At 39.2% G+C, this 72,089-nt stretch overlaps 2 protein-coding genes across 2 annotated transcripts in view; one reads left to right on the top strand and one right to left on the bottom strand.

Annotated features, from left to right (window-relative positions):
* Positions 1-32,773: 32,773 nt before the first annotated feature.
* PCGF6 (polycomb group ring finger 6) lies at positions 32,774-59,155 on the top strand. Its single transcript, XM_069566997.1, has 10 exons — positions 32,774-33,221; positions 33,938-34,037; positions 34,130-34,226; positions 35,021-35,076; positions 35,177-35,236; positions 36,155-36,263; positions 40,758-40,785; positions 48,722-48,820; positions 54,624-54,710; positions 57,901-59,155. Exons 1-10 carry the CDS (start codon positions 32,856-32,858, stop codon positions 57,955-57,957), a joined length of 1,059 nt encoding a protein of 352 aa, XP_069423098.1. The 5' UTR covers positions 32,774-32,855; the 3' UTR covers positions 57,958-59,155.
* Positions 59,156-68,554: 9,399 nt separating this feature from the next.
* INA (internexin neuronal intermediate filament protein alpha) overlaps positions 68,555-72,089 on the bottom strand; it is a 12,472-nt gene continuing 8,937 nt past the window's right edge. The window contains exons 2-3 of the mRNA XM_069566996.1: positions 71,987-72,089; positions 68,555-70,530 (exon numbers count right to left, since the gene is read on the bottom strand). The exon at positions 71,987-72,089 is cut by the window's right edge and continues 22 nt beyond it. Coding sequence (XP_069423097.1) covers positions 70,221-70,530; positions 71,987-72,089 — 413 coding nt within the window. The 3' untranslated portion in view covers positions 68,555-70,220. The remainder of the gene's footprint in view (positions 70,531-71,986) is intronic.

Here is a 72,089-nt window from a genome sequence, read left to right as displayed (position 1 = left end):
GTAACATGTTGAAAAGTATTTTTATATGAGTTAAATATTAAAATTAATTTCCTATTTCTTTTTACTTTTTTGTGGAAAGTTTTCTGGAAATTTTTATTTACATATGTGGCTCACCTTGTATTTCTGTTGAACAAACTGATCTAGACCAGGAGCTTTCAATTTTTTTGGCCATGATTCACAGTAAGAAATATGTTTAACACCAGAACCCATAACCCACGTAGGTATGTGGATATTTATAAGTGAGACAAGTTTTAACAATAATATGTATAATTATCACATTGAAATATATAATATTTGATAGTCTGTTCTTTAAATAAAATGCTCAGTATGACTGATTAAATTTATTTTAATTTAATTTTTAAATGATCTGCAGTTTGAAAACACCAGATAGTTCAGTTCAGTTCATTCACTCAGCTGTATGCGACTCTGCGACCTCATGGACTGCAGCACTCCAGGCTTCCCTGTCTATCACCAATTCCTGGAGCTTACTCAAACTCATGTCCATAGAGTCAATGATGGCATCCAATGATGCCACCCAGAGGATACCATCTCATCCTCTGTCATCCCCTTCTCCTTCTGCCTTCAATTTTTCCCAGCATCAGGGTCTTTTCCAGTGAGTCAGTTCATCTCATCAGATGGCCAAAGTATTGGAGTTTCAGCTTCAGCATCAGTCCTTCCAATGACTATTTAGCATTGATTTCCTTTAGGATGGACTAGTTTGATCTCCTTGCAGTCCAAGGGACTCTCAAGAATCTTCTCCAACGTCACAGTTCAAAGGCATCAATTCTTCAGTGCTCAGCTTTCTTTATAGTCCAACTCTCACATCCATACATGACTACTGGAGAAACCATAGCTTTGACGAGACGGACCTTTGTTGGCAAAGTAATGTCTCTCCTTTTTAATATGCTTTCCAGGTTGGTCATAGCTTTTCTTCCAAGGAGCAAGTGTCTTTTAATTTCATGGTTGCAGTCACCATCTGCAGTGATTTGGGAGCCCAAGAAAATTAAGTCTGTCACTGTTTCCATTGTTTCTCCATCTATTTTCTATGGAGTGATGGGACTGGATGCCATGATCTTAGTTTCTTGAATGTGAGTATTAAGCCAGCTTTTTCACTCTCCTCTTTCACTTTCATCAAGAGGCTTTTTAGTTCATCTTCCTTTCTGCCTTAAGGGTGGTGTCATCTGCATATCTGAGGTTATTGATATTTCTCCCAGCAATCTTGATTCCAGCTTATGCTTCATCTAGCCTGGCATTTCACATGGCGTACTCTGCATATAAGTTAAAGAAACAGGGTGACAATATGCAGCCTTGACGTACTCCTTTCCCATTTTGGAACCAGTCTATTGTTCCCTGTCCAGTTCTAACTGCTTCTTGACCTGCATACAGATTTCTCAGGAGGCAGGTAAAGTGGTCTTGTATTCCCATCTCTTTAAGAATTTTCCACATTTTGTTGTGATCTACACAGTCAAAGGCTTTGGCATAATCAATAAAGCTGAAGTAGATGTTTTTCTGGAATTCTCTTGCTTTTTCCATGATCCAACAGATGTTGGCAATTTGATCTCTGGTTCCTCTGCCTTTTCTAAATCCAGCTTGAACATCTGGAAGTTCATGGTTCACATGCTGTTGAAGGCCAGCTTGGAGAATGTTGAGCATTACTTTGCCAGCGTGTGAGATGAATGCAATTGTGCAGTAGTTTGAACATTATTTGGCATTGCCCTTCTTTCGGATTGGAATGAAAACTGACATTGTCCAGTCCTGTGGCCTCAGCTGAGTCTTCCAAACTTTCTGGCATGTTGAGTGCAGCACTTTCACAGCATCATCTTTTAGGATTTGAAATAGTTCAGCTGGAATTCCATCACCTCCACTAGCTTTGTGGTGAGTGATCACATCATAGTGGTTATCTGGGTCATGAACATCTTTTTTTGCATAGTTCTTCTGTGGACTGAAATGTGTGAATTCCATTCAGATGGACTGAAATAGGTGAATTTAATTCAGATGACCATTACATCTACTACTACTACCATATCTACTATTGTGGGCAAGAATCCCTTAGAAGAAACGGAGTAGCCCTCATAGTCAACAAAAGAGTCCAAAATGCAGTTCTTGGGTGCAATCTAAAAATGACAGCATGATCTCTGTTCATTTCCAAGGCAAACCAGTCAATATCACAGTAATCCAAGTCTATGCCCCAATCAGTAATGCTGAAGAAGCTGAACTTTTAACAGTTCTACGAAGACCTACAAGACCTTCTAGAACTAACACCCAAAAAAGATGTCTTTTTCATTATAGGGGACTGGAATGCAAAGTAGGAAGTCAAGAGATACCTGGAGTAACAGGCAAATTTGGCTTTGGAGAACAAAATGAAGCAGGGCAAAGGCTAAAAGAGTTTGCCAAGAGAATGCACTGGTCATAGCAAACACCCTCTTCCAGACAGACTAGTTATTCTTAAAAGTAAAAATATTGGAGGAGATGTGAATAAATTCATAAATATATAGATTTTTTAGACACAGGACTTCATAGTTGGATTTGGGAGATGAGGGCAAAGAAATCCATGACAGATATCCTGGCATTTGGCTTTGGTGTCTGAAAGGATGGAGATATAATTCCCTGAGAACTGACCTGATTGGGGAGGAAGATTATGAATTCAATGTTTAACTTGCTGAATTTGAGATCACTGGAGGTGTACATGGAGACTAGCCAGTAGATAGAAGCACATATGGTTTAGAGGTAAGGAAGAAAAAAATCCTGGACAGATACAGATTTAGAAATCAGCAAATAGGTGGTAATTGAAGTCATATGAGTGAATAAGATTACCCCAAATAGTGTATAGAGCAAGAAATGAAGAAGATCCAAAAAGGAATTCTGAGGAACACCCACGTGTGCCTAGTCGCTCACTTGTGTCTGATTGCGACTGTAGCCCGCCAGGCTCCTCTGTCCATGGGGATTCTTCAGGCAAGAATACTGGAGTGGGCTGCCACGCCCTCCTCCAGGGTATCTTCCCAACCCAGGGATCGAACCCAGGTCTCCCACATTTCAGGCAGAATCTTTGCGGTCTGAGTCACCAGGGAAGCCCAAGAACACTGGAGCGGGTCACCTATCCATTCTCCAGGGGATCTTCCCGAGCCGGGAATCAAATGGGGGTCTCCTGCATTGCAGGTGGATTTACCAGCTGAGCTACCAGGGAAGCCCCAAGGGAAGAAGAGGGAGGGGGACCTAATTTTCAGGAATTGCACGGCATTCCCTCTTCACCATCTAACTCCTGACAGGAGGATGAGGGAGGAACACTCATACTTAAAGACAAATCCTGGGACCACTCAGTCACGTGTTCTTTTTAATTTTTAATTGGATGATAATTGCTTTAAAATGTTTGTTGGTTTCTGCTGTACAACAGTGTAAATCAGATATATAAGTATACATATATCCCCTCCTTCTTGAACCTCCCTCCTACCCACCCCCAACTCACATGTTCTTGAAATTGTTTTCTGTGTTTAGAAACCCAAGGCTTTCTATATTTTCCTCCTTCATCTGACCACTCCTTGACTTTTTCCTTGTCATTCACTGCCTCCTCTTGTACTTCACTTTACTTTTTCTTTCCAGATTTATTTTTTTAACTTTTAAGACAAGTAATTTCAGATTTACAGAAAAGTTCAAAAGTAGTACAAAGAATTCCCCATTATCCTCCACCCACATTCCCCAAAATTAACATTTCCTACAAATACTTTGTCCTTCAATAGGTGGGTAGGTAGATAGATAGATAGGTCTCTCTATGTACAAATATAGAGTGGTTCAGTTCAATTTACTCTTTTTGATTCTATATATATATACATATATATATAATATATACACACAAAAAAAGCTGTAGACATGTCTTTTTGCCCTTTAAATATTTCAACATATATGTCCTCAAAATGAGGCATTCTCTTACATAACCACAGGACAATTACCAAAATTAATAAATAAACATTCCTGCAATACTACTCAATAATTTTTTGCACATCTTATTTCAGTTTTTCCAGTTATCCAAATAACATCCTTTCAAGCAAAAGAAAGTCCAAGATTATTTATTGTATGCAGTTATCATATCTCTATAGCCTCATTTAATTTGAATCTTTGGTTATATTTCATAACTTGGACATTTTTTAAGACTATGGGCCAGTTAATTTGTAGAGTGATTGTCAGTTGAGAGTTTTTCTTATATTTTCTTATGGACACCATGGATGTAGCAGTATATTCATTGCTGATGTATAAGAATAATAGTGATTTTGACATGTTGACCTTGTATCCTGTGACCTTACTTAAATCATTTAATTGTTGTAGAAGTTTTGTGTGTATTCAGTAGTGACAATCGTGTCCTCTGTGAATAGAGACAATAAAAGGGAAAACATACTTTCATCCACCTGTTTCATTCTTCTCTATTCTCAACACTTGTGGCACCAGGTGTGTGGGTTGCGTCCCATACTTCCCAATTATCTGATACTAGCTTAGGTGTTCTACATTTCAGTTCTGATACTATCAATCTGTAGTTAGTATATGCCCCCTCCCTCCCATCAAATGCCAGTTATAAGTATGGCCCTTCCATATTTCTAACCAACCTGCTATAAATTGGGGTCCTCATAACCCTCTCCTCCTGTTTGATAATTTGCTGAAACAGTTCACAGAACTCAAATAGTTTACTTACTAGATTGCTAGTTTATTATTAAAGAATTCAACTCAGGAACATTCAGATGGGAAAGGTACACAAGGCAAGGTTTGGGTAAAGGAGAATTGAGCTGCCGTGCCCTAACTAGGTGCAACATCATCCCAGCACCTCCATGTGTTCAGCGACACAGAAGCTCTCTGAACCCTGTCATTTAGCATTTTTAGTAGAGGTTTCATTATGTAGGGGGCTTCTCTCGTGGTTCAGATGATAAAGAATCTGCCTGTAATCCTGAATTATGTAGACATGATTTTTTAAAACATTGGCTGTTAGTGATGACTCAGCTTCCAGCCCATCTTCCCTTCCCAGAAATCAGGAGGGTGGGGCTGAAATTTCCAACCTTCTAATCACATGGTTGGCATTTTTGGCAACTAGACCTCATCCTGAAGCTATCCAGGAGTCCTCAGTCCTTAGTCACCTTATTGGCATACAAAAGGACACTTATTACTTCAGGGATTCCAAAGTGTTTAGGAGTTATATGCCAGGAAATGAGGAGGGGAAAGTAGAAACCGAATATATATTTCTCATTATGTCACAGTTTTTCTTATATCCTTTCCAATCTGTTTGCCTCTTACTATTTCTTTTTCTTGTTTTATTGCACTGGTTGAATTTACAGTATTGTGTTGAATATGAGTGGTGACTGGAAGTGGACATGCTTAGTTTTTACTATTAAATATCATGTTTACTGTAGGGTTATTGTAAATGCCCTTAATCAAATTAAGGAAATTCCTGGATAGTGATATACCTTGTATATTAGTTCTCAAAACCTGTGAAACATTGATTAGATTCAAATTCATGTGTATGATGCCCAAAACTCTGGGGGACATGGTATGGTCATGCCCTCAAAAACTGTGTGTCCCAACCTAGGCGGCATTTGGTGAGGTATCTTATAGCAGTCTTTCAAGGACAGGGGTTGCTGATAGGGATCAGGGTGTGTGCAGGGCCTGCATTCCTTTAATCTGGCCTCAGGTGGTCTTCTGATGAGCTCCTGTGATTCCTGAGGTTATCAAACTGTGACCTTCTCTCTGGAATAAAGAATGCTTCATCAGTGGTTAACATCTTCCATTTGCTAAAAAATATTGTTATGTATATCCCTTGAGGTAGAACCAGGACCCTGCTCAAGCCTGCAGTGTTGTTTCTTGTCTGCCCCTCCCTTGTTTCTGCATCCCTTCCCTTCCCTGATTAACAACTGTTAGAACCTTTCCTGTGAAGCTCAGAGGAAGTCATGGAAGCTGAAGCCTGTTTCCTACAAACAAGAAACAGGGACACAGAAAGTCTTCAATTCCCAGGAGTGATGCTGAAAGCTCGGCCTCTGGGCACCGGTGCTGAATCGAATTTCAGAGACAGAATTTTGATTGAAGTAGAAAAGAATAGCTCTATTTCTTTGCCAGGCAAAGGGGGACATAGAAACTGCTACCCTCAAAAGCTGTGTGTCCCAACCCAGGAGGATATGGTGGGGAGTTTTATAACAATAGCTCAGGAGTGGGGTTGCTTATAAGAATAAGGTGTGTGCAGGGCCTGACGTACACTCATTTTGTCCTGCGAGAACTCCAAAATTACAACTTGCTGCTGAACAACCGTTGACAGAATGTTGGATCCCACCAAAAAAAGAAAACCCACATCCAAGGGCAAAAGAGAAGCTCCAGAAAGATGGTAGGAGGGATGAAATCACGTTTAGAATCAAACCCCATACCCGCCAGAGATACTCAGAAGGCTCAAATAAAACTTTTGTGAGCACCAGGAGACCCCACAGAGATTGAGACAGACCTGCCATTGAGTGTTTGAGTGTCTCCTGCAGGGATATGGGTCAGCAGTGGCCTGCTGCAGGGGAAGGGGCTCTGGGTGTGGCAAACCTGGAAATGGCATAAGCCCTCATAGAGGAGACTGCCATTAACTCTGCCATAGAATGGCCAGAATTTACAAAGGACTGGGGAAACAGACTCTTGGAGGGCACCAGGACCCAGGAGAAAGAAGCAGTGACCCCACAAGAGACTGACCCAGACTTCCCTGTGAGTGTTGAGGAGTCTTCAATAGAGGTGTGGGTCGGAGGTGGCCTGCTGCAAGGTCACGGTGCCTGCAGGGAACCTTTTGAAGGAGGTCATTATCTTCATTACTTCCACCATAGTTTGGCCTCAGGTCAAATAACAGCCCCACCCATCAATAGAAAATTGGATTAAAGATTTACTGAGCATGACCCCACTCATCAGAACAAGACCTAGTTTCCCCCTTAGCCAGTCTCTCCCATCAGGAAGCTTCCATAAGCCTCTTATCCTTCTCTGTAAGAGGGTAGACAGACTGAAAACCACAATCACAGAAAACTAACCAATCTGATCATATGGACCACAGCTTTGTCTAACTCAATGGAACTATGAGCCATACTATGTAGGGCCAGCTAAGATGGACGCATCACGTTGGAGAGTTCTGACAAAACGTGGTCCACTGGAGAAGGGAATGACAAACCACTTCAATATTCTTGCCTTGAGAACCCCAGAACAGTATGAAAAGGCAAAAAGATAGAATACTGAAAGATGAACTCCCCAGGTCGGTAGGTGCCCAATATGCAACTGGAGAACAGTGGAGAAATATCTCCAGAAAAAATGAAGAGATGGAGAAAAAAAAAAAAACAGCACCCAGTTGTGGATGTGACCGGTGATGGAAGTCAAGTCTGATGCTGTAAAGAACAATATTGTATAGGAACCTGGACTGTTCGGTACATGAATCAAGGTAAATTAGAAGTGGTCAGACAGGAGATAGCAAGAGTGAACATCAATATTTCACAAATCAGTGAACTAAAATGGACTGGAATGGGTGAATTTAACTCAGATGACACTTATATCTACTATTGTGGGCAAGAATCCCTTAGAAGAAATGGAGTAGCCCTCATAGTCAACAAAAGAGTCCAAAATGCTTGGATGCAATCTCAAAAACGACAGAATGATCTCTGTTTGTTTCCAAGGCAAACCATTCAATGTTACAGTAATCCAAGTCTATGCCCCAACTAGTAATGCTGAAGAAGCTGCACCAACACCCAAAAAATATGTCCTTCTCATCATAGAGAACTAGAATGCAAAAGTAGGAAGTCAAGAGATACCTGGAGTAACAGGCAGATTTGGCCTCGGAGTACGAAATGAAGCAGGGCAAAGGCTAACAGAGTTTGCCAAGAGAATGCACTGGTCATAGCAAACACCCTCTTCCAACAACACAAGAGAAGACTCTGCACATGGACATCACCAGAAGGTCAATATCAAAATCAGATTGATTATATTTTTTGTAGCCAAAGATGGAGAAGCTCTATACAGTCAGCAAAAACAAGACCAGGAGCTGACTGTGGCTCAGATCATGAACTCCTTATTGCCAAATTCAGACTTAAATTGTAGAAAGTAGGGAAAACCACTAGACCATTCAGGTATGACCTAAATCAAATCACGTATGATTATACAGTGAAAGTGACAAATGGGTTCAAGGGATTTGATCTGATAGAGTGCCTGAAAACTATGAAAGATGGTTCGTGACATTGTACAGGTGGCAGTGATCAAGACCATCCCCAAGAAAAAGAAATGCCAAAAGCTAAATGGTTGTCTGAGGAGGCCTTACAAATAGCTGAGAAAAGAAGAGAAGCTAGAGGCAAAGGAGAAAACGAAAGATCCATCTGAATGCAGAGTTCCAAAGAATAGCAAGGAGAGATAAGAAAGCCTTCTAAGTGTGCAATGTGAAGAAATAGAGGAAAACAATAGAATGGGAAAGACTAGAGATCTCTTCAAGAAAATTAGAGATATCAAGGGAACTTTTCATGCAAAGATGGATACAATAAGGGACAGAAATGGTATGGACCTAACAGAAGCATAAGATATTAAGAAGAGATGGCAAGAATACACAGAAGAATTGTACAAAAAAAGATCTTCATGACCCAGATAACCATGATGGTGTGATCACTTATCTAGAGCCAGACGTCCTGGAATGTGAAGTCAAGTGGGCCTTAGGAAGCATCACTACGAACAAAGCTAGTGGAGGTGATGGAATTCCAGCGGAGCTATTTTAAATTCTAAAAGATGCTGCTGTGAAAGTGCTGCACTCAATATGCCAGCTATTTGGAAAACTCAGCAATGGCCACAGGACTGGAAAAGGTCAGTTTTCATTCCAATCCCAAAGAAGGCAACACCAAAGAATGTTCAAACTACTCTAGTTCAAACACACCTCACACTTTGGCAAAGTAATGCTCAAAATTCTTCAAGCCAGGTTTCAACTGTACGTGAACCAAGAACTTCATATGTTCAAGCTGGTTTTAGAAAAGGCAGAGGAACCAGATCAAATTGCCAACATCTATTGGCTCATTGAAAAAGTGAGAGAGTTCCAGAAAACCTCTACTTCTGCTTCATTGACTATACCAAAGACTTTGACTGTGTAGATCACAACAAAATGTGGAAAATTCTTAAAGAGATGGGAATACCAGACCGCTTTACCTGCCTCCTGAGAAATCTGTATGCAAGTGAAGAAGCAACAGTTAGAACTGGACATGGAACAACAGACTGATTCCAAATTGCGAGGAGTACGTCAAGCCTGTATATTGTCACCCTGCTTATTTAACTTCTATGCAGAGTACATCATACAAATTGCCAGGCTGGATGATGCACAAGCTGGAATCAAGATTGCTGGAAGAAATATCGAAAGCCTCTGATATGCAGATGACTTCACCCTTATGGCAGAAAGTGAAGAAGAACTAAAGAGCCTCTTGATGAAAGTGAAAGAGCAGAGTGAAAAAGCTGGCTTAATACTCAACATTCAAGAAATAGGATCATGGCATCTGGTCCCACCACTTCATTGCAAATAGATGGGGAAGAAATGAAACAGTGACAGACTTTTTAGGCTCCAGAATCACTGCAGATGGTGACTGCAGCCATGAAATTAGAAGATGTTTGCTCCTTAGAAGAAAACTATGACCAACCTAGACAATATATTAAAGAGCAGAGACATCACTTTGCCAACAAAGTAATCTCATCAAAGCTATGGTTTTTCCAGTAGTCACGTATGGATGTGAGAGTTGGACCATAAAGAAAGCTGAATGCTGAAGAGTTGATGCTTTCAAACTGTGGTTTTGGAGAAGACTCTTGAGAGTCCCTTGGACTGCAAGGGGATTAAACCAGTCCATTCTATAGGAAATCAGTTCTGAATTTTCATTGGAATGGCTGATGCTGAAGGTGAATCTCCAATACTTTGGCCACTTGATGCATTGAAGTGACTCATTGGAAAAGACCCTGATACTACAAAAGATTGAAGGCAGGAGGAGGAGGGGACGACAGAGGATGAGATGATTGGGTGACATCTCTGAGTTGATGGGCATCAGTTTGAGCAAACTCTGGGAGTTACTGATGGACAGGGTAAACTGGCATGCTGCAGTCCGTGGGGTCACAAAGATTCAGACACTGAGTGACTGGACTGAACTGAACTGACTGAGGCAAAACAGGACCCTGCCTCAAGGCTGCACTGTTGTTTCTTGACTGTTTCTCCCTTGTCTCTGCATCCCACTCCCTCCCTGACTAGCAAGTGTTTGAATCTTTTCTTTCGAACTCAGAGAAGTTCACAGGGCCTTGAGTCTGTTTCCTATAAATAAGGAATGGGGACACAGAAAGGCTTCTGTGCCCAGGTTTTGCAGGGAGAAGAAAATTTTGACTTCATATGGGAAACTTTCTTTGGCTTACTTTTCATTGCTTTTCTTATTATTACAATCATACAAAATGGCCTGCCCCCGGAGGACCTTGTCCTCTCTGCCTAACTGTTAAAGAGGCTTTGTTCAGCTCATATGGAGATAATCTGTGAATCAGTTGGTTCAATCACTCATTTGTGTCTGACTCTGTGACCCCATGGACTGCAGCATGCTAGGCTTACCTGTCCATCACCAGTTCCTGGAGTCTGCTAGAACTCGTGTCCATTGAGTCAGTGATGCCATCCAACCATCTCATCCTCTGTCATCCCCTTCTCCTCCTGCTTTCAATCATTCCAATCATCAGGGTCTTTTCCAATAAGTCAGTTCTTCGCGTCAGGTGGCCAAATTACTGGCGTTTCATTCAGCTTCAGCATCAGTCCTTCCAGTGAATATTCAGCACTGATTTCCTTTATGATTGACTAGTTTGATCTGCTTGCAATCCAAGGAACTCCCAAGAGTCTTCTCCAACACCAGGGGTCAAAAGCATCAATTCTTTGGTACTCAGCTTTCTTTATAGTCCAGCTGTCACATCCATACATGACTACTAGAAAAACCATAGCTTTGACTAGATGGACTTTTGTTGGCAAAGTAATGTCTCTGCTTTTTAATATGCTATCTAGGTTTGTCATAGCTTTTCTTCCAAGAAACAAGCATCTTTTAATTTCATGGCTGCAGTCAACATCTGCAGTGATCTTGGAGCCCAAACAAATTAATTCTGTTAGTGTTTCCATTGTTTCCACATCTACTTGCCATGGAGTGATGGGATTGGATGCCATGATCTTAGTTTTTTGAATGTTGAGTATAAAGTCAGCTTTTTAACTTTTCTCTTTCACTTCATCAAGAAGCTCTTCAGTTCTTCTTCGCTTTCTGCCTTAAAGGTGGTGTCATCTGCATATCTGAGGTTATTACTATTTCTCCTGGAAATCTTAACTCCAGCTTATGCTTCATCCAGCCTGGCATTTCTCATGATGTTCTCTGAATACAACTTAGATAAGCAGGGTAATGATATACAGTCTCGACTTACTTCTTTCCCAATTTGGAACCAGTCTGTTGTTCCATGTCTGGTTCTAACTGTTGCTTCTTGACCTGCATACAGATTTCCCAGGAGGTAGGTAAGGTGGTCTGCTATGCTCATTTCTTTAAGAATTTTCCACATTTTGTTGTGATCCACAAAGTCAAAGGCTTTTGCATCGTCAATGAAGCAGAAATAGATGTTTTTCTGGAATTCTCTTGCTTTTTCTATGATCCAACAGATGTTGGCAATTTGATCTCTGGTTCCTCTGCCTTTTCTAAAACCAACTTGAACATCTGGAAGTTCTCAGTTCACGTACTGTTGAAGCCTCACTTGGATAATTTTGAGAATTACTTTACTAGTTAGTGTGAGTTGAGTGCAATTGTGTGGTAGTTGGAACATTTTTTGGCATTGCCTTTCTTTGCAATTGGAACTAATACCGACCTTTTCCACAGAATATGTGAATAGCTACAACAAAAAGAAGAATTTCACACACCACTTCCAAAGGCTGGCCCTTCAGGAGATGTATTGCAACACCGAAGACCCTTTTTATTTTATTTCCTCCCTGCATCTCCCTCTCTTTCTTGCCTTTTGACTTCAGTCCCTCACTGATTCTCTCTCTGACTCTACAAAAGAACCTGGCATGCAGACCCTGACAAGATGGTTATTTTGGGACATTCAAGACCAAGATAATCACAATGGTGTGATCACTCATCTAGAGCCAGACATCCTGGAATGTGAAATCAGGTGGGCCTTAGAAAGCATCACTACGAACAAAGCTAGTGGAGGTGATGAAATTCCAGTTGAGCTGTTTCAAATCCTGAAAGATGATGCTGTGAAAGTGCTGCACTCAATATGCCAGCAAGTTTGGAAAACTCAGCAGTGGCCACAGGACTGGAAAAGGTCAGTTTTCATTCCAATTCCAAAGAAAGGCAATGCCAAAGAATGCTCAAACTACCACACAATTGTACTCATCTCACACGCAGTAAAGTAATGCTCAAAATTCTCCAAGCCAGGCTTCAGCAATACGTGAACTGTGAACTTCCTGACGTTCAAGCTGGTTTTAGAAAAGGCAGAGGAACCAGAGATCAAATTGCCAACATCCGCTGGATCATGGAAAAAGCAAGAGAGTTCCAGAAAAACATCTATTTCTGCTTTATTGACTATGCTAAAGCCTTTGACTGTGTGGATCACAATAAACTGTGGAAAATTCTGAGAGAGATGGGAATACCAGACCACCTGACCTGCCTGCTGAGAAAGCTATATACAGGTCAGGAAGCAATAGTTAGAACAGAACATGGAAAAACAGACTGGTTCCAAATAGGAAAAGGAGTAAGTCAAGGCTGTATATTGTCCCCCTGCTTATTTAACTTCTATGAGTTAAATATTACATCATGAGAAACGCCGGACTGGAAGAAGCACAAGCTGGAATCAAGATTGCCGGGAGAAATATCAATAGCCTTAGATATGCAGATGACACCACCCTTATGGTAGAAAGTGAAGAAGAGCTAAAAAGCCTCTTGATGAAAGTGAAAGAGGAGAGCAAAAAAGTTGGCTTCAGTTCAGTTCAGTTCAGTTCAGTCCCTCAGTCGTGTCTGACTCTTTGCGACCCCATGAATCGCAGCACGCCAGGCCTCCCTGTCCAACGCCATCTCCCGGAGTTCACTCAGACTCACATCCATCAAGTCTGTGATGCCATCCAGCCATCTCATCCTCTGTCGTCCCCTTCTCCTGCCCCCAATCTCTCCCAGCATCAGAGTCTTTTCCAATGAGTCAACTGTTCGCATGAGGTGGCCAAAGTATTGGAGTTTCAGCTTTAGCATCATTCCTTCCAAAGAAATCCCAGGGTTGATCTCCTTCAGAATGGATTGGTTGGATCTCTTTGCAGTCCAAGGGACCCTCAAGAGTCTTCTCCAACACCACAGTTCAAAAGCATCCATTCTTCAGCGCTCAGCCTTCTTCACAGTCCAACTCTCACATCCATACATGACCACAGGAAAAACCATAGCCTTGACTAGACGGACCTTAGTCGGCAAAGTAATGTCCCTGCTTTTGAATATACTATCTAGGTTGGTCATAACTTTTCTCCCAAGAAGTAAGCGTCTTTCAATTTCATGGCTGCAGTCACCATCTGCAGTGATTCTGGAGCCCCCAAAAATAAAGTCTGACACTGTTTCCACTGTTTCCCCATCTATTTCCCATGAAGTGATGGGACCAGATGCCATGATCTTCGTTTTCTGAATGTTGAGCTTTCAGCCAACTTTTTCACTCTCCTCTTTCACTTTCATCAAGAGGCTTTTTCGTTCCTCTTCGCTTTCTGCCATAAGGGTGGTGTCATCTGCATATCTGAGGTTATCGATATTTCTCCCGGCAATCTTGATTCCAGCTTGTGTTTCTTCCAGTCCAGCGTTTCTCATGATGTACTCTGCATAGAAGTTAAATAAGCAGGGGGACAATATACAGCCTTGACGTACTCTTTTTGCTATTTGGAACCAGTCTGTTGTTCCATATCCAGTTCTAACTGTTGCTTCCTGACCTGCATACAGATTTCTCAAGAGGCAGGTCAGGTGGTCTGGTATTCCCATCTCTTTCAGAATTTTCCACAGTTTATTGTGATCCACACAGTCAAAGGCTTTAGCATAGTCAATAAAGCAGAAATAGATGTTTTTCTGGAACTCTCTTGCTTTTTCCATGATCCAGCGGATGTTGGCAATTTGATCTCTGGTTCCTCTGCCTTTTCTAAAACCAGCTTGAACATCAGGGAGTTCACGGTTCACATATTGCTGAAGCCTGGCTTGGAGAATTTTGAGCATTACTTTACTAGCATGTGAGATAAGTGCAATTGTGTGGTAGTTTGAGCATTCTTTGGCATTTCCTTTCTTTGGAATTGGAATGAAAACTGACCTTTTCCAGTCCTGTGGCCACTGCTGAGTTTTCCAAACTTGCTGGCATATTGAGTGCAGCACTTTCACAGCATCATCTTTCAGGATTTGAAACAGCTCCACTGGAATTTCATCACCTCCACTAGCTTTGTTTGTAGTGGTGCTTTCTAAGGCCCACTTGACTTCACATTCCAAGATGTCTGGCTCTAGATGAGTGATCACATCATCATGATTATCCGGGTCATGAAGATCTTTTTTGTACAGTTTTTCCGTGTATTCTTGCCACCTCTTCTTAATATCTTCTGCTTCTGTTAGGTCCAGACTGTTTCTGTCCTTTGTCGAGCCCCTCTTTGCATGAAATGTTCCCTTGGTATCTCTAATTTTCTTGAAGAGATCTCTACTCTTTCCCATTCTGTTCTTTTCCTCTATTTCCCTGCATTGATCGCTGAAGAAGGCTTTCTTATCTGTTCTTGCTGTTCTTTGCAACTCTGCATTCAGATGCTTATATCTTTCCTTTTCTCCTTTGCTTTTCACCTCTCTTCTTTTCGCAGCTATTTGTAAGCCCTCCCCAGACAGCCATTTTGCTTTTTTGCATTTCTTTTCCATGGGGATCGTCTTGATCCTGGTCTCCTGTACAATGTCACGAACCTCAGTCCATAGTTCATCAGGCACTCTATCTATCAGATCTAGGTCCTTAAATCTATTTCTCACTTCCACTGTATAATCATAAGGGATTTGATTTAGGTCATACCTGAATGGTCTAGCGGTCTTCTCTACTTTCTTCAATTTAAGTCTGAATTTGGCAATAAGGAGTTCATGATCTGAGCCACAGTCAGCTCCTGGTCTTGTTTTTGTTGACTGTGTAGAGCTTCTCCATCTTTGGCTGCAAAGAATATAATCAATCTGATTTTGTTGTTGACCATCTGGTGATGTCCATGTGTGGAGTCTTCTCTTGTGTTGTTGGAAGAGGGTGTTTGCTATGACCAGTGCATTTTCTTGGCAAAACTCTGTTAGTCTTTGCCCTGCTTCATTCCACATTCCAAGGCCAAAGTTCCTGTTACTCCAGGTATTTCTTGACTTCCTACTTTTGCATTCCAGTCCCCTAGAATGAAAAGGACATCTTTTTTGGAATGAAAGGATGGAGCCAAAGCAATGACAATACCCAGTTGTGGATGTGACTGGTGATAGAAGCAAGATCCGATGCTGTAAAGAGCAATATTGCATAGGAACCTGGAATGTCAGGTCCATGAATCAAGGCAAATTGGAAGTGGTCAAACAAGAGATGGCAAGGGTGAACGTCGACATTCTAGGAATCAGTGAACTAAAATGGACTGGAATGGGTGAATTTAACTCAGATGACCATTACATCTACTACTGTGGGCAGGAATCCCTCAGAAGAAATGGAGTAGCCATCATGGTCAACGAAAGAGTCCGAAATGCAGTACTTGGATGCAATCTCAAAAACGACAGAATGATTTCTGTTCGTCTCCAAGGCAAACCATACAATATCACAGTTATCCAAGTCTATGCCTCCACGAGTAACGTTGAAGAAACTGAAGTTGAACGGTTTTATGAAGACCTACAAGATCTTTTAGAACTAACACCCAAAAATAAAGTTGGTTAAAGCTCAACATTCAGAAAACGAAGATCATGGCATCCAGTCCCATCACTTCATGGGAAATAGATGGGGAAACAGTGTCAGACTTTATTTTCTTGGGCTCCAAAATCACTGCAGATGATGACTGGAGCCATGAAATTAAAAGACGGTTACTCCTTGGAAGAAAAATTATGACCAACCTAGATAATATATTGAAAAGCAGAGACATTACTTTGCCAACAAAGGTCCATCTAGTCAAGGCAATGGTTTTTCCAGCGGTCGTGTATGGATGTGAGAGTTGGACTGTGAAGAAAGCTGAGCGCTGAAGAATGGATGCTTTTGAACTGTGGTGTTGGAGAAGACTCTTGAGGGTCCCTTGGACTGCAAGGAGATCCAACCAGTCCATTCTGAAGGAGATCAGCCTTGGGATTTCTTTGGAAGAAATGATGCTGAAGCTGAAACTCCAATACTTTGGCCACCTCATGCAAAGAGTTGACTTATTGGAAAAGACTCTGATGCTGGGAGAGATTGGGGGCAGGAGGAGAAGGGGACGACAGAGGATGAGATGGCTGGATGGCATCACCGACTCAATGGACATGAGTCTGAGTGAACTCCGGGAGTTGGTGATGGACAGGGAGGCCTGGCATGCTGCGATTCATGGGGTCGCAAAGAGTCGGACGTGACTGAGCGACTGAACTGAACTGAACTGAGTCTACCATCTTCTCAGTCAGATGGCTTTCTCAATAAAGTCATATTCCTGAACTCAACTTGTCTCTTGCATTCACTGGCCTGTCATGGGGCAAGCAGAGCTAACTTGGACTCAGTAACAGCCCCACAGGGTCTAGCTCAGTTTTAGGAGCCCCACAGTGTCCTGCTTGTTTTCACCTATGCAGCTTGAAAGTGAGCTCTGAAGAACATATACAACTCTGTGAGACCTATTTATTGACTGCCTTAATCTCTCTGGTCCTTTATCTTCCTTGCTCTTCTGTGCTCTCCTTTCAACTGAAACTGCACTGGGTCCCAGCAAGAGGATAATTCATGGGAAGAGCTCTAGCAGTGCTCCCTTGTTCTTGGGGTGAGAGTTGTCTCAGAGTTTAAGGTGCTGGCTTGGCCTCCTCTGTGAACTGCTCCATTGCCACTGCGGCTTTGCCTAAGGCCTGGTGTGGGACAGCATGGGAAAGCAAAAACAAAGGACATTTTGGATTTCCCTCACTCCCTGTGACCTATGGAGGCCCCTTTTCCTGACACTCAGGCTGTGCTAGAAACTTTCTCTTAGAGTTCTAGCAGTTTGTTCCTGGTGCACAGTTCTGAGTTTTAGCTTGTTTTTTGAGTTCAGGCCAGGAGATACCAGAGGAAAAACAAAGTGGGAAATGCAGTGATGGTTCAGTGGTACTTTGAGTGCTTGTTTCCTTCCCTAACCTGTTTGTTGACATTTGAGATAGCTGTTCCATGTATTCTGTCTAGAGATTTTACCTGTATTTAATGTGGAAATAGAATGTAAATAAAGTTCTTATTGTCCTGACCAGAACCCGGTAATCTCGGTGTCATTTTAATTTATGTTTTCTCTTCTCTCATTAGAGAGTTTGAACATCTTTCTATATTTAGGGAGCTGTTTTTATATTACTTGGGGGAATGAAGTTTTCTTTTTTTCTCTAATTAAAAAAAACTAAAAAAAAAATCTGTTAGGTTTCTAACTCTTTATCCAAGAAGTGTTACAAATATTTTCTCCCAGTTTGTCCATTGTCTTCTGATACTGTTTATATTTTGGGGGCCATGCAGAAGTTTTGTTTTTAATAAAGTCATAATTACAATATTTTATTGCATCTGGATTTTAAATCAAGATAGAAATCTTTTTCTTTCATCTAAGTTAAAGAAGAACTCACCTATGTTTTTCTCTAGAGCCTGTATAATTTCCAATTAGTTCTCTAATCAGTTTGAGACTGAATCTTATACATGGTGTGACATATAGATCTAACTTTATCGTTTTCAAAAGTGTTTCATGGGACTTTCCTAATGGTCCAGTGGCTAAGACTTGATGCTCCCAAATCCTGGTCAGGGAACTAGACCCTACATGCCACAACTAGAGATCCCACATGCTGCAAGGAAAATCGAAGGTGCCACAACTAAGACCCGGCACAGCTAAAAAAAAAAAAATTTAATAGTGTTTCAGAAGTCCTGCTACCTCTTCAAATTTGGCAACTCATAAACCATAATCACAAGATTCAGTTGCCATTTCTAGTAAAGGCTGAGGTTTATGACAGTTAAGTATGCATGGCAAAAGCAAGCAGGAAAAAGATGTACATTGGCAGAGGCCAAAGGACAAATGCTGGCTTCTGCATCTATTCCTTCCACAACTACACAGGACATGCTCTCTCTCTCACACACACATCAAACTACAGGCGTATGTGGTATATCTCTGCCCGGCGACTCTTGTTTGAGTTTTAGTCTGAGTCTTTTGTGGAGGGGAGCTGGTCATATAGTAGGCATATCCTGCTACATGACCAGCGATGGCAACAGGCTGGACTCCAGCAATGAAATCAGGTGCATGCAAATCATCAATCTTGATGTTTGTGCAAAGCAATCTAAGCTGGGACGACATGGTCCACTGCTCCAGGTGTACACAGCAAAACCATCAATTACTGACACAAACACGCTGAGGGCCATATTCCAAGAGGTTTATCAAAGGTCAATTGTGGTTCTAGGTTCCCTTGAAGACAGGAAGGCATAGGCAACCAGATCTGCTCTTTTAACTCTTTCCTTGCAAAATGGCTAACCAGGTTTCCTAAGGACCTTTACGAAAAAGTCTTTCTTTGCCCTAGTGTTTGGAGATGCCACTTTTATCATATGATGAAGTTCTATATGTACTGACATCTATTTCTGGATTTTCTATTCTGTTTCTGTCTTATCTATTTACTCACACAATAGTACACATAATATGTCTTTCGTTTGTGTGGTTTTGGCCCCACCTCACAGCTTGTTGGGATTTTAGTTCCCAGATCAGGAATTGAACTCGTGTCCTAGGCAGTGAAAGTGCAGAGTCCTAACCACTGGACCACCACAAGATTCCCCACAATGTTTTCATTAGAAAGGCTTTATAGCGTGTTTAATGTTGATAGAAATTGTCCATCCTTAGTGTTTTCCTGGTTATTCTTGTGTGTTTGTTTTTCCATATGAAGTATAGCATCAGCATATCTATTGCCATGAAGAAACTTGTTTCTACCTGGCTTCTTTTCTTTTGATAATTTTTATCCATTTTCCAATCTTTAAACAAATATTTTTTCTGCAAAAATAAGCCACATTACAGCAAAAATGACAAAGAAAACCACATAAATCCCAAATATACCATTGCTATCACTTTGTTATTATTTCTTTTTACACAATTTTAATCATGTTATTAGAATCTTATAACCATCATTTTTAATGACTGTAGTATTTAAACAAGGAGACAGTCATAATTTTTTTCATAACTTATTTGATCATTCCCTTATTAAAAAGTATTCATTCTGCCCAAATTTTGGCAATTATAAACAATGCTAAATATTATGTATCCATTTGTTTATTTCTTTGAGGTAGAGACTCCTAGAGTGGAATTGCTGTAAGGTAAAAGGTGTGAGCATTTTTAAGTTTCCTGATAAATGTTAATAAATTGCTTTCTTTATGGTTGTACTAATTAAACTATTACTACCTATTTTCACTACATTCTTACCTTTCATTGTAAACCCTGGCTTAAAATATAATGAAAACTTATCCATTTCAATGTTTGGCCAAAACGCAAAGGTTTAGACCTTCTGATCCACCAATTCCACCTCTAGAATTATGGAAATAACCATCTGATATGTGCTCAACATTCAGAAAACGAAGATCATGGCATCTGGTCCCATCACTTCATGGGAAATAGATGGGGAAACAGTGGATACAGTGTCAGACTTTATTTTGCGGACCTCCAGAATCACTGCAGATGGTGATTGCAGCCATGAAATTAAAAGACGCTTACTCCTTGGAAGGAAAGTTATGACCAACCTAGATAGTATATTGAAAAGCAGAGATATTGCTTTGCCAACAAAGGTCCATCTAGTCAAGGCTATGGTTTTTCCAGTGGTCATGTATGGATGTGAGAGTTGGACTGTGAAGAAAGCTGAGTGCTGAAGAATTGATGCTTTTGAACTGTGGTGTTGGAGAAGACTCTTGAGGGTCCCTTGAACTGCAAGGAGATCCAACCAGTCCATCCTAAAGGAGATCAGTCCTGGGTGTTCACTGGAAGGACTGATGTTGAAGCTGAAACTCCAGTACTTTGGCCACCTCATGCGAAGGGCTGACTCATTGGAAAAGACCATGATGCTCAGAGGGATCGGGGGCAAAGGGGAGAAGGGGACGACAGAGGATGACATGGCTGGATGGCATCACTGACTCGATGGACATGACTTTGAGTGAACTCCGGGAGGGTGATGGACAGGGAGGCCTGGCGTGCTGTGATTCATGGGGTCGCAAAGTGTCGGACACGACTGAGCGACTGAACTGACTGACTGACTAACTGATGCAGGTGCAAGGATGTCAGTGTGATATCAGGTATCTTACAAACATAAGTGTGTTAAAGTCCATGTAGAGGGTGATCATGGGGAAAGACTTCTGTATGTTGCTTTATAAACTTTCATGTTGTTTTAATTCTTCACCATGAGAATGTATTACTTTTTAAAATTTGGTGATAATACACCTAACATGAAATCTACCAGTTCAGCTATTTTTAAGGGCACAGTACAGTGGCATTTAGTCCATCCACATTGTTGTGCAACCATCTCCATGACTTTTCTCATCTTTCCAAAATGAAGCTCTTCCAATTAAATGATAGTTGCCTATTATTCCCTCCTCCCCAGTCCCTTGAAACACCCTTCTACTTTCTGCATCTAGGAATGTGACTACTCTAGATACCTCACATTAGTAGAATCCTTTAATATTTGTCCTTTTGTGTCTAGCTATTTCCACTTAGTATAATGTTCTCAGGGTTCATCTTGCTGTGGCATGGAGCGCATTGAAGAAATGTTTAAAAAATATTCTTTCCTTTTTGAGGCTAAATATTGCTCCATTGTATGTATATACTACATTTTCTTTATCCATCATCTATCAAAGGACACTTGGGTTGCTTCCACCTTTTGGATTTGTGAATAATGCTGCTAAGAATATGGACCTACAAATGTCTCTTCAAGATCCTACTTTCAATTATTTTGGGTATATACCCACACGTGGAATTGCTGGGTCTATCTGGCTCTTTCACTTTGATATTCTTCAGGGCTAGATTTGAGACGGTCATCTCTCTGTGTGTTTTCCCCTTACATTATATCACTGATTTGCATGAAATATAAATACCATGGACTGTCCAGTTTTAATCTCTAGCCCATACCTCTCTCCTGTATTGCTAATACTTTGTTCTATATATCTTCTTGATGACTATCCAGCATTTTAAACACAATATATTCGAAACTGAGCTGCACACCTGCTCCCTCCCTATGTCAGTAATTGTCATGGCCATTATCCAGGTTTCTGAGGCTTGTACTCATTAACCCATGTCAATCTTCTCCAAGTCCTAGTTTGAAATAGATCTCTATTCTGACAATGTATTTCCCTCTTCACTGCCATCATCCTAGACCAGGCCATTGATTGGCAGCTGTCATGTGGATTACTCCAGGAGGCTCCTAAAGGATCTCTTTACTTTTCTTACCCTCTGTAATAGTTTTCCTGAGGTTTCTATAACAAATTATCACAGGGCAATTCCCTGGCAGTCCAGTGGTTAGGGCTCAGAGCTATCACTGCTGGGGCCCCAGGTTGATCCCTTGTCAGGAAACTAAGATCCCACAAGCCACACAGTATGACCAGAAAAACCCAAATTATCACAAACCTCGTGATTTTAAACAACAGAAATTTATACTCTCATGGCTCTGGATGCCAGAAGTCTGAAATCAAGGTGTGGTCAGGGGCCCATTCCCTTTAGAGGCTCTGTGGAATGTATTCAGTCCTGAATTCTTCTAGCTCCTGGTGTTTACTGGCTTTCCTTGATGTTCCTTGACTTGTGATCACGCTACTCCAATGTCTATCTCTGTTTTCACATCACTTTCTCTATGTGTCCATCTCTTTTCACTTCTGTCTCTCAAATCTCATTCTACCTTTCCCTTATAAGAACACATGTCATCGGATTTAGTCCCCACCTGGATAATCTAGGGTTAGATCCTCATCTCAAGATTTTAATTGCATCTGCAAAGATCCTTTTTGCAAATAACATTCACAGGTTCACAGAATTCAATGTAGATATCTTCTTGCGGGCCTTTTTTCAGCTTACCACATCCCTTCTTTTTCACCTAGTAACTAGAATGATTTTTTGAAATGTAATTTTATTTAAAATTTTACATGTCTAAACCCTTCAATGTCTTCCCACCCCAGTGTTAGTAATATACAAATTCCTTCCCTTGATCCCCAGGATCCTTCCTGTCTGATCTAAAGCCTATCTCTCCAAACTTTTCTTCCATTCGTCTGCTCCCCATGTCACCAGGGCAGCTTTCCCTTTCACTATCCCCATTTTCATACAGTTAACTCTTATTATATCTTCTCTCCCCCCAGGTTAGCCTATCAACGGGTGTGGAGTCCACACCTAATTCTAGGATATTAGTTGTTCTACAGTGCTTAATGTGCTCAGTCACTCAGTCATCTCCAACTCTTTGTGACCCCATGAACTGTAGCCCACCAGGCTCCTCTGTCTGTGGGATTTTTCAGGCAAAGATTCTAGAGTGGGTTGACATTTCCTCCTCTAGGGGATCTTCCCAACACAGGGATCGAACCCACATCTCCTGCGTTGGCAGGTGGATTCTTTACCACTGAGTCTCCTGTTACAGAGCCTATCTGGTACTGTAGGGGTCAGAAAACCTACCTCTTTCTTTTTTTTCTTAGCTGCACCACTTAGCTTGCAGGACCTTAGTTCCCTGGTCAGGGCTTGAACCTGTGCTGTCGTGGTGGGGTGAGGGGGTGTGGAAAGGTGTGGAGTCCTAACTTAACCACTGGACAGTCTGGGAATTCTCAAACCTGTCTTTCTTTATAAATAAAGTTTTATTAGTTCAGTTCAGTTGCTCAGTCGTGTCCGACTCTTTGCGACCCCATGAATCGCAGCACGCCAGGCCTCTCTGTCCAGCACCATCTCCCGGACTTCACTCAGACTCACGTCCATCGAGTCCGTGATGCCATCCAGCCATATCATCCTCTGTCATCCCCTTCTCCTCCTGTCCCCAATCTCTCCCAGCATCAAAGTCTTTTCCAATGAGTCAACTCTTCTCATGAGGTGACCAAAGTACTGGAGCTTCAGCTTCAGCATTATTCCTTCCACAGAAATCCCAGGACTGATCTCCTTTAGGATGGACTGGTTGGATCTCCTTGCAGTCCAAGGGACCCTCAAGAGTCTTCTCCAACACCACAGTTCAAAAGCATCAATTCTTCGGCGCTCAGCCTTCTTCACAGTCCAACTCTCACATCCATACATGACCACAGGAAAAACCATAGCCTTGACTAGATGGACCTTTGTTGGCAAAGTAATGTCTCTGCTTTTCAATATACTATCTATGTTGGTCATAACTTTTCTTCCAAGAAGTAAGCGTCTTTTAATTTCATGCCTGCAGTCACCATGTGCAGTGATTCTGGAGCCCCAAAAAATAAAGTCTGACACTGTTTCCACTGTTTCCCCATCTATTTCCCATGAAGTGATGGGACCAGATGCCATGATCTTCGTTTTCTGAATGTTGAGCTTTAAGCCAACTTTTTCACTCTCCTCTTTCACTTTCATCAAGAGGCTTTTTAGCTCCTCTTCACTTTCTGCCATAAGGGTGGTGTCATCTGCATATCTGAGGTTATCGATATTTCTCCAAATCTTGATTCCAGCTTGTGCTTCTTCCAGCCCAGCGTTTCTCATGATGTACTCTGCATAGAAGTTAAATAAGCAGGGGGACAATATACAGCCTTGACGTACTCCTTTTCCTATTTGGAACCAGTGTGTTGTTCCATGTCCAGTTCTAACTGTTGCTTCCTGACCCGCATACAGATTTCTCAGGAGGCAGGTCAAGTGGTCTGGTATTCCCATCTCTTTCAGAATTTTCCACAGTTTATTGTGATCCACACAGTCAAAGGCTTTGGCATAGTCAATAAAGCAGAAATAGATGTTTATCTGGAACTCCCTTGCTTTTTCCATGATCCAGCGGATGTTGGCAATTTGATCTCTGGTTCCTCTGCCTTTTCTAAAACCAGCTTGAACGTCAGGGAGTTCACGGTTCACATATTGCTGAAGCCTGGCTTGGAGAATTTTGAGCATTACTTTACTAGCATGTGAGATGAGTACAACTGTGCGGTAGTTTGAGCATTCTTTGGCATTACCTTTCTTTGAAACTGGAATGAAAACTGACCTTTTCCAGTCCTGTGGCCACTGCTGAGTTTTCCAAACTTGCTGGCATATTGAATGCAGCACTTTCACAGCACCATCTTTCAGGATTTGAAATAGCTCAACTGGAATTCCATCACCTCCACTAGCTTTGTTTGTAGTGATGCTTTCTAAGGCCCACTTGACTTCACATTCCAAGATGTCTGGCTCTAGATGAGTGATCACATCATCATGATTATCTGGGTCGTGAAGATATTTTTTGTACAGTTCTTCCATGTATTCTTGCCACCTCTTCTTAATATCTTCTGCTTCTGTTAGGTCCAGACCATTTCTGTCCTTTATCGAGCCCATCATTGCATGAAATGTTCCCTTGGTATCTCTAATTTTCTTGAAGAGATCTCTACTCTTTCCCATTCTGTTCTTTTCCTCTATTTCCCTGCATTGATCGCTGAGGAAGACTTATCTCTCCTTGCTATTCTTTGGAACTCTGCATTCAGATGTTTATATCTTTCCTTTTCTCCTTTGCTTTTCGCTTCTCTTCTTTTCACAGCTATTTGTAAGGCCTCCTCAGACAGCCATTTTGCTTTTTTGCATTTCTTTTTCTTGGGGATGGTCTTGATCCCTGTCTCCTGTACAATGTCACGAACCTCATTCCATAGTTCATCAGGCACTCTCTCTATCAGATCTAGGCCCTTAAATCTATTTCTCACTTCCACTGTATAATCATAAGGGATTTGATTTAGGTCGTACCTGAATGGTCTAGTGGTTTTCCCTACTTTCTTCAATTTGAGTCTGAATTTGGTAATAAAGAGTTCATGATCTGAGCCGCAGTCAGCTCCTGGTCTTGTTTTTGTTGACTGTGTAGAGCTTCTCCATCTTTTGGCTGCAAAGAATATAATCAATCTGATTTCGGTGTTGACCATTGGCATATGTAATTCTTTGTTTACATATTATTTATGGCTGCTTCTGAGCTACAGCAGCAGAGTTGAGTGGCTGCCACAGGGACTATGTGGCCTGCAAAGCCAAACGTATTTATTATATGGACCTTTACAGAAAAAATTTTTCCCAGTCTCTGTTCTAGGATATTGGTTTCCTATTTAGTGCTCTCAGGTCCATTATTTGGTTTCCTCTTTTCTCCAAATATTTAACTACTTTCCAGGTGCCATTGCCGCCTCCTCTAGTAAATTCTCTGAATTTTCAATAACTTGTTTTATTGTAGATTGTGTTGCTTGGTCTATTAACAGGACATGATATGACTTGTGGAACAGGCAGGTGACATCATGCAACCATTGATCTTTGTCCATGCCAACTAAGCCCTTCCTAATAAAGAGAAGGCATGATCTTGCCCATCTTGAGGGAATTTAAACGACTAGCACACTTTTATTTTATAAAGAAGTGACCATTTTCACACTTCTCCAGCTCCTGTGCCTGGGTCTGTAACAGGCTCTGACTTACAAATGAGAATGGGCTTATTTACTATGCCTAGCAGGTGCATGGGCTTCCCCCATAGCTCAGTGGTAAAGAATCCCCCTGCAATGCAGGAGACATGGGTTCGCTCCCTGGGTTGGGAAGATTGCCTGGGAAATTCCATGGACATATAGGAGCCTGGTGGGCTACAGTCCATAGGGTCACAAAGAGTCAGACATTACTGAAGCGACTGAGCATGGATGCATGAGGCAGGTGCCTATGTCTTATTACCTCAAACTGTCTCTATCTCTGTTCAAATACACTGTTCTTCATGGAGCAAGATGAGCGTGACCCAGTTCTCCTATAACACTGGAGTCCTGACCTGGCTCTACTGTGGGAGACCGTTCTTACTGGTCTGTGTGACTGACTGATGCTTTGTCCACTCCTGCCTGAATATCCTGTAGGGCATGAACCACTATCCTCCAAACTGCAAGCTCTTCTGTCACTTTCAAACATTCATAGGATTTGGCTAAAGTCCTGTCTGAAAGGAGGCTATCAGCTTTTCCAGTCTTTTCTGACTACTGCTGAGTAGAGGTTTTGCCTTAGAATTCCAATATTTCTAGTGGAAGAGCATCGTATCCTCTTACAAGGGGAAAATAAAGAAAAAACAAACTCCCAAACCCAAGAAATTGCTGCCGGATGATTTATACAGCATATGCAAAAGTATTCACTTTCAATTGCTTAGTTATAGCATTCTCTACCTATCTGGACCCAAAGTGATCTGAAGGAGATTGTTGCTATGCTTAAATATCTTCCAGTGGTTTGCCACAAACTGGTTCCTTTTCTTTCCTCAGTGGGCCCTTCTGATTGTAGTCTCAACCAAGAAGCCATGAGAGAAGTGAAAATCAAAGTCGCTCAGTTGTATCCGACTGTTTGCAATCCCATGGACTATACAATCCATGGGTTTCTCCAGGCCAGAATACTGGAGTGGGTAGCTGTTCCCTTCTCCAGGGGATCTTCCCAATCAAGGGATTGAACCCAGGTGGCTCAGAGGTTAAAGCATCTGCCTCCAATGCGGGAGAGCCGGGTTTGATCACTGGGTCGGGAAGATCCCCTAGAGAAGGAAATGGCAACCCGCTCCAGTATTCTTGCCTGGAGAATCCCATGGACAGAGGAGCTTGGTAGGCTACAGTCCACAGGGTCGCAAAGAGTCAGACACGACTGAGTGACTTCACTTCTTGACCATCTGATCCACCAGGGAAGCCCAAGAATACTAGAGTGGGTAGCCTATCCCTTCTCCAGTGGATCTTCGCAATCCAGGAATCAAACCTGGGTCTCCTGCATTGCAGGCTGACTCTTTACCAGCTGAGCTACCAGGGAAGCCCAAGAAGCCATGGGTTGCCTTATCTTGCAGAATATCTGCTCTGAATTAAGCTAAACGTACATCGAGTGTTTACCAATGTAGCCATACCCTCACCCCAAATGAAAAAACTCTGCCTTATACAAGTTAAAATATTTGGATCTCAAAACTATCAGTTGGAGACATTTCATTAGTTTGCTTGGACACACACACACAAACCCCTTTTAAACTATTTATTTTTTAAGGACAGGAAGAAGCTATCTAACATTCCTTAACACATGATGATGTATACCTGCCATGTATCTGTGGGTTCATGAAAGCATGTTAAAAAAACTGTTTAATATTATTTAGTCTGTTTCTTTGGTCCAGTTTCATCTTATTTTTAATGGACAATTTTTTTGGGGGGGCAAAATTTTTGATGAACGAAAGTTTGAGGACTTTTTTAAAATTCAAGAATTATTTCTATTACACAATTTTTATGACCTCTTTTTTTATCTCCAAAGTGTTTGAATATAATGCTGAAGAGAAAGTTTAATGTAATCATAATATACTATTTTCATATTTGCCATTTTACTTTTAGCTATCTTTATTGAGAATCATTCACATATCATACAATTCACCCATTTATAGTGTACAGTCCAGTGGGTTTTTGCAATCATCACCATATTAAATTTTTATGCCTTTCATCACTCCCACAAGAAACTCTGTACCTGTTAAACGTACATACCCCATTCACCCCAGACACGTCAGTCAAAGGCAATCACTATTCTATTTCCTGTCTGTATGGATTTGCTTTTTCTGGACATTTCTTATAAATAAAGCCACACCATATGTGAGCCTTTATGACTGGCTCCTTTCACTTAGAAAAATGTTTCCAAAGTTCACTCATGTTGTAGCATGTTTCAGTACTTCATTTCACTTTGTGGTTAAATAATATCCCACGGAATAGACAGGCAACATTTTGTTTATCCATTATCTTGATGACTATTGGAATTCTTTCTTGCTACTATAAATTATGCTGCTATGAACATTCATGTAAGAGCTGTTGAGTGGACATATATTGTTATTTCTCTTAAATATACACCTAGGAGTGGAATTGCTGGGTTATATAGTAACTTTATCTTTTGGCCATGCAGGCATGAGGGATTTCAGTTGCCTGACCAGAGATCGAACCCATGCTCCCTGAAATGGAAGTGTGGAGTCCTAACTACTGGACTGCCAGGGAATTCCCTGTATGGTAACTCTTAGTTTAGCCTTTTGAGAACTGTCAGGCTGATTGAAGTCTTTGGTGAATTACTTATTTACAAACAAAAGAAATCACTCCAAGTTCCAAGGAGCATTTATGGATTTCTTGACCGCCCCACCCCCCCGCAACTAGTCCTATCATGTTGGTCATGGATCTGCTTTATAATTTTGGTGTTCAGAAGGAGTGGACCTGAAGGCATCTGGCAGCAAGAGCAGCAGCTCCAACAGAAAGAGTGTTCCAAAAGCTGTACCAGGAAGATTAGAACGGACGTTTCCCAGATGGGTCTTAGCCCGTGGAGATGTTTCCCAACCCACCCTTCTTATCCCAATAAAAACAAATTCACAAGAATAAAAATTGGTTCCCAGAGACCCACTATTCTTTACAGTCCACCAGACTCTGCTATCTCATGAAGGACATAGTGGATTAGTGCATGCACTAATATTGATTTTTATTTTTTGGCCATGCCAAGTGGTTTGCAGGATCTTAGTTTCTCAACCAGGGCTTGAACCCTGGCCCTCAGCAATAAAAGCTGGGAATCTTAACCACTGGACCACTAGGGAATTCCCAATGATTTTTAGATATGTTTTTGCTTTTATTTATGTGTGTTTGGCTGTGCTGGGTCTCTGTTGCTGCGTGGGTTTTTCTCTAGTTGTGGAGAGCACGGGCTCCTTTCTAGTTGTGGTGTGAGGGCTTCTCTTTGCAGTGGCTTCTCTTATTGTGGAGCACAGGCTCTGGAGTGCCTGGGCTTCCGCAGTTGTGGCACATGGCTGTGGCATAAGGACTCAGCAGTTGCGGCTCCCAGGCTCTAGGGCACAGGCTCAATAGTTGTGATGCATGGGCTTAGTTGCTCCATGGCATGTGGGATCTTCCCGAATTAGGGACTGAACCCGTGTCTCCTGCATTGGCAGGTGGATTCTTAACCACTGAGCCACCAGGGAAGCCCCTAGATATGTCTGTTTGAAATATCAAAGCAAACCTCTCTCCCCTGACAAAACAAACAAACAAAAACACCTTCTAATATTGATATTTTACATTTTCTACAACTAATCATGATATAGGGACTAGAATTACTGGTTGTGCTAGATCTGTTTTTGCTGTTTTACATTTATACCATTCTAACAAGATAGCATCCAGGGCTGAGAGAGAAGTTCTGGTTCAATCTAGGGCATGACTCAGCTGTGGTGCCTTATCAAAATGTAAAGATCCCAGATAAGTGCTCCAGATATAACTTGGATGTGGTAACCCACATGATCACAATGGAGTACAAGAAATTCTCATTTGACACAAGAGATACATTGAGGAAGGCCTGCATATTACAAATATCACATAATTAAGCCATTTGTCATATGCATAAGTAAGCGTTCTACCAAAGAGACATATATATATATATATATATATATATATATATATATAAGATTTATTATTACAAGGAATTCCCTTATATGATTGTGAGTGCTTGCTAAGCAGGGTCTGAAATTTGTGCGGAGGCCAACAGAATGAAAACTCCTGTGCACAGGCTGATGATGCAGTCTACAGAAAGAATTTCTTCCTCAGAGAAATCTTAGTTTTGCTTCTAAGGCTTTTTAACTTATTGGATACGATCCATTTAAATTATAAAGGATAGCATCTTTTACTTAGTTACTGATTGTTAATCACATGTACAAAGTACTTTCACAGTAACACCTAAGCTTTTGAATAACTATATTATAGCCTAGCCAAGCTGACACATTAAACTAGCCATCATGGGACTTCCATGATGATCCAGTGGCTAAGACTCTGCCACTCCACTGCAAGGGACACTGCTTCAGCCCCTGGTTTGGGAATAAGATCCCACATGCCACATGGTGTGGCCAACAAATAAAAAAGTGATTTAAATTAAAAAAACTAGCTATCATACCAAAGGACTGACAAAGGCTGCGGATATTTTGGTTTACCAACTATACTGACACGCCCCCATGGCAGTAATGCAAGTTCATAATTTACTCAGCTTATCAGCTTTGAAAATACTGCAAATCTTGATTGTATTTTTAAAAATTTTAGGGTTTTCAATATTTCATATTCTTTACATAAAGTAAAACTTTATTAACATTGTTATTACTATTTTTATATAATACTAATTTAAAATTATACTATTGAAATGCACAGTAGAAGCAATTCTTTTGTCAGATAGCTTTTACAATGTCAATCAGGGTTAAAAACTATGGCTTTTAACATAATTATGTGGAGGCTTTTTCAGTTTTAGGCCTTTTAAGGAGAGCACCTTGGGTATCTAGGTCTGTCTCTTTCAGTTTCTTCACCATCCTCTTTCACTGTTATAGTCCAGTTCCCATCCTCTTCCCTTGAGACTCTACACTCCTTTAGGAGGAGACATTTTCTTCCTTCCTTCCATGTCTTCTTGGATTTTGCAAACCTCCATATCTCAGGCTTGATCAGACTCTGGGGACGTCAAAGAGAGAGGTGAGGCCTAGTTCAGGAGCCATGGATGTGGACTCAAAAAGGATGGAACGGGGCAAGGCACAACCTCTAAAGGAATGACAGCCCTTGAAGATAAAACCAGAAGTGGTTAGAACCAACTAGGTCCAAGAGAGTAGAAGATTAGACTTCCCATAGGCCTTGAGCCTCATCACACACTCACTGCAATACATTAGCATGCTAAATGACACACCCACATACACCATGTCTGTTTCCAGGTTGACTGTAACTGGGTGGTGGCTCAATTCCTGGAAATCTCTACCCCTTCTCCAAAATATTGATAGTTGGAATAATCCTCCTATTTATTAGCCTATGAAATTACTCAGTCCATAAAAACAACCACCTCATATTTTGCCTTCTGAGATGGCCCACAGTCTCATTATAGAGTGTGTTTCTCTTTAAATAAACTCATCTCTTACCTATCACTTTATCTTTCACTTAATTCTTTCTGCATTGAGACATAAAGAACCTGAGCTTCAGGGCTTCCTTTGTGGCTCAGTGGTAAAGAATTCACCTGCCAATGCAGGAGACACAGGTTCAATCCCTGGTCCAGGAAGATCTCACACACCATGGAGCAACCAAGCCTGTGAGCCACAATTACAGAGCCGATGTGCCACAACTATTGAAACCCTCACCCTAGAGCCCATGCTCTGCAACAAGAGAAGCTACTGCAATGAGAAGCCTGCACCCCTTAACTAAAGAGTAGATCTGCTCACCACACCTAGAGAAAAGTTGGTGTAGCAACCTGCACAGCCAAAAATAAATAAATACTTTTTTTTTTTTTTTTTAAAGAAGAAACTGAGCTTCACTAAGTCCTGAGACCAGATGTGTGATCTCAGTTGAAATACCACGGATTCAAGTCTCAATCTGAGTTTTGGCAGCATTTGAAGTTCTAACTTAGGGGTTTGAGTTCCAATCCAAGTTTTTTGGTTTCAGCACCAAATCCAGCTCAGTTTCACTGAAATGAGCAAAGGAATTTGATATCTTCACCAGTTCCCTGAGAAGTATGTACACCACTCCCAAGTCAGCATCAGTTTTACTCGGTGACAACACATTCTTTCACAGATGTCATTTCCCACAGCATTATTTCGTTAAGGGACATTTGACTCCTCTCTGAATATGGCTTCCAAACTTCACATTAGTCGCCAATATCTTTCCAAGAATAAAGTACACCAGCTCCAAATCTCTCTAATAAGATTGGGGGATTGGGACACATTGGTAGGTCTCAGTTCCTGCTTCAGCAGGCCCTCAATAAACATTTGCTGAATTAAATAGAATAAACTTTCCTTTATGTGATGGGGAATCACACATGGCCTTTGAATTATGATTAAATTTCCACCGTGTGGCAATACAAGCCTTAATTCCTCCAAATAAACTTACATATTTCAAAGTAGAAACTTTATACTTCCTAATGGAAACATTCTTGCACAGAACATCACTGGTACTCAAGTTGAAATCATTATTATTCATAATGCAACATCGTTATAGCAACTATTTTAGGGCTCCGCGCATCTGATGCAAACAGAATATTGTCTGCTGCTTCTGCGGCTAAGTTGCTTCAGTCGTGTCCGACTCTCTGCGACCCCATAGACGGCAGCCCACCAGGCTCCCCAGTCCCTGGGATTCTCCAGGCAAGAACACTGGAGTGGGTTGCCATTTCCTTCTCCAATGCATGAAAGTGAAAAGTGAAAGTGAAGTCGCTCAGTCGTGTGCGACCCCATGGACTGCAGCCCACCAGGCTCCTCCATCCATGGGATTTTCCAGGCAAGAGTGCTGGAGTGGGCTGCCATTGCCTTCTCCAAGGAACCAATTCCGTCGTTTTTAGAAGCAGTGTAGAGCGCATCAGTCTTTCGAAGTAGAAAATGGGTGAGGTTATTCCAAGTTGTGGCCTGCAAGCCCCGCCCCATATACCTGAGTGGCTCCGGTTACTGCCCGGCTTAGGTGAGGGGCGGTGAACCACATTTCCCAGCGGGCCCTGCAGGCCTCTAGCGCCTGCGCGTTGGCAGCTCAGGCTGGCGGACGGAACTCCCGCGCTATCCAGCCACTTGGTCTCGCCTTATCTGTTCTCTACCTACGGCATGGAGGGGGTCCCGGCGGTAACCGCAGGCAACGCGGGTGCTGCCAGTGCCGAGGGAGAAGCAAACATGCCGCCGCCGCCGCCTCCCGTCTCCCCGCCTGCCCTCACTCCGGCGCCCGCAGCGGGTGAGGAGGGCCCGCCGCCCCTACCCGAGGCGGGGGATCCTGGCTGCTCCGGCTCCCGGCCCCCTGAGCTGGAGCCTGAGCGAAGCCTGGGCCGCTTGAGGGGCCTCTTCGAGGACGAGGACGAGGAGTTGGAAGAAGATGAGGACCTGGAGGAAGAAGAAGAGGAGGAAGAGGAGGAAGAGATGAGCCACTTTTCGCTGAGGCTGGAGGGGGGCCGGCCGGACTCCGAAGACGAGGAGGAGGTATTGATAGCCCCTGTTTGACCACGTCGGCCCTCCTCCGTTAGGGCCGGGCCGGATGTCCCCGCTCGCCGCTGGATCCTTTGGCATTGGAGTCCACCCTCACCTCTGCTTGCGCTGCCTGCTTGTGGCACGGACTGGCCTTCTGTCCCTGCCAACTCATTTTGTAAGATTCCGGCAGTCACTTAAGCTCGCTGGGTCCGACTCACTCATTATTGAAGCTACTGCGTGCCAGGATGTAGGCGCCCAGGGTACGGTTCTCCTGCCTCCTAGAAGCTTACAGTGGCTGGGAGTGCAGTCCAGTTCTACAGGATGTTGAGAATGTGGGGAAACCCATCCCCACCTAGTTAATCTCTAATTGGGAAGGGTTTTTTGTTTTTTTTTTTTTTAATTGGGGCAGCGCGTACTTCATTAATTCAGACAGTATACCCAGCCAGTCAGAATTTGTGCATTAAACACCAGTATCTGGAAAGTTTGTCCATTTTGTGATAATTCATAAAGTAAGATGCCCTTCATCTGGCAATATACAGTAGCTCCAAAAAGAATGAGATCTTTTTGAAACATTGGTTCATATTATTGTAACTCTGAGAGTATTTGAAGGGTCTGAGGTATTAGAACATGTTTCTATGTTGCAAAGTAAACTACACATTGTTGATAAAAAAAAATTTAGGAAGTATGACTTGGCAAGGATTTGTAACCTATTTCCATTGCGTTTGCAGCGCCTGATCAATCTCTCTGAGCTGACTCCGTACATCTTGTGTTCCATTTGCAAAGGTTATTTAATAGATGCAACTACCATTACAGAATGTCTTCATACATGTAAGCGTATAGTTCATTACATTTCCAAATAATATATTAAGTTTTTGAAATGTCTTGAAAACATTATAATTCCAATATTTTTTTCCCAACAGTTTGTAAAAGCTGCATTGTCAGACACTTTTACTATAGCAACAGATGTCCAAAATGCAACATAGTAGTACATCAGACACAACCTCTTTACAACATAAGGTAAGAAAAATAAGTAACATTTATATTTTAGATATACTTTTTCTGAAAGATTGAAATTGTGTAGTTTGTAGTAAATTCTTGACCTATCTCAAAATGACGAGAAAGGGAAATGCATATTCTTTAAAGAAATACATATAGAGCACTTACTGTATACCAGGCACTGTGACATCTGCTGTAAACCTTAAAAGAAAAAAAAAGGTACAGACTTCTTTTCTTGAGGATTTAAATTCCGTCACTGAAGTTGATGACGTTAGTTTAGACTTGTCATTTTCTGTGTATCTAGAATTCTATTTTTAAAAGTAATAACTGAAATAACTGGCCTCTTTAGAAAAACCTATCTGTCATAGGTCATTGTGGCTTATTAATCAAATTTTCAGTTCATGCTCAGTTTGCTAAGGGAAGAAAAATACTAAAAGTGGACTGCTTTCATTTGTTCAGCAAATACTATTATGTTTTTATTACTTCATAGAAGAGTATTTTGCAGATGATACACAGAATTTTTAAGTACTGTCTCTGCCCTCAAACTCACATTCTTATTTAGGAAATAAGACCAGTTCACATTGAACAATTTAGCAAACTGTTCAAGAGTCTATAATTACTTGTAATTATGACTATGTATAATTACTTGAGGTTCTCTTAGAAGAGAACCATTAGTGCTACCTAAAAGTAACTCATCTCTGAGAAAGGAGATATTCACTCCTAAGAGAAAACAGTTACTTACAAAGAGCATCATTCACTTTACCAAATGCATTGTTCTGAATTCTGAGGTATTCTCCATCCTTTCCTTTTATTAGGTTGGACCGACAGTTACAAGACATAGTGTACAAATTAGTGATCAATCTAGAGGAAAGTAAGTTTATTTTATTACCTAGTTATAAATCCCCGAATCTCTTCTGACTCTACTAGTTATATTTTAAGTGTAATTTAGTCTGTGTTTTATCATTTTTTAGGAGAAAAAAAGCAAATGCATGATTTCTATAAAGAAAGAGGTCTAGAAGTACCTAAACCTGGTAAGTTTGGATGTATATCATAATGTATTTATAGATTAAAGAATACTAACTTAATAAAATTCACTCCCTTTGAGGCTCTTTTTTGGTGATAGCTGGTTATTTTTTGATCAAAGAGATAAAGATTTTGAAGGCAATGACTTACTGTAACCCAGTTTGTAAGGCTTAACGAGTAGAGGCTCTGGAGCTGGGTTGTGATCCTGGCTCTGCCACCTTATTAGGTGTATAACTTGGGCAGATGACTTCAGTGTTTCAGTTTCTTCTTCTATAAAGCAGGGATAATTGTAGCACTTTATAAAGTTGTTGTAAGGACTCACTGAGTAATGCAAAGCACTTAAAACAGTGCCTGGAACATAGTAACTGCTCACATACTAGTTTTTATGGTAATGGTAATGTCAGAGTATAGAAGTTAGATCTGAGTTTAAATCCTCATTCTTCCACTTACTATGTGGGTGACTTTAGGCAAATTGCCTAATCTCATTAAGTTGAATCTCATTTTCTTTACAGTTAAACTACATAAAGTACTTCAATTTTTTAAAAAAAGCAGTAGTACCTATGCCATGGAATTATAATCAGGGTTAAATACGATAGTGCATATAAAAAGTGCTGAGCAGGAGCCCTGGCACATAGTAGTGCTTATTAAGGATTACCCACAGCTATTGTTGCTTTTATGCTGAGCTTTCTTTGTGACCCTGATAAACCAGCCACATGTGTCTGCCTTCCACCGTGGAGCACTCCCCAGGCTTGTCACTAATTTCACTGGCTTTGACAGATTAGCTAATGTTATTTTAAAAAGGGAGAGTGAGTGCTTTATGATCTTTTAAATAGTCAACATAGTTAAATCTGTGTAATTATTTTTCAGAAATCTCAATTTATGAAGTTTTTATTCTAACTCAACTTTTTTGTTTGGCTATCATATAGCTGTTCCACAGCCAGTCCCTTCAAGCAAAGGAAGAACTAAGAAAGTCTTAGAATCAGTGTTTCGTATTCCACCTGAACTTGACATGTCTTTATTACTAGAGTTTATTGGGTGAGTACCCTAAACCTCTACCTCTAAACTTTAAAATAAAGAAATTTTAAAGTCCCAACAGTTACAAAATCATCCTGAGCTAAGGTACTAGAGAGTAGCACAATAACTACTTATATCTCTATCATCTGGCTTTCCAAATCAACCTTGCTATTATGGTAGAAGGCACTTGGGTACCTCTCCCTATTAATTCCCTGCTTCCCTTAGAGGTTAATAACTACTCTCCTAAAAGTAATGATTGTCATTCCCATGCATTTTTTTATGTGTTTACCACATGTGTATGTATTCCTAAACAATATGTAGAATTGTTTTTGTCCATTTAAAAACCTTAAATGGTATCATACTATGTTTTCCAACTTTTTTCACTTAGCACTGTATGATTCATCCTTGTTAAAATGTGTAACTAGTTCACTCATTTTCACTGGGTGTTCCCTTAAAAAAACATACCATAATTTATCTTTGCTTGCTTTGGCGCACTTAGGTTGATTCTAATTTTCTTTTTTTTTTTTGCTATTGTACACAATGTTGCTTTAAACATTTTTTACAGATCTCCTTGTGTCTTTGTGAGATAGTTCTCTAAGAGTGTAGATTTGTTGAGTCTTAGGATATGTTCAGCTTCAACTTTACTTGGTTTTGCCAAATTATTTTCCAAAAATTGAATATCTCCCTAATTCATATAAATTGCTTCTTTCCAACACTGTAACATATAGCGTACTCCATTATATTGCAGCATTGTTAGACCAACTGTCATCATAGAGTTGGCCTGTATCAGACTGTAGTTTTTGAAATAATTACATGGCTTGCAGGATAAACTAAAATGCCTTTCTTGGAAAATCTAGATCTTCCATTTTATGTCCCTAGTGACTATTTGACCTCTCAGTCACTTCCTCCTTATAACTCTTAAGTTGCCTGTATTATTTATTTAGTATCTAGCTTGTACTGTGTTGTATTTATCTCTTTATGTATTCATCCTGTGTTCTCAAATATTATGGATCCCTGAGAGGTGAGAAACCTTTCTTATGCCTTCACTGAGCCCACATAGTAGTGTTTTATGATAAATAAAGATCTCTTTAGAAGAATAAGAAATCGTATCATACCAAACTTTAAAACAGCACTTTCTGTAAAGCATGTGTTCCAGCCTAAATGTCCAAAAAGGCACTAGTAAATTAATGGTATATGGAACATGAGCATGTGCTAGTAACATATGTGCTAGTATGGAACAATTGCCAAAATTCACTTTCTTAAGTGAAAAAAATAAGATGTAGAAGAGAATAGATAGCATGTGCTCATTTACGTTTTTTAAAAAAGGGGGTGGTGGACATATGTGTGTGTGTATGTATATATTCCCCCCCACGACAGGGATAGACCATTTCTGAAAGGACATTTAAGAAAATGTTGATAGCAGTTACTTCTATAAAAGGGCACTGGAGTTTATGAATCTAGGATCAGAAAAAGTCTTACTTTTCATTGTATTTGACTTTTTACCATGTAACTTGATTTTTAATAAGTCTAGTTAATTAAAATTGAAAATTGAAAGGAATTTGTATTTCTGAAACATTATTTTGGGGAAATGTAACCTTTTCCACTAACGCACAATAGAACTTTTTTTAAACCTTTTTTGAAAAGTGGCAGTAATGTAAAGATAGCAAATATGTGCCAAGTGTGCTACAGCATCTCTGCCTCTGCCAGCAGCACAAATCAGTACTCAATCATGCCATGCTTGACCACAGTACTCAAAGTGGTCATTACCATTCACCAGGGCTGTTCCATTTTTAACACATTCCCTGCTGTAGAAAAAAAGAAGTCCTCACTTGGGATAAGAAGATCTCTATTTAAGTCCTAACTCCTTTGTTATATAGCTTTGTAAAATTGAACTAACCACTTTCTGTTAATGCATCAGATGCTTATTAAGGTGCTGCTGTGTACCAGCACAGCAGTCTGCTAACTGTTGGGAATGTAATTTGAATAAGTCAACCATGGCCCTGGCCCTCATGTAACTTGTAGTTTTTAGCTTCTTCAGCTTCCCTGTCTGTAAAATGAGAGAACTAACCCTTGTATGTTGTTGATTATGATGGACAATTATAATCTGACTACATCAGACAATTATAATGTCTACATCAGAAAATAGTCTTTTATCTGTTTTCAAATGTTTATGGGGAAGAAAGCTTCCGATATGGCAAGAAGTCCTTTTGAAGTCACCAATCCTCAGAGTTAAATCTCCACATGTTTATTACATTGGAAAGCTTGGTGTTACCCCTGAAGTCAGGCTACTGAGGGTAACCTATAGGAAGCTCTTTCATGGTAAGACAAATTGCAGGTGAGATTTTTAACCTGATGCAAGTATAAGGGTAAATTTGATCCAGCTAATGACCCTTCTTGAATTGGAGGAGCAAAAATACTGAGCTGGGTTCAGCCTGTGGACAGTGGTTTTTCAACCGCTGGAATGAGCATTAAGCGAGATTCCCGAATCCACCTCCAAATTTGGTATGCATCTTTTGTGATCTTAAGATAGTCTTGTACAGTACTTCTTCTTGTTTTTCAGTTTCCATGTGTAAGGTAGAAAATTCTAAAAAGAAATAATCTTAGGCCGTATAGTGTATACAGAAAAAGCATAACTCCAGGTATGTAACCCTTAGGATGTAGCTTAACTCCTTTGGTCATCGGTTTCCATATTTCTAAATTGGAGATTATAATACCAACTCACAGGATTGTCATAAGAATCTACATGCAGTATTCCTCACATGTCTAAACTACTATAATATATGCATACTGAAATAATGCAGGCTCATTCAGAAATAAAGGTTAGTCTGGTGCTATAATATGTACAGCATCTGCCTGGTAAAGAAAATGGACTCACATGAGAGTGTATGAGAGAAGATATGGCAAAAATTTGATGTAATCTTAAGCTCAGCGATGTTTAGTAAACCAGAGAGTTGCTATTCCACTGTATGCTATGTTAGCCAACTAGGGTCTTGTTCAGCTCTGGGCATTACATTTTAAGAGAGCTGTTGGTAAATGGAGGTGTAATCAGAATAGTAAAAGGTGTGAAAACCATATCATGTGTGGTGGCAGAAAAACTGAATCTAATTCACAAGAGCACCAAAAGGCGAAACAAGGGCCAATAGGTATGTTACAGGGAGAAACATTTGATTCAGTGCAAGCAGGTGGTTTCTGAAGTTGCCCACAAATGGAATGAACGGACTTGTCAATAAAAAACTATCTCTTGAGACATTTAAGCAGAAGCCAGATGCCCATGCATCATGGATTCTATAGCGATAATTCTTATGATGAAGAAGAGGGTGTTTTACTTTATTTGATGTTATTTATTTTTTGGCTGCACAGTTTGCTGGATCTTAGTTCTTTGACCAGGGATTGAACCCACACCCTTGGCAGTGAAAGCACAGAGTCCTAACCACTGGACCACCAGGGAATTCCTGAGAATATTTTATAACTCTTAAGATTATGTTATAATCTTAGGTTTAAGTCTATATCTAATATGTATACATAAATTATGTTTTATATTTATGTCAATATAACATACTTTATAAATAGTTAAAACTTGTATATTTTAATGTCTTTATATTTGTATTGTAGGAATACTCTAGATGATGCTATTGTGACCGTGCCTATTCTTCACATGATAGGAAAGAAAGAATGTGGGCTTTAAGAATTCCCTGGTGGTCCAGTGGTTAGGACTTTGCAGCTCTCACTGCCATGGGTCATGGCGCAGGTTTAATCTCTGTTCAGGGAGCTATGATCCTGGGCAGCATGGAAAAAAAAACAAAAGGAATGTGGGCCTTGATATGTACACCTGTGTTTGAAACCCAGCTTTATTACTTTCTGGCTCTGTAACTCTAAGTAAGTTATTCATCATCTCTGAGCTTAATTTTCCTTATCTATATACTAGAGATTCTAGTGCCTGATTTACAGGGCTACTGTGAGGACTGGATGAAAAACATTCATAATATATGAAGACAATATAACTCCTGGTGCATAGTATATGCTCAAAAAAGTTTGTTCCTTGTGTCTTCATGATATTTAATCAAAAGTCTTTGTCCTTGTAGGGGAAAGACAAATTGAGTAAATCATGCCCAGGTAATTATGCTACAAGTAACACAAGAGGAAAAGTAGCAGCTTTCTTGTAAGGACTCTATCTTGTAAATGTTACTGTCGAGAAAAAAGCACATTAATTATGATGAAGAAAAAGATGTTTTACTTAAAACTGGAAAATGTTAGAATGCTATGTGTGGGGGAAGTCTAAATATTAAGACTATGCTTTTGATTCCTGGAAGAAAATATACAAAGCAAAATAAACTACGGTATAAAACTGCCTTTACCTTACCACTAGGTGGCAGATATGACAATTAACTATATCTGTTCATTTCATAAAGGGTTAGGTGACTGTGTTTTAAGATTAAATTGATGTTATATTATTTTTCTGTGTTATATGATTAAATATGTAGTTTAAAATTGATTAATTTTGCTTTCATTTTTCAGTGCTAATGAAGGCACAGGACATTTTAAGGTATTTTACTTTTATTTTTCATTTGCTTTACAAGAGGGCCTTATAAGACACAAATTTAAGATTGACAATCATGTGGAGACTGTCTTTGATAACAATAAAAGCTGTTTTAGAAATAAAACTTTTTGAAATTTGGAGTATATTCAATAATGCTCTCATAATAGATTTTTGAGAAAAGAGTTATTAAGTAGGGATTTATTATTATTTCACAGCAATGGTCTAAGGAAAAATAAGTGAGTAATTTTTAAAAGTGAAGCCAAATGCCGTGCTGATTTGATGATTAAAAAATATTTCAAAGTGTTTTTTGCATAGTTGGCATTTAGAGTTAAATATGAACTTATAATTTCATTTTTATGTAACATCTTTGGTTCAAATTAACTTGCCTCAACTTTTCACTTCAATCATTCAGTGAAACTTTAGCAGTAAGAATGAATTCTTTTTTTTTTAGAATGAGTTCTTAAGTTCAGAGTTGTCTTAAAGGCTTCGGTGCCGCAGGTGCCATTGCACACTGTGCAGCTCCTGTAGTATGAGTCCCTCAGGAAAAGGAGACTTTTTTAAAGGGGGTAAATCAGGCCTTATAGTTACTTGGGATTATAAAAATATAAAGAAATAACTGACTTTGATCTGCTTAGATTTTCAGTCACTTTGTCAAAGTCTACACGAAAATATGGGTGAATTATACCTGGTTGGGCATAGTGTTTTGTTTTGTGACTGTAGTGGCTTAAGGGACATGAGTTGACACATAGGAACAGATGAGTACTTTTTTGGACGAAGTATATTATAGGTTTTTCCCAGAAATCATTGTGATGGAGGGGATGCAGTGTTAGGTTTGGTAACTTTTAACCTCTTCTAAGTTGTAAAATACCAAACTTATGGTGGTAAACTTTAGGAAGTCCTTTCATAGTGTGGTGGATGGGAAAGTATCATAGAAGTTTCTATATGGGACAAGTACAGTCATAGGCTCCTAGAGTTCACTGAAGACATCTGTGTAGTGACCTGTAATAGCCAGGTGAGCCAACAGAATATAAAAATCTCATGAAGAAAGAACTAAAAATTAACTTGGAATATTAGCCTATTACTTCCACAAAAGCACATGTGCACGTAGAATATGTATGTAATTCAGAGCCTCGCACAGCAAAGAAATATGACATTGCCTGACACCTATGAAGTGTTCATGCCAAAACAAATGTGAAGCTGATCATACCCCTGGATTACTAATTTACAGGAAATCCAGGGGACACAGGAACTTAATTACTCTGTAGGAATTTAATAGGCCAAATCTAGATACAGGAAAACTGCAGGACAAGGACAAACAGTTCTGTTTCTTCAACAAATAAAAGGGAAAGACATAAAGAGGGAACATGTAGATAGAATATACTGATTAGAAGAGACTCAGAGGACATCAGCGTATGATATTTATTTGGATAGGATGTGAAAACTAAAAAAAATTATGAGACTCTAGCCCCCAGTTGTAAGTAATATAAATATCCATCAACTGATGAATGGATAAACCAAGTATGATATATTCATGTAATGGAACAGTATTTGGTCATACAAAGGAATGAAGTATGGATACGTGCTACGACATGGATGAACCTTGAAGGCATTTAAGTGAAAGAAGCCAGGCACAAAAGACCACGTGTTATTTGATTCCACTTAGATGAAATGTCCAGTATAGGCAATGGCACAGAGATACGGAGTAGATTAGTGGTTGCCAGACGCTTGGGGGTGAGAGGAAGTTGGGAGTGACTGCTAATTGGCATGCATTTCTTTTTGGGTGAGGAAAATATTCTAAAATTAGGTAATGGTGATAGATGCGCAGCTATATAAATACACTAAAAACCATTGAATTATATACTTTAAAATGTGGTGAATTTAATAAGTGAATTATATCTCAGTAAAGCTGTTAAAAAACAAGCCAATGCCAAGAAAACTTCAAATAGAAGCATTGTTTGTAATAAATTTAGTGCATGCATTTTGAGAAAACAAAAATATATCTGATAAAAATAATATATACATAAATTAAAATTTTTATTCTCTTTGTAATGACAACCCTAAAAACAAAATCATTTTCTACTAGGTAAAAAAAATTGAGACAGTTGGTGAAATTTGTACACTTACTGTCTATTTCTTGATATTAAGGAATTTTAAAGTATGGTGGTAGTATTATGTTTTTTAAGAGTTCTTATTTTTTAGAGATGCATGCTGAAGTATTTACAAAGGAAATGATGTGTAAGGGGTTTGTTTCAAAACAAGCCTGGGGAATGGGGGCCAGGAAGCAGTTGAGATAGGAAAAGGGTAGGATTTATTTAAAACAAGATTGACTTTGAGTTGATAAAGCTAAGTTTATAGGAGTTTATTTATACTATTGTTAAAGTTTTGAAGCATTACGTTTTCAGTATTAACTAAACATTCCCGTGTTAATTTGAAGGCTTATGTCTGTATGAGGTAATCAATGTATTGTTTTAGAAACATGATCCTATTTTTGACTATTTTTACTTTGCGAAAACAGTCTTTTTAAAAAATACTTTCTTAGCTAACACTTTGACAATCTTATCATTTTTCTTTTAATTCTACATTTATAGGGGAGTTCTAGTTACAGTTTTTTATATTACCAGTTCAGTTCAGTTACTCAGTCGTGTCCGACTCTGCAACCCCATGAATCGCAGCACGCCAGGCCTCCCAGTCCATCACCAACTCCCGGAGTTTACTCAGACTCACGTCCATCGACTCAGTGATGCCATCCAGCCATCTCATCCTCTGTCGTCCCCTTCTCCTCCTGCCCCCAATCCCTCCCAGCATCAGAGTCTTTTCCAATGAGCCAACTCTTCGCATGAGGTGGCCAAAGTACTGGAGTTTCAGCTTCAGCATCATTCCTTCCAAAGAAATCCCAGGGCTGATCTCCTTCAGAATGGACTGGTTGGATCTCCTTGCAGTCCAAGGGACTCTCAAGAGTCTTCTCCAACACCACAGTTCAAAAGCATCAATTCTTCGGCGCTTAGCCTTCTTCACAGTCCAACTCTCACATCCGTACATAATCTACTGTTTAAAAAGCTGCTTTTATTTCTTATCTTGGAGTTCAAATAAATATGTCTGGCTAGGATAATGCCTAATTAAACTTTTCACCACATACACTTATGGCATGACAATCATAAAGTCTGTTTGCTGCATTCAATTTAAAAATATTTCACCAAGCAGTAATACATGTCAGAAAATTTTTCCTAGGAATCTTTTTTTCTTTAACTTTCAACTATGAAAATGTTTGAACATACTGAAAGGTAGACAGAATAGAACCTCCGTGCATCCATCACACAGGTTTACCAGTTAACTGATGACCAATTGAATTTCTTTTATAATTCCATCCACTTCCCTTCTTTTTTGGGGGACTTTGCCATGGGGCTTGTGTGATCTCAGTTTCCCAAGCAGAGGTTGAACCTGTGCCATGGCAACGAAAGCTCTGAATCCTAACCACTAGGCCACCAGGGACTCCCACACTTCCCTTCTTTCTAATGTTTTTCTGAAACAAATCCCTGGCATTTTGCCACTTCCTCTGTAAAGTATTTCAGTAATCTTAAAAGATGACTCCCTTTTTTTAGTGAACATGTATCATACCAAAAAAAAACTTAAAAAATGTCAGTGTAGTGAAAGATAAAAATAAAGTGACACCTATTTTAGATTAAAAAGAAATTATAGAAGCATGACAACAAAATGCAGTGTGCATTCTTTCATTAGATTCTGGGTTGAAATAAGAACGACATCAGTTCAGTTCAGTCGCTCAGTTGTGTCTGACTCTTTGCGACCCCAGCACGCCAGGCCTCTCTGTCCATCACCAACTCCCGAAGTTCACTCAGACTCATGTCCATCGAGTCAGTGAACAACATACAAAGGACATTATTAGGACATTGGAAAAATTTGAATTTGGACCCATTTAGATAATTGCATTGTATTGTTATAAATTTCCTGAATGTGTCTATAAATTTCCTCATGATTATATTGTAGTTATGAGGGAGAGTCCCTTTATTCTGAGAAGATAACTGCAGGTATATTTAAGGGTAAAATATCTCAATGTCTGCAAGTAACTTAAGAAATGGGCTTCCCTAGTGGCTCAGACAGGAAAAGAATCCACCTGCGATGCCAGAGGCCTGGGTTCAATCTCTGGGTTGGGAAGATCCCCTCGAGGAGGGCATGGCAATCCACTCCAGTATTCTTACCTGGAGAATCCCCATGGACAGAGGAGCCTGGCGGGCTTTAGTCCATGTGGTTGCAAAGAGTCAGACACACTGAATGACTAAGCAGCAGCAACTTAAGAAATAATGTGTCCATGTATGTATATACACATACATGTACGTTGGAAGAGATAAAGCAAATATAGCAATATGTTAATATTCTAGCTCATAAAGTAGGTGAAGTCTATCTGGATCTTCATTTTACTAGTCTTATAACCTCTTTGTAAGTTTGTGATTTTTCAAAAGATTGGAAGTGGGGAACAATAAAAGATGCTTCTTACCAGGTATCTAGTCAGTGTACAGATTTTTATCTTAGTCACAATGAGTGTTTTATTTTAAATCAAGGTTGAAATAATGTTCATACATTGTGGTGCGTTGATAGATCTTTAAATCTGTAAGTTTTCTGTTTCTTTTTTCTCACAGTTCATTGTTGACAAAACTGAGTCACTTGTGCTATATGGTTTCCTGCAGATTGGGTTTTGATGTTGCATCTCTGTAATTTATCAAGTTCTTCTGTCTTGCTCATAAACTGGTAGTTAAGTCTGAGTATTGATCATACAGGTTTGACTTGAGGGAACTAAGAATACTTTATAGGTGGTGGTGTTTTTGTCCATCTGGAGGCACATAACGTCTGGGTGTTTGTGTCTCTTTGTGTGTGTGTGTGTGTATGTGTTTGTCTCTATTTTTGTGTGTGTCTTTGTAATGCTAACAAGTATTGGTACTCAATGTCAAGTCCATTAACTTAATAGGGTTTGGAAAATGATGTTGTTATTCCTCCTCCATTTATTGAAATGCTTCTATGAGAGAAACTTCTGTTTGGTTAGCCAGGAATACCATTCATATAGGAAAGAAAGGATAAATGCTGATTCTTTCTCTTTACTTACCAGGTTCAAAACAATGAGTTGATTCTTTAGCATGCTCCAGTCATAATCAGTGTTTTTGTTTTACTTTGCATTTAAATATATTTGTGGTTTAAATCCACTTTAATGATCTATTTTGACGTTCAGATTGTCATATCTGAAGATAATCATGGCTGTAATAACAAGATATTTCACACTCAACTCGTACATCTCTTTCCCCAGACACAGAATTGGTCATTTCTCCAAGGTATCCTTGGGTGGTATTTCAGAATTACAATCTGTTTGCTAGGGATTTACCTTGCTACTGGGTTGGTAACTATTTTTAGTTGACAGAGGCAGGAATTTTTTCAAGGTAAAATGAGTTGATCTTTTTTAAAAGATGTTTTTAGTAGTATGCATTTTCTGTAGCCAGAAAATAACTGAATGTCTCTTAAATCTCCCTATAGATTCTATCTTATTATTCCAGCTTTCTTATCAAATTGACCTTCTGTGTTAACAGGTGATAGGGAAGATTTTTGTGCTTAATTTCAAGGAAATGTAATTCTTCTGTGAAATTTTACTTTTCTGTTTATGTGCAGATGGTAGGAGGCTATTAGATGTGGCAGGAAAAAACTAAGTTGACCATTTAGTTGAGAACTGGGTCTTAAGGAAAAAAAAAAAGCAAATATCAGAAGATACACTTTCTTCTAAAAAAGCTGAATCTGAAAATTATAGCAGAAAAAAGTGTTACCTTGTGAGCCTGGAGTATGAAGACTGAAGGTAATCATGTGGTAACCCAACTTTGAAAGCTAAGGCCAATGTTTTCTTTCAGATCTTGGCAGATTTCATAATTCTGTTCTGGATAATCTAAAAAGTACAGTATCGATAACCAACTAAGTTGGATTAATCTTAATAAACACATGGGGTGAAGTGCTCATCAAGAACTAGAAATGAGGAATATTGAACTATCCTCTGTTGGTTTACCAGAAGCCTACTATTAAGATGGTAATGAGAAATTGACCTTCAGAAATGCACTTGTTGCCAGGCAGGCATCTAGCTAGATGACCCAGAATTGCAACTTCTCAAGGCACTTGATAGGATTCAGGCTATTCAGGCAATGGTACTACAGTGCAGTACCTTCATCAAGACTGCACTTGGAGCGCTGCCGTTTTGCTCCTTAGTGAGAAAGACTGCCATAGATTTTCGAGATGATTTTTATACCTGTGTTAAAAAAACACGAACCTTTGCCATTTTTGTCTGCATTATATCAATATCCATGATGACGACTAGGTCCTCTAATTAAATTCCTTCACATAAAGGAGCACAATAAATCAATGCACTAGTAATAGCTAAGTACGTACTGTGTGCCAGGAATTATTTATAGCAATGCAGGAGACCTAGGTTCAATCCGTGGGTCAGGAAGATCCTCTGGAGGAGGAATTGGCAGCGCACTTCAGTTTTCTTGCCTGGGGAATTCCATGGACTGGGGAGCCTGGCGTGCTACAGTCCATGGGCTCACAAAGAGTCGGACACAACTGAACAATTAACACACACACACACATACACACATACTTTTTTAACACCCTTTCCTTGTGATAATTCTGTGAGGTAGGTGCTGCTAATATCTCTGCTTTACAAATGGGGAAATGGAAACACAGAAAGCTTTAGCAAGTTGTCCAAAGACTTGCAGCTAGAAAATTAGAACACCAGGGTTTAAAACCAGGCAGTCTGTCTCTGAAATATTTGCACTTAATATGCTATCTGTTGCACTATGGTATTTGGGGATAAGGCTATCGTTAGGAAACTTCTTAAGAAACCAAATTACAGAGAAGAGAGCTGAGTGCTGTTACATGGGACAAATATGTGCTTAACCTGCCTGCGTCCTTTTGGTAACAATTCTAGGATTCTTTTCTGCTAGTTCTAGAAAAATACTTTATGTTTTCCTAGAAGGTAACTTTTACTTCTTATTACCCCAGCTTTAGATGTTTATTAATAGTAGTATCCTTTTAATTGCCTCAGAGACAGAATAGCAGGGAAAGCATTTAGTTTGTTTCTACTTTAAAACCTTACAGTCACTCTACCCATCACCTTATACCATTGGATCAGATTCCAGGCATTTATGTTTATATGTTAATCTTTTTATTTACCACTATTGCAAGAAATTTCAAACTCATATGAAAGTAGACAATAGTAAAATGAATGCCTATGTACATGTATTACTTAATGTCAATAATTATAAAATCAGGGCCAATCTCAGTTTATCTTTACCTTCATCACTTCTTCTATATAATCTTCAAGCAAATCCAAGACTATAGTTTTATCAGTAAATAATTCAGTTTGCTTCTGAAAGATGAGGACTTTTTATAAAAATATAATAATGATGCTATAGTTTTAAAAATTAACAGTAATTCCTTAAATATCCACATGCTATTTCAGTTTCCTATGAAAGTTGTTTTATAGATTTTTAAAAATCAAGATCCAAATAAGATCCATATATTGTAATTGGTTGATATCTCTTATTTATAGGCCTTACATCTTTTTTAGTGTATGGATTCCTCCTACTCTGATTGGTTGTGTGTTTTTATTTTTTTCCTTGCAGTTTTTTTGTTGAGGAAGCTAGATTCTTTTAGACATTGAATCTTGGGTATTCACTGTCAATAAATTTTGCTCTAAGTTTTAAAGCCTTTCTATTAAAAAAAATTGTTGACATTTTTTTAGAGAGGAGAAGCTAAACAAAAATTCTTTTTTTGTATGGGATAGATAACTCAAATTTCAAGATATTTTTTCTTTTGTAAATTCTTTAAAATGTATTTTAAGGTTTACGCATTTTATGTATTTTTCACCTGAAATTGGTTTGTTTGTTTACTCTTGTAGCCATTGGAAAAGAAGTTTGTCCGAGTTTCAGGAGAAGCAACTATCGGACATGTAGAAAAATTCCTCAGAAGAAAAATGGGTCTTGATCCAGCTTGTCAGGTAGAGTATATGTATGTAAAAAGTCAGGGGAAGGGACTGACTTCCCTGGTGGTCGAGTGGCTGGGACTTCACACTCCCAGTGCAGAAGGCTTGGGTTCAGTCCTTGGTCTGGGAACTAGATTCCACATGCTGCAACTAAGACCTGACACAGCCAAATAAAAATAAATATTAAAAAAGGGAAGTTGTGAGATTACCTTTAGCATATTGAAGAAAGAACAGTCTCTAGGATTTCATGCAGTGGCTTTTGTTTTATGACATTGTAGATATTATAAATAGTTATTGAATATTGGTACGCAGTGATCCCTACCCCCAAATTTTAATCATATTTGGCTTACTGGCTATTTCTTACTGCCGTTGATTACCATCTCTGGGTGTCAGAGAAAAGCTGAGGATATGAGAATGATTAAAGAGCTTCTACAGCCTCAGCTCCAGCTCTTTTCTTTTTGATAGTAGAGCAAAAGTATACTTTTCTATCCATTCAGTCTCTTCAGAGGCCATCCTTGTATCAGTATCTAGCTCAGGACATCTAGAAAAGTGAAATATCTATCTAGTATAGACTCTGTTATTTTTCTAAGGATTGAAAAAGATCTTCCATTCTAGTTGTATAATACTTTCTTTTGTAAGATGAAAATCTCAAATGCCATGTATTATTGAATATAAAGTGTAAATATAGTATATTTATAGTAATGTGGGCCAGTGAAAATGCACATTTATATAGTTTTGCTGTTTGATTAATCAAATTTAAAAGGGATTTTTTGTTATTCTTCATCATGTGTAAAATTTCACAGAAGAATTTTTTTCTAAAATATCTATTTACTATAGGTTAAGTTAGTAAATATTTTAAAACTGGATGAAATTTTGCTATGCTTTTGGTATCAATATCTGTTGGTACTAAATATATATTGTTCAGTCGTGTCCAACTCTTTGCAATCCCATGGACTGTAGCCCTCCAGGCTCCTCAGTCCATAGGGATTCTCCAGGCAAAAATACTGGAGTGGGTTGCCATGCCCTCCTCCAAATATATATTAAATACAGTTAGATGTGACTTCCCTTACTGACTTTGACATCATGCTAGCTATATCTCATGGCAACTGAAAACTGGAAATGACTTATTTATTACCTTTATTCTGTCTTTTGGTGAGAAATAGATAGCTGTTTACAGACTCCTGAACAAAAAATTGTGAGTGATCCCATAATAGTCTATTATTTCTAAGAGCAGAAATCAGAAGAGTTGCACCTGATTATATAGAATAAGAAGTGGCACCCAGGAGGCTTTCTTTAGGGTATAGATTATTTCCTCTGTGGCTAGATATTGATCAGAGCCATTGATAAATTTCACATTTGGTGTTTTAAGAAATTTGGTTGCCAAAACTCTAAATTGACTCTATTGTATAAAAATGTGGGTTTATTTTTTTCCTCATTTCATAGAATTCAAGGCTTTTAACATTTTGAAATTTGTTTCAGTCTTCAATTTTCTCTCTCAGCTCTTGGTTCTCTAGGTAAATATTTTTTTCTAATTCAGATACTTTATAGCTGGTAACATTCATAAATTACTATTTCACCAGAATGTTAAAATAATAGAACAGATAATCACTTATGCAGACCCATTTGTGACTAAAATTGTTGAAGCTTTCTAAATCCAAGAGAAAATAAGCAAGAGTTACTTCTAATATGAATGAAACATTGAGCTAGTTAACCATTCAGTTCAGTTCAGTCATGTCCGATTCTTTGCAACCCCATGGACTGAGCACACCAATGGTTAATAGTTAACCATTAAACAATTCTTGATCAACCCAGTCACTTGAGTCTTCTGTGCTGACCTTCTTTAAAACCATTTAGTTCCAAATAGAAAATGTATGCTTTGTTTACAGATATGTGACCTTCATGAATGGTTATTTACTAGCAGGAATGCATGATTAACTAAGGGATTGTTAAATGATAAAATACGTTTAAAGATATTATTTATTTGTGGCAGATAAAAATAATAAAAGAAGATAGTTCTGAAAGATAAAAAATATATAGATCACGTGTTCTTAAGAGATTTAAGTCAATTCAAGTCAGAAATCAATAATTATCTCAATGGATTTTTTTCATATAGAGATCCCAGTGTCTTTGAATTATCATGGTTGATTTAGTGGTGTTTTGAATTTATTGATGTCTTACTGTATCTTCTTGTTTTTCTTTTTTTTTTTAAACCAACTCTTGTAGTATATTCCTTTGTATATCACTTAATCTTATTTTTGGTTTTATAAAATGCTTATCACATTTATCACTAAATGTCTTCTGTATAAAAGATGTAGTAGTAAATCTTGAATTCTATCTTATAAGGTAGGGTTTTTTTCCTTACGATTTATTTATTTATTTTCCTTTTTGTCTGTGCTGGGTCTTTGTTGCTATGCGCAAACTTTCTCTAGCTGTCCTGAGCAAGGGCTACTCTTCCTTACAGTGCTTGGGCTTCTCATTGTGGTGGCTTCTTTTGTTACAGAGCATGGGCTCTAGGCACATGGACTCAGTAATTGTGACAGACAGGCTCAGTAATTGAGGCTGAACACAGGCTTAGTTGCCTCAGGTATGTGGGATCTTCCTGGACCAGGGATAGAACCTGTGTCCCCTGCATTGGCAGGAGGATTCTTAGTCACTGAACCAGCAGGGAAGTCCCAATAAGTTCCCATTTTATTATTATTTATTTAATATATTACCTTAACCCTTAACCATACCACTGAATTATTTCCAAATCATTTACGGAGATTCTAATGTGTCATATGGTATATCCCTACCATTCATTTACTATTTATTAATATTAAATTGAGCAATCTGTGTGCTTAGCATCCACTACAAACATGAGACAGAAAATTCATGCTGTCCGGCAACTCAGAACTGTGTGGGAAAGATATAAAATGACAGTAAGCTATGATAAGTGCAACTATCTTCACATTCTGATTTCTGCTCTGAGATTCAGAAATATTGTAGTTACCCTTCCTGTCTAAGACATAATACTCCAGAGGTTAGAAAGATTATGCAGAAAAGAGTTAACAAAGCAGACCCGAGGCTGCTGTCTTGAGAAGGACTGGCTTACAAGGTGGCCCTTGCCTAGCATCTAGGGAGCTGGCTTGTAAAAAGTTCCCTGCACTAATATGAAAGCTTACCTAACTGTTGTATGTATGTTTCCCTGTGTGTGGACTGAACAAACAGTGAATACCTGCTTTACTTCTGGGAGTCTGGAATTTGGTAGTTGCTAGGCAGAGAATGCCAACATGACCAGGCTTAGTACAAACCCTAAACTCTGAGCCTCAAGTGGGCTTCCCTGGCAGAGACACTGCACAAACTGGCTGCATTTCTACTGCTAGAGAAAAGAGTATTGTGGGAGTATTGTTTCCTGGACTGGGAGGGAAGAGCAAAGGAAGCCTGTGAATGGATTTCTCCAGACTGTACCTACATCTTTTTACCTTACTGATGATCTGACTCTATCCTCGCTGTGTTGCTGTAGTAAATCACAGCTGTGAATATGCTGAGTCCTTCTAGCTAATTATCAAATATGAGGGTCATATTTGTGACATCCTCCAAGATGTGACTCTGTTTGAATGAACTAAGTTAATCAACAGGTAAAGTGAGAAGCAGTTAAATGCTTCTGAGGAGAATGGATATATAATTTATGATATATTTCATAAAATGGAACACTATGCAGCTATTAAAGACAGTTAACCATGCATTCCAAAAGATGTCCGTGTGAATTAAGGTTTTGGTGTTTGTTTGTGTGTGTGTGTATGTTTTAAGAATATGTAGAACAAGATATGTTGCACGATCCCATTTCTATAAAAATAAAATCCCTATGTGCACACGTAGCGTCTAGGACTATATTCATCAAACTGTTGATAACTGGCTAACCTCTTGGGATTAAGTTCAAAATTTGTAGTAACCAAGTCATAAATGTGTCCCACATGGTGAAGCCCACTAGCAGTGGTGGTCTCTGGCTTGCTGGATACTTTATAAAAACATAATGTTAGTTTCCAAGGTCTATAATTTTTCTTGGATCTAAGTCTGTGTGCAAGATCGGCTGTTACTGCCTTCAAGTCCTTTTGCAAACAGATATTGCTCTGCCACTTTAAAACTGGTAAGCATTAAGCAAGAGTTGTTACTAATTGGAGGTTATTCATTGTGAGATAGCACAGGGCTTGACCAACTGACCCACAGGCCAAATCTAGCCTGCCATCTTTTTATAAACGGTGTTTTATTTTAACAGCCATCCTGTGGCTGTTTTTATACTACAGTGACAGAATTGAGCACATGTAACAGTGTTCTTGCCTGGAGAATCCCAGGAATGGGGAAGCCTGGTGGGCTGCTGTCTATGGGGTCGCACAGAGTCAAACACGACTGAAGTGACTTAGCAGCAGCAACAGTGATCTTGTGGCCTACAAGCCTAAAATATTTATTATCTAGCCCTTTATAGAAAGTTTGCCAATCCCTGACATGCACTGATTTTTGGAGAAAGCTAGACCTGGAAATAGACCTGGGTTCAGATCTGAACTTTGCTGCTTACCGGCTTTGTGATTTTAGGAAAATTTAATGTCTTTACTTCTTAGCATCCCTATCTGCAAAGTGGGAATTATAATACCTAACTCACAGGAATGTGAAAATGATATGAGAGAACATATGTAAAACATATAAATGTAATGTATGCTGTGCATAGTGGCTGCTCAGTTAAATGCAGGTACTTTTTATTCTTACCCAAGCATGCTAAAGGTTTTAGGGGGATTAACATGTTGGCATTGCATAGAATTTTTAGAGTAAACAAAATCAGAAGTTAGGAATCTGGTTAGGAGATGATTCCAGTGGTTTAAACCTGAAGGCGGCACTTGAAAGAATGATATGAACTTAAAAGGTATTATGAAGAAAGAAGCAACGGGTGTAGCTGACTGCATGTGAGAAGAAACGAAAAGGAGAAATAGGAGTCTTAGGAGACGAAGTCTATTAAGTGCTATGTGTTAATAAGATGTTGAGGACCTGTTCCCATTTTAAAGCAGTGGAAAAGGAGTACTCAGTGAAAGAGCATGTAAGGACTTCATTTCTGTTTCTAGCAAGTGAGTATACTGAAATCATATACAATATAGTATATAACTATACCACCATATTGTTCTGTCTAGTGCATTCAGTATAAAAGTAGATTTATCTTAGAGCTTTGACATTACTAAAAGGGCTGAAAAGACCTTGTTAAGATTGTTCTACCAGTAAAACACAATGCCTTATTGTGTACTTTATATCAGTGTTAGACTTTTCATTGTTGGAAAATGAGATATTCCTTAATAAGAAAATCAAACAACCAAAGATTGCCTTTTGAAGCATTATAAGCCCTTAATCATTGTGTCATGGAGCTGTTTAAAAATATAATTTTCTGTGCCATCTTATGCTGAAGATATCAAGTATGGTTGAACTTGTTCTGAGAGATTCAAGGAAACCATGTGGAGTATCTGCTGTAGTGTTCTGTGTTGTGCCGTGTCCTCTAGTGCTCATTCCATTTTATTTGTAAATAGTTTCTAAACTCTTTCATAAGACTGTTTAATCAGTCTAAAATAGTTAAGTCAGAACCTCCCTGGCCATCCAGTGGTTAAGACTCTGCACGTCCAATGCAGGGGACATGAGTTCAGTCCCTGGTTGGTGACCTAAGATCCCACATGCCATGGCCAAAATAAATAAATAAAAAACAAAATAGCGAAGTCTAGTCTGAAAATAATTATGTTGATCTTCCTCTTTTTTAATGTGGTTTTTTGAAGCAGGACAGCAAACTTATACTCTTATTTGCCTGTAGGTAGACATCATCTGTGGTGATCACTTGTTAGAACGATATCAAACTCTAAGGGAAATTCGACGTGCAATAGGCGAGGCAGCAATGCAGGTAGGTCTACCATATTTATGTCTAACGGGTAAGTTAATTAATGAAAGAAGATTGTTCCGTGTTATCAGGGTTTTAATAAACATTCTATAATTAAAATTATCTGGACTATAAATAATAAAGCTAATGTTTACTGGATGCTTACTGTGTGTCAGGTACTTTTCTAAATGATTTGTAATGATGAGCTCTCTTACTCATCATAGTTTTATGAGGTAGGTATTCTTTTATCCCCAGTTTTAAAGATAAGAAAAGGTATGGGTAAGGTGGATTTCCTTGGAGCTCAGATGGTGAAGAATCTGCCTGCAGTTCAGAAGACCTGGGTTTGATCCCTGGGTTGGGAAGAACCCTTGGAGGAGGGCATGGCAACCCACTCCAGTATTCTTGCCTGGAGAATCCCGTGGACAGAGGAGCCTGGTGGGCTGCCGTCCATAGGGTAGCACAGAGTCAGACATGACTAAAGTGATTGAGCATGCACGTACAGGTAAGGTACAGAAAGGACATGTAACTTAACCACAGTTAGTAAGTGTGTGAGCCAGGGCTCAAACTCCAGGCAGTTTGATTCTAGAGGCCTTTTTTCTTCTCTGTCTTGTACTGCAGTAGAGCTTTGAAGACTGCTGGGCAAGTGTATCTGCAAGGACATATCTTTAAGAAAAATTTGCTGATACTCATTAGTCTGTAGAGATTTCACATACCACTCCTAGCTCAGTTGGTAAGAAGCCATGGTAACTGTTACGATATTTTAAGTAGCCTATAATGTGAGTGGGAAGTATAATGTGAAATCTAATAAGGATAAATGAAAGCAAGATAAGACCTACAATTTTAATGAAAAGAAAAATCCAGTTTCTTTTGGAATTTTGCCCTCTTAATTCTGAAATCCATTGGGGAATCTGATAGATGACAAAAACTGGCGTATGAAAATTAAGTACCTTGCCCAAGATCACTTGGTTAGTTAGCGGTAGAATCAAGGTTCAACTGTTGAAAAAGTTGAACTTAAAGCTTAGGATCTTAACGAAGGGGTAGCTGAATACATTTTTGGGTAATTATTTGATTATTCTTACATGTTTTTAGAAATATACTGTACTAATTGTTTATATTTTAGAAACAGATAATTCAAAAGATCTTCATAAAATACAAAAGTAAAATTGTTTCTTAGTTAGCTAAGCATACTTAGTTAGCTAAAGCATACTTAGAGGTATAAACAAGATATTTCCTAAGATTTTTATAAAATCAGACTTCAGGAATCTTAGAAAATTTTGTCTTTTTTAAAGTTAAGCTTGATTAGAAATGTAAAAAGCTAGGCGTAAAATCCCAAAGTCAATGGAGTAGGTAGAAAGTATGACTTCAATTTAAAGAATATTTATAATTAAAGTCCTCATTGATAACTATGTAAGTGTCATGTAATCTCAGGACCTCTTAGCTAAATGAATAATACATCTCTGCTGTGGGAAAGCTAGGATGTAGCAGGTGAGGGAGAGTGTGGGAGGAGCTCAGATCTGACAGAATAAAACCATGCAGGACTTTATAGGCTGTAGTATGAACTTTGGATTTTAATTGAGTGAGGTGGGAAACTGTTGATTGGAGAGATTTGAGCCAAGGACAGAAGAGACATAATCTGACTTGTCTTTTAGAGGATTTACTCTGGTTAGATTGTTTAAGAAGACCATGAATGGAAACATCTAAATATAAAATATAAATAATATTTATATATTCCTATATATTTATCAGAATATAAACATAATAAACATAGATATAAATTTGAATTATAAAGATTATCTCACTTCATAAAGTGTAATTTTATACATGTATTAAAGTTGTTTTGAGATTTTAAACAGCTTGTAATTCTGAAACATAACTATATGCAAAAACTTGACATTCTGTAAAATGTAATTTGTATTCATGTAAATATGTTAATAAGATCCTTCTGTGTGTGTTAGAATACAAATTCATTTACTTTGATTAGACTAATTAGTCTAGAAGAGATCTGATGATCTGTAGGCCAAACATGGTGTGGGATTGATTGTACTTTATTTGGCTTATTCTGTGTTTTAAATATTTTTTGAGTTTAAATTCCTTTAGCTGAGCATCTGCTATATGGTTTATCACTGGTCTCAACATACCCTATTTGACTACTTAACTGACTCACATATTCATTTATGGTACTTCTCTGCTTTTGTGGGTATTTGAATTTGTGAACCCCTTTCTAGAATTCTGATGAGTTTTCACTGGAGTTGCCCGTAACAGAAGCCAGATTGTAGTGAGTTGAACAGTGAATGAGAAATGAGGAAGTGGAGCCATGAAAAAGCTTAATAAAGAAGAAAGAAAGGGTGATAGCTAGACCAGGGTTGGAAACGCAAGGCGTGTATGCCACTACTCCCTCTAAATGTTGCTCAAAGTAGGCCCATTGCCCATGGCATACTTTCTCAATGAGTCTTCTTTTTAAGCTAGTTTTTCAGTTCATAGCAAATTACAAATAGCACCTTAAAAAGGTAGGTTGCTTGCTGGGTACAGCCTTGGTGAGAGCACAAAGAATTAAGACCTGATATCCAGAAAGGAGACATAAAGAGATTCATAAACATGATATCTGGAGTCCTTTAGTGTTAAGTTTCCTGACGACCCAGAGGACATCACTGTCTTATATAGCGCAGCACAGTTACAGTTCGTAATGATGACTCTGGGTAGCAAAGAAAGGGCGAATTGTGCTGAACAGTCTTCAAGGAGGAAATAAAATGTATCATGTATCAAATGGGTAAGAGTTCTGAAGTTTTCTCACTTATTTTAGTTGTGAGCTACATTTGTATGGGAAATAAATGTTTTATTTCCTAGCAGATCCATGATACTCTATGATAATTGAGTCTTTCTTAGAGAAGCCCAGAGTTGGGTGATATATTAAGTAATCTGCAAAATGAGAAGTCTGAGTTCTTTTTGGAGACCTGTTTAGACATAAACAACCTTGACAAACTGTGGATACTGGTAGTTTCAGGATTTTCTTGTAAGAGTCATTGAAAAGGCACACTAACAGGGAGTGTTTGGTTATTAGGTGAGTAGATAAACAAGTTTCTTTATCTTGGGTCTTTATTCTCTTTAAATCCAAGAATTTCACATTAGTGTTGGGTTATGAAAAATAAACTATCTTTGACTTGATCATATATTTAAGTGGTTTTCAAGTAACTGCAGACACTTTTATTTTTTTCAGGATGGTCTGCTGGTCCTTCATTATGGACTTGTGGTTTCTCCTTTGAAAATTACTTGAAGATTGTAAGACTATTATGAGTGAGTGAACAAAATAAGGCGGCTTCTGCAGGATTGCATTCTCACCAAAGATTTCCATGAAACATGTAATTGCTATCATTTTGTGCTGTTTGAGATGTAACTTAATCTATTTTCAGCACCAAGAATCATAAGAGTCTTATAAATCATAGGATTTTTAAGTATAACTTGGAATGATAGAATGCATCTGTTTAGTGAAAGATCTGTTTAGCAAAAAGTCTCTCTAGTAAGTGACTATATTCATAGCTCAGGGGGAAATTTTTTACAAGCATTTACTTTTTATGATTTCGGATACTTTGATATAGATTTTGTTTCCTAATCTTTGAGGTAAATCAGTCACTGTTTTTGTCTTCATTGAGCCATACCCCTTTCAAGTTGGTGATTGAGATTCTGCTCTTTGGAATGGCATCAGTTGGGCAGTCATCCAGTTGGAAAAGAAGTGTGCCTTTGAACTGAAAGTTTAAAACCAGACTTTGTTAAATTATAGAATGTGCTTCTCAGACAAAGACCAAAACTATGGGCCACTTTTGTATGTTGCCGTCATATTTTGAACTTAATGTCTTTTTTTTTTTAAACCAGCAACACTACTAAAGAGATATTATCCACTTCTAAAAGGGATGAATTATATTTTTGTGTGTGTGAGGATACTCTCCCCTGTAGGGTTTAGGTCTTCAGTGTAATGAAGGCACCTTTAACATATCTTAACAACAAGGGGTGCCTCTTTGCAACATTTTTTTGAATGTTAGTTTGATTAACATTAATTTTGAGTACACAGTGTGATTGTCAGTACCTTGTAATGGTACTACTTTTGAAAGTAATTTAAAAATTTGAATGAATTTAAGGTTTACAGAATACTTGTTCATTGTTTCCTCAGCAAGTCAGTTTAATGTTCATTTTCCCGTTTGTCGTTGGGATAAAGAATACGGGTGTTTGAGGGCTCACTCACTTGCATGCAAAAATTTCCATTTTAAAGATTATTTTGCCTAAAATTAGCATTGTAATACTTTAAAAGAAATATTTTGTAAACCTTATTTCACTGCAAATTTCCAAATCTGCATAAAACAATTATAATTGGAGAAAGATTGGTAATTGTTTTATAAAGAATTTATGAATTCTGTATAAATTTCTTCTAACATTTAATACAATTTTTTAATAAAAATTTATTTTAACCTATTTTGAAATGCTTGTGTTTATTGAGGTTTTTTTAAAAATAACTAAAACTCTTTAAGGGATAAGACATCCAAAACAAAGTTAAACTGTGCCATCAAATAAATATTTTATAAACATCTTTACCTTCCCTGGTTATACCAGATGCCTTTATTTGACAGTGGACAAAGTAACAGCTATGGAGTTCACTGCCTCATAAATGTCTCTTGCACAAATTACTTACTATTTTTGTTCTTGTCCCGTGTTAATATCTGTGTTGGGGATCTCCAAGACCACTCTCAAGTTTAATAGTTCACAAGAAGGACTCATGGGACCCAAAAAGTTATTATGCTCTTGGTTATAGCTTATTACTCTGAAAAGATATAGATTAAAATGAGCAACAGGAAAAGATGTACAGGGTAGAGTCTAGGAGAAACCAGGCACAAGCTTCCATTTGTCCTCTTCCGTTGGAGATGCAAGGAGAGTGTTTAATTTTCCCAAAATGATATGTGAAGTGTTGCCAACCAGGGAAGCTCATCTGAGCCCTAGAGTCCAGAGTTTTTACTGGAATTCAGTCACATAGGCATGCAGCCTTGATACCCCAGCACCCTCCCAGTAGACAACCTGATATGGCGTGTCCCAGGTATATAAAAATAGGCATTCACCATAAATCACATTGTCAGCAAAAACTATCTAGTGTGACCAAGTTCTCAGGCATACTAAGGTTATTTCAAGGGCTCAGAAATTATATTTATAGTAACATGGGAAGACACTTATTTTTTTAAAGCAGAGTATTATATGTAATTAATTAAAAGTCCATCTTGTCAAAGCTATGGTTTTTCCAGTAGTCACATATGAATGAGAGAGTTGGACTGTAAAGAAGTCTAAGTGCCAAAGAATTGATACTTTCGAACTGTGGTATTGGAGAAGATTCCCAAGACTGCAAGGAGATCCAACCAGTACATCCTAAAGGAAATCAACCCTGAAGATTCACTGGAAGGGCTGATGCTGAGTCTGAAGCCCCAATTCTTTGGCCACCTGTTGCAAAGAGCCGACTCATTGGAAAAGACTTTGATGCTGGGAAAAATTGAAGGCAGAAGAAGAAGGGGACAACAGGGGACAAAATGGTTGGATGGCATCACCGACTCCATGGACGTGAGTTTGAGCAAGGTCCGGGAGGTGAAGGACAGAAGCCTGACATGCTACAGTTCATGGGGTCGCACTGAGTCGGACACAACAGAGCGACTGAACAACAACATTAAATGTAATTATTTGATAAATATTTCTGTAATAAGTCAAAAGAATATCACTTATGTGGACAACAAAATTAAAATTAGAGGAAAGTGGTCTGCCTGTAAGGAACTTGCAGCCTGTGGATTACTCACATCTCAGAATCTTACCAAAGGCAGACACTAGTAAATACTATGAGAGTCACAAAGAGTTCCACCCTTTCTTTTTTCCCTCCCTCTTGAACTTGACCTCCAGGCATTGCAAAGAATGAATTTTATCTGGTTATTTTTATTTGACTTCTTGTTACTACCAGACAGTAAACTAAGTAAGAACACTGATTTAAAAATCAGTTTAAAAAAACTGGTTTAAAAATCGATACTTCCAAAGGCAATGTGACCTTGGGCTATAGCAGTAGAAACACAGTTTTAGATCAAGGGAGTTAAAATTTCTAATCTTCAATGCATCTTTTATTCAGTTCTGTGTAGTATACCTTAGATATATTGACAGATAGGAAGGCAGTGGGATAGAGAACACCCAGAAGGAGAGACTCAGAAAACAGGAGCAAGCATTGACCAATTGCTTCTATCTTGGAGAAGCAAAAAACTTAGCAGTGAGAGGGCATATATGGTAACTGTCTTCAAATAAGGTCAAAGGGGGTCAAAGACTTAGATGAGGAAAAAGCTCGAGCAAAAACAAGACAAATGCCCTGTCTTGTTGCCTTGAGTTAGCCTTACTGTATCAAGAGGAATTTTTGCTAGGAACAAAAGCAGAAACAAAACTAAATCCTCAAATCTGCACATATGAGACTCCATGAAGCACAGATTCCAGACTCTAGATTCAATGGCTAGGGAAAAGATTTGTTTGGCACAGCTGTTAGGTTCTCTGTTTTTGCTTAAGCCCTTTCTAAGCAAAGATATCCAGGGGGCTAATTTGTGATAATAGTAGTCTGACAGAATGTGAGCTTGGCAGGTTTCTCAGTTCCTCCCTAAATGCCATCCCAGTCTTTTCTCTCTGGTATCATCATTTCCTCTGACCTTGGGCTTCACTGAGCTTCCCCTCTGCTTCCACTGTATTGCCGTTCTTTCTTGATTGAGTCAGATACATTCTTATCTAGTTCCTGACAGTCTCTCCTCTGGATTCCAACTTCTTGCACACACTCACACAGTGACTCTTCTACAGCAACTGTGGCTTTGAATTCTTGAAAGTGATGCCACCGACCAGTTTACTTTTCCTGTTCAGCCTACACAAAGTATAATCTCAGTGATTCAATCCTAGATGAATATTCTTCTAAGATGACCGGATCATAATTTCTTAGATATATATATATGACTAAAAAAAATTTATTTTTTCAAGTTCTAATAGTTGGCAACCTCTCTGGTATATTGCCGGGGGCCAGCGTGAGGAATTCCGCCCATGGCAAAGGTCATGAGGCTTGGCATACGCAAAGGCGTGATCAAGCCTCAGGAAACCCCCTGTTCCCGAGCATCTAACCCCAAAGCCAGAGTCTGTTTTATGCTCTCACCTACACCTCTGACTTTACGGGGGGCTCTCCCCCAGAACCGTTTCTCTCGGAGAAGGAGTAAACGTGCAGCTCCAAGACAATAAAAATTCTTGGGCGTGACAAGAGTGTTTCAGCTTACGGACTCCTCTGAAGGTTATCTAGCCCACCTGTATAGGTTTGTCCGGCCACATGTGATTGTTTACAGCCTCCCAACCTGAGAGGCATGAGATGTTTTAGACTTACTAAAGGCAAATTCTTTTGGGGAGTTAGAAATTGTTAGTATAGTTGGTTAGGAATTATATTAGTGAAGGGTTTCTTCATTTGTTGTGTCAATAATTGCTGCTAATTCCCTGCTCTGGGTGGGACAAGGATGTCTCAGGTCAAACCTCTCTGCTGACAGACTAGCTTGTGTGACAGGATTATCCATACTGCCGCCACTAGGCACATGATTGTTTACTACCTCTCAACCATAAACAGCACAGAGAGTTTTGGAGTATTTTGAGAGTCTTGATTAGCATAGGGCCTTTTCTTCTTGTTGAGTCAATGATTGCCGCCAGGCCTCTATATCCTTAGGCACCTGGGAATATATTAATCAATGTATTTGGAATATAGCAAAGGGAAATATAGTAGTTTTTGATGTTAGCAATACTAGACTTTTTGAGTTAATGGATTTTCTCTTTTGTAATAGATCACTGTACTTATAACTCACTGTGTCCTTGCTATGTAAGAATGTAACTTTATCATATCTTAAGACTAAATAGATCTTAAGGGGAGCATTGGTGAAAGGATTTTCATTTGTTGGGCTGATGTTTGCTGCTAAATCTCCATGTTCCCTACCCTTATAATGAATATAACTAACATATAGGAGAAATAAGTATTAACCTTTAAGACTAATCATGTTAACCTTGGGTTAAATAAATTCCTTTTTTGATTGTAACTCACTACACCCTCACCCTATAGGAATGTAACTTTATTTGGAGGGTGGTGCCTGGTTTAAGAAAAAACACCCTTGGAAGAAATAAGTTTTTTGAAAGAAAGGATCATAAAATGTCAGCAGGTCTCACTCATGGCCAGAAGATGATGTAATATCCCTAAGACCTTTTTTATACATTTATGTGAAGCACCTGATTTTGATAAAGGTCAGGACTGCTGACCCCCACGTGATTCTGTATTCATCCCTATGTGTAACAAAAGGTATATAAGCAAACCCAAAAATAAAGACATCGGATCAGTTTCCAGAAAGACTGATTCCCCCATGTCGCTTCTTTCTTGCTTCCGTTTTTCTAGCTGAATTCCCATCTGGAGCATGGATGCTATTCCACGTAATCCAAGTTATTCAGCCTCTTTTTCTCCACTAATCTTCCTACTACACTATCCATTTCTAATCTCTCTATGTCTGTGATTAAATATGTATTTTTCCAAAGACGCCAACTCCGTCCCCACCTTCGAATCACCCTGGGTCCACCAGGGCTGGACCCCGGCAGTATATTTTGTTATCTTGGAAGGCTGTGTTAATAGAGAAGGATCAAGCTGACTCTGAATGTTCGTTTTTGCTATCTTCAGTATATCATGGTCAAAGGGTAGGTCCTCACTTTTAACCTTTTTCAATAATGTTGTGTATGTGAGTTTGATTATTGGCCTCTCTTCAAAACTGGACAGATGATATCTAAATTTTTATTATCTATTGAGATTAATAGTCCATGCATAAATGAAATAACCATATTGATCTTCTGAAAGCTTGACAAGTATTTATTTACATAGAATGGATATTATGGTTTGATCTTTACTGCATATTTGTTTCATTTTGATGGTACCTGTGGTTTTACAGGGCTTCCCTGGTGGCTCAGATGGTAAAAGAATCCACAGGCAATGTGGGAGACCTGGGTTTGATCCCTAAGTTGGTATGCTCCCATGGAGGAGGGCGTAGCAACCCACTGTAGTATTCTTGCATGGAGAATCCCCATGGACAGAGGAGCCTGGCAGGCTATAGTCCATGGGGTTGCAAAGAGCCGGACACAACTGAGTAGTTTTATACAGGTTATTATAGTGATACTATTTTTTCTTTTAAGTGAGAAAAGTTTTTTTCTTCTAATGTTTCTAAGAAAATGCTTTTCCAAAAGAAAAGCTGGTTGAACAACATTTTAAATCAGAAGATGAAGATGTTTGCCAGGAACAGATTTTTTTCCCCCCAGTAGGCCTAGAGGCAGTTTTTCACATTGGTTAAGGACATGAATTTTGAAGCCCAGACACAGATTTGACCTCCAGCTTTGCTGTTTGCAAGCTGTGTGATCTTGAACTTTTATATAATTTCTCTGAGCTTTAGTTTTCCATATCAGTAAATTGGGAGAGTAGTACCTAATGCAAAGACTAGTTAAAATAATTAATGAATGTGTTAAGCACTCAGAATAGTGGTTGGCATATAGTCTGTTTTCAAATTCAGTTATGGTCCCGTGGTAGTCATTTCTTAGATTACTTTGCTGAATTAGTTTTCAATGAATAAGTAGGCCCATTAATATTAAAAGATCAAAGTCAAACCATCTTTCCCCTCCCCATTTTCTGTCCTGTATATTTTCTATATTCACTTCCATCTATTAATAACTGGACCAAGTGTGGGGATACAGGCCCTGGAGTTGGCCCTGAATTCTGCTTTCACCTTAGTTCTAATCTTAAGTTTGCTGTTTCTACTTTACAGACTAGGTTAGGCCATGGACAGACAATTTCAGTTGCCAGAGACAGGTTCCTTTTGCTGAGCTTATGTCTGACTTAAGATAAAGATAAAAGATTGTCTAGTCCTAAAGGACATCAGGAATTCTATATGTCATGTATAAATTCTTGTGCCTGGAAATCATGAGGGATGGAAGTTACCCCTCTCATTTATTCACACATATGGCATAGCAGACAAACCTGAGTTAAGTTTGTTTTAATAAGCACTTCTAAGGAAAGAGCTGCTTTTTTGCCCTGTGTAATAATCAGCAATTAACCAGACTGTTACTGATTATATTCTAAAATTCCAGCCTTTATACTAATGATTTTGATCACAGTCTGCTGAGCATTCTCTAACCCCTAGGAGAATGTGATAACACTGGAATGAAAAGACTCAGAACAGAGACCACTTGTCTCATCAGGGAAGAGGATAGCCATGTGGTGATCTACAGTAATTAATCAATGAGGAAGCAAGCCTGGAGACCCTTCCAGGATCAGTCTTCATTTTCTTTGTAGCCTGAGCTCTCTCTGTTTTGTTTTATTCAGAATCACTGAAGCACTGTAGAAACATAGTTCTTTAAATATCTGTGGTATGACTCACTCTGTTTTATTACAATCTTGGGGTGTGTGTGTGTGTGTGTGTTTCAAGGGATTTTAAGAAAGAACTGATAAATTTTAGCTAGTTCCCACCCCCACCTAGTAAGCTTGTGAAATAGCATAAAACATGAGGGCAATCCAATCAACTTCTAAGAGATCGATAGAGGAGGAGAGCAGCCTTTTTATCCACATAGTAACCATTCTTTTCTCCCTTTAAGTGTATGCAGCAAGGGTTGGTAATGTAATAAAAACAGCCCTTTGTTTGACTGGATTCAGGAGCACTCACCCCATTTGCAAATGGCATAGCCATGTGAGATATTTGAAAATAGCAAAAGGCATGATGACAGCAACTAACCTGTACATTTAAATCTGAACATGCAGCAAACCCAGTAATGTACTGTCTAGAAAGAAAAATAAAATTTCACATAGGAACTATGTTTACAAATTTCCCCTCAGTTATTTCCATTTTAAATTAGCACTGTGCTTTCAGGTATATGAATTTATTTGGTTCTAAGAAACAAAATGTGTTCTTACAATTTGGATATATTTAAGGAACTTACAGATTTCTGATGATATAATAATAAAAATAAAATTAGCTGGAAATCAGTGATAACTACTCATTAGCAAGCAACATTTCTAGCTATTCTTTCTTTCATTTACATCCAGGGAGATTTTTGGCTTTTTCTCCAGGCTCTGTTTGAAATCTAGTCTACTCTTATTGGATCTGGCTTAATGTTGTCCAAATGGAATTCCTTCTACTGGGTTGACCCAGGTGGCTGTACTTAATGGTCTCAGTTGGAGCAGAAGGTATGGTAGATGTCATAATTATTTTTCTGATAGTCTCATAAATTCTCTATCAGTGGGTTCTTAAAATTGAGGTGAATTTAGATGACATAAAATTAATCATTTTAAAGTGAACAGTTCAGTGGCATTTAGTTCATTTGCAGTGTTGTGTAGTCACCTTCCGTATCTAGTTCCGAAACATTTCCATCATTCACAATAAAGCCCCACTTCTTTACCCCTCTTTTCCAGACCTAGCAACTGCCAATGTGCTTTCTATTCTTATGGATTTTAAATACATTTAAAAAACTATCTCATGTTTGCCTTTAGATCCATGAGTGGTAATCTGGTCTCCCTGCTTATGTTCACAGGTAAGTTCTAAAAGTTTATCCCCATGACTGCATAACTTGCATTATTTCTGGAGATAAAATTTGGACTCTAGTTTCCAGACTATTGTTCAAATTTTATCCCCCTCTTTAGCCAGTCCGGTAAAATGAATTACAAATATCTTGGATTTATTACCTCTCGAGGAAAGGGCCCCTCTGTAACATTCCTTTAATTCCAGCTCTTTGATACTGAGCTATAGAATTCCTTTACAAAAATATTTTTAAAGCTCCCTTTTAGAAAATAGGGAAATAGCATCCACTCCTGTATAATTTTTAGCAGGAGCATGCAGGGCCTCACGGTTGGATGGGCCCAGGCCCAGGTTTGGGCTACTACAACCTCACTGTAGTGCAGGAAGGCAGCAGGCTCAGGAAATCTGCAATACCAGTTTGCCTTTGGGACTCAATGTTGCCAAGGGTTTCTGGGGCAGAGAAACCTTAAGTTAACCCTGGGAGGAAGGATTGAAAAAGAAAATGAAAAGATAGGTGCTTATTCCCTCAAGTGGTGGTGCAGGGGGGACTTTCTTTTACATAGAAAGGCAACATAGGAAAGAAAAGCAGGCACTGAAGAGTCAGCAGACCAGCTCTGTTACTCACTATGGGGCATCAGACAGGGTTTAACTTTGTCATTCCGAGACTCTGTTCCTTCATTTGTCAAATGGGTATACAAATACTATACCTAGCGAGGGTTGTGAGGCTTAACTGAGATCAGTCTATGTTTACTGCCTAGTACAGTGACTGGCATATGGTAAGCAGGTACTGAATAAATAAGAGCTGTTACTAATGCACTTCAGGATGTGGAGGATCACATTGCCTAGTGACTGAAAGCCTATCACTAGTATGCTTCATGGAGAGGCTTCCCCACAGTCTCACAGACTCACTCTGTTGTCCTGTCCTAACAGTTGATGCTGCTGCTCACCTTTCCTTCTCCTCCCTGCCTGGTGATGCTGAATGCCGTGTTTCCCTATTACTATAATTGTTCGGGTTTAATAATTTATCAACTTCATAATGTGCTTTTAATGTGTTTCTTTTTATAAATGAGCTCATGGCAACTAGTGGCGACTCACTGAAAATAGGAGATACAGACTAGTAAGAGCCAGAAATTCTATAAATTAAGGAAAGTATTCTGGCCTTGCATAGAGAAGGATCTAGTAACCACATACTACTATTCTTAGAAGTGGAAACAAATGTCTACAATGCAAGCCCATGTACTGATGAGTCTACCGTTCTTTAATAGGCCCTAAAAGGTGTGTGTGTGTGTGTTTTACTTTCTGGTTGTGCCACTCAGTATGTGGGATTATAGTTCCCTGACCAGGGATTGGACCTGCATCCTTTGTGTTGGAAGTGAGGAATGTTAACCACTGGACCACCATGGACGTTCCTGAAAGATGTTTTATTACAAAACTCTCATTGTTAGTGTGCAACTAACATCTTTCATCAGCAGTACCACTAATGTATCTTCAAGCGGCCTGGAGGTGCCTTTAGACAGATGTCCTGACAATGACAATATTGTTCAGGATTCAGCAAGCTCCAGCTTCAACCATCAGCTGTGAGTTGCATCCAAATATCCCCCCATTGGCAGTCTCCATCCTGGAACCTGGCCTGGCATTAGGAGATCTCAACTTGGCATCCATGGACTTCTGCATACCAGTAGATAGTTCTAAAGGAGTCACAAGTCCCTTGACCTGTATAGTTTTGTGCATGTATTTTCTGGGGGGAAAAGATCCATAACTTTCTCCAAGTGGGGAGAAGCCTTTTTAATCCCCAAAAAGGTTAAGAATTACCACAGTAGAGGAAGATTCTATTACTGCTGCCCATGTATCTACCTAGGCATGTGGTTTCTGCAGAAGCAGAGCCTCATTTTCAAAGAAGGAAAAGATTCTTACTGTTTTGAAGAACTTTTTAATCATGTGCCTTCTGCCAGTTCATTCTCAGAACTTCAGCAAGCTAAGCTAGTTAAATCATTATCCAGGCACAGAATACATTGTCTTTCATCATTTGATTGATTTGATTTCCCCATTTCCTGCCATGAACTGCCCACTTAGTGCATTATGTTTCAGACCAGACAGTCTGCAGACTATAGCCCTGAGGCTTCGACAGGGGAAAAAAAAGAAACACTAAACAAGGATGCACGGAACAGAGATCATGTGATTTCTGATTTATCAGGGGGTGCAACTGTTCACTGAATCAAAACAGTGCATCTCTGTTAAGGCAGCAGAAACCACAAAACACAAGTTATGTTGGTGGGATTCGTGTGACTTTTAATTCTTATTTTACTAATGTTTTACAGTAAGTGTAAGGAGTAAAGACAGGAATGGAGTGAGGGAAAGGAAGAAGAGAAAAGTATTCTTTCAAGTTCCTTGAATGGCTGAAGCACGTGCTAGGATCAGAAAGGTGAGTAAAAGCATCATGTCCTTTTCACCACAGAAATGGAGATGTGTGACACAGATATGGCGACTCTTCAGATCTATGGAAGTGACTCCAACAGAGAATTAATTCTGCATAAAACTTGGCACATGTGGAAGACTGGGCAATGCAGGTGCTACACAGCTGGGCAAATGAAAACTGGACTTCCCAGAACCTATCTCCTAGTGTGTGAGCAGGACATCTGTGCCTTTCTCTGGTCTGAGTGTCTCTTCCTCTCCAGCAGGGAAGCAAGACCCCGCCAACTACGCAGCAACGGGAAATCTGTTGGGCAAGACTGTTAGAAGATCAAGATTTTTTTTTGTTGTTGGTGGTGTTGATTGACCAGAAAGGACTTTTTACTTTTGGGCAGGAGCATTGTGTCCTGGTGATAAGATAATCTATATTTAGCATTCTTAAAAGGCATAGGTGTGAAGACAAGGCCTTTTTAGGACCTAGACTAGTTGGGAGGGAAATATGAGGATTTTAAGGGAAAAGGCATGAACAGCTAATTCTCTATCACCACAAATGAACTGCCACAGATAAATGAGACCTTGTCTTTTCCCCTTCATACAAATACTCACCTCTTCTAGCTTACACTACTAAATCTAAGGTCAGCTTAATCACAGTTTGGGATTAACTATGACTGTGCTTCTAAAGTTAAGGTGAAAAGCTACATTCTTAATAAACTATTCCTTTTTCCTAATTAAATGGATTTGAATAAGCTAAGGGGTAACCCACAAAACTTATCACTGCCATTTTTTTAACGTATATGATTAAAAGGACATGAAATGGACAGGGAGAAGTCATTACACGAATCATAGAAATGGTCAACATGCATCTAATTCTACTTATTGAGCAGAGAGAGCTAAAGGGGTTAAGTTCTTTTGAGAAGAACCTAAATGTGTTTTAAAAGGACAAATACTACACTACCACCCTTTTTTTTTTTTTTTTTCCTGAATGGAAGAAAGGATATATGGAATTGCAGGGGGTGAGAGGGAAAATACCCATTAAACAAACACCTATCATTTGTGAAACAATTCTATCGAGTGGTGTCGGGTGTGGACTGTGGGTTTATCTCTGGCAGTGATATTATGTTTTAGATATCTAGAGTGAGATTCCATAGCTGGGTAACGGCTGGGTGTGGTGAGTGAATATAGGTTTTAATTTCAATTCACAGCAAGATGGTGATGATCACAGATTTAGCACCTTAGTTTGTACTTCCTCTGTACCTGAATCATCTATAGCTGTGAAGCATGAGCTTTAGGTGAGAAAGCTGCATTCTTAGATAACTCCTCTGTGATTGCTCTAGGACTGCGGTTTGCTCCAATCTAAGGTGTGGATTTCTTATTAGAGAAAGGAAGTATTCAATGCTAAATATGAGACTGAAGCCTTGAAGACAATGTAGAGTGGTGGCAGGTGTTTTGGATCAGGAATAGGCTGTTTAACAAGTCAAGTGTATATTATCCCCTCCTAAGCATTAACTTTTTTTAAGCAAGAGAATTATATTTTTTGGCTTGAAATGGTGTTTTCTTCTATATTTGATTTCTCGGTTTTCTTAGTAGATATCACTGTCTCCTCCAATATTTCTTCAAAACTTTCCCCTATCTGGGAGGTTTTCTTTGAGGCTACCTTAGAAGCCTCCTCTTCCTCCTCCTCTTTCTTAAGAGACAGCCCAGTGGCTGACCCTTTGGAGGTGGTAGAACTGAGGATTCTAGGTGGGAGTAGATAGCTTGGGTTGGGAAGTGGATTCAGCCCCGAAATGCTTAATCCACTGGTGCTGAAACGTGTCTCTTCGCCTTCCAGCAGTTTCCTGTAAATCCAACAAAGAAAAACTCTTAGGAAGTCAACTTGCAACTTTTAAAAGAATTTAACCCTCCATCCCCTATTCATTTCAGAAAGACTTCAGATTCCAGATTTCACAGTTTCTTCATGACATTGAGACCAATAAATATTGAATTTCAAGGCCAAAGACTTGGACTTTATCCAGCACATACACACACCTTTTCATCCAGCGTGCACGGGCACACACACACACACACACACACACACCTTTAGCACCAGCTATGTTTAAAGCACTGTCAAGGGGAAACCTATCTTATTTGCAAATACATTAAAAAAAAAAAAAAAACTTCAACTCCCCTTGGTTTCATCACACCCATTTTTGGCACTTAGAGTCTACAAAGATCTAAGGAGAAATTAACACCTTAAGTACAACAGGGATAAGAAGGTAAGAAGTCCACAAAGAAACTGCCTAATTCGCTTGAACTTGAGATCTGTATTTTTTCAGCATGTCCGGGTACAAAGGATATGGAATCAGCAATAACAGAAACCAAGGAATTAAACTGTTTCAGATACCAAGCTTTTTCCCAGCCTGGCCTAAACAGCATCATAATAGAATGGCCCCAATATCTTTCTTTTCTTCTCATAATTCTGGTAACTTTTATCATTAAAAAAAAAATCAAAAACTCAAAACACTATCAAATCCTCTGGGAGCTTTAAAGTAGTATACAAAGTGTCAGAAAAAAAGAAAAAATTCTCACATCTGAGGTTGAGTCTGAACTCTCATTTACCAACACCGTGACCATAGACAAAATCAGTCTATGGTTCAAGTTTCCTCATCTGCAAAATGATAATATAACCTGATACCTAGATAATTTATATGCAGAATCTAATACAGTGCCTAGCACACAGTAGTCATTCAAAAAGTAGCAGCTGCTGTCATTTTTTTATATAAATTTATTTATTTAAATTGGAGGTTAATTACTTTACAATATTGTATTGGTTTTGCCATACATCAACATGAATCTGCCACAGATATGCATCTGTTCCCCATCCTGAACCCCCCTCCCTCCTCCTTCCCCATACCATCCCTCTGGGTCGTCCCAGTGCACCAGCCCCAAGCATCCTTGTTTACTTACACAGGTATCCAGGGGGATACTTCATCTATGAGGACTTTCTATGTTATATGAACCCTGTTTTCAAAGTTAGAATCTGATGGGTTTTACTTCAACCTCTGTACACTCACATTATTCCCTTAAATCTCTGCAGTGGTAGGTAGACTGCTCCAGGCCTCCAGGCACTAGCAGGGTGGAGCTGGGACATAACCAAGCTGAGGGACATAAGGGTCAGCTTATTTGAAAGGAGGCAGTGATGCCTTTCCTCATCCCCTGCTTCACCCATCAGAAATTAGAGCCTAGAACCACTTATCTGGATAGCAATGCCCTAGGTGACAGGATCTGCCTAGGTGCACATGCCCTGTGACGTACCTGTAAGCTGCTATCTCAATGTCAAGAGCCATTTTGACATTGAGCAAGTCCTGGTATTCCCGAAGGTGGCGGGCCATCTCACTCTTGGTGTTCCTCAGATCAT

This window comes from Ovis canadensis, chromosome 22 (assembly GCF_042477335.2).
Source record: "Ovis canadensis isolate MfBH-ARS-UI-01 breed Bighorn chromosome 22, ARS-UI_OviCan_v2, whole genome shotgun sequence".
NCBI classification, from domain to species: Eukaryota; Metazoa; Chordata; class Mammalia; order Artiodactyla; family Bovidae; genus Ovis; species Ovis canadensis.
Note: the sequence above shows the minus strand (reverse complement) of the source record. Positions and strands in the feature narration are given on the sequence as shown.

What these genes read in the sequence shown, in the direction of transcription:
- PCGF6 (XM_069566997.1), top strand. Translation starts at nt 32,856, where the DNA reads ATGGAGGGGGTCCCGGCGGTAACCGCAGGCAACGCGGGTGCTGCCAGT. An exon ending in TACAGAATGTCTTCATACAT is followed by an intron (nt 34,038 to 34,129) that starts GTAAGCGTATAG and finishes TTTTCCCAACAG; the next exon opens with TTTGTAAAAGCTGCATTGTC. An exon ending in GTCTTGATCCAGCTTGTCAG is followed by an intron (nt 48,821 to 54,623) that starts GTAGAGTATATG and finishes ATTTGCCTGTAG; the next exon opens with GTAGACATCATCTGTGGTGA.